A 72089-nucleotide genomic window follows, 5' to 3' on the forward strand; every position below is an offset into this window, starting at 1 on the left:
GTGCATGTTGCAAGACGCACACATGGATATGAAGTACTGGGGCGAAGCCATTCTCACTGCCGCATACACTCAAAATAGACTACCATCACGTACAATTGGTATGTCATCGTTCGAAAAATGGTTCGTTAAAAAGCCATCTTACGACCATTTTAAAGTGTTTGGGTGTGAAGCGTGGGCACAAATACCAACAGAAAAACGTGGCAAAATGGAGCCCAAAGCAAGGCGATTGAGACTAGTTGGCTATTGTGTTCAAGAGAAAGCGTACAGGCTTGTGGATACGAGCTCCGATCGTATAGTGATTAGCCGTGACGTTATATTCAACGAAGCGTCTGCATCATCCGAGCAAGGAAATAGTGGTCCGGCTGAGTGACTGAGGAAATAGTGGTGATATCAACAATTTCGACCTGATGACGTTAATGGTGAATGCAGCCCTGATGACGTTGATGACGAATGCAGCATTGATGACGTTAATGGAGAACGTAGCCCTGATGACGTTGATGACGAATGCAGCCCGACTGACGAGCAGGAGGAGGAATTCGATTCGGCAGAAAGTGACGAAAATTCTGCATCTAGTTCTGATGGCCAAGACGAACCTGCTGCAAACTCTTCAAAACGCTCAACAAGAGTTAAACCACCAGCTAAATTGTCTGATTATTTTTTAGGTCTGGTGAAGACGAGTTTCGATGAGCCAGTGTCCTATAATGAGGCTGTTGCTTCCGAGGAAAAGGAGGAATGGATAGCTGCTATTGATGATGAGTTTCATTCCCTCGAGAGCAACAACACGTGGGAGCTCACTTATCCTCCACCTAACTGTAACATTATCGGATGCAAGTGGGTTTTTAAGAAACTTTACGTAAAACACTTGGATATAAAAACAGCATATTTATACGGAACGCTGAACGAAACGATATATATGTATCAACCACAAGGATTCATAAAGAAAGGAAAAGAAAAGTTAGTTTGTCGCTTAAAGAAAAGTATGTATGGACTCAAGCAAGCTGCAAGAGTCTGGTATCAAACGATATCCGGTATATTGATGCAAACAGGATTCGATCAATGCATAGGAGATACATGTTTATTCAAAATGAGGCGTAAAGATAACATAATATATTTGCTTATATACTACTTATATATATGCTTATATATAGTTGTTAAATCAATTAGTAAAATTTTACAAGTATCATCCTTAGGGGACATTAACTGGTTTTTAGGGATGCGTGTAATCAAGAATAGAGACGGTTTTTACAGCTTGATATAGGACAGTTTCATACAAAAAATAGCATCCCGTTTCAATTTCGACCAGGCAAGAGATTCCAAATACCTTATGGATCCAAACCATTTCAATAATCGAATGAGCAGTAAAGAAATGGAAAGTAATGATACTTATCAGAAAATTATAGGTAGTTTGCTATATTTAGCAACTAATACACGCCCAGATATAGCAGTTGTTACAGGCATATTAAGTAGATTTGTTAGCAAGCCTACCGAAGCAGATTGGCTTGAAGCAAAGAGGGTAGTTAGATATTTGCTACATACGATCAATTATGCATTAAAGCTAGGAAGTTCAAATGAAACAATTGAACTTGTAGGTTTTTGCGATGCGGACTGGGCAGGCGATACCAGTGATAGAAAATCCTGTAGCGGATTTCTATACCGTTTAGGAGGAGGCACTATTAGCTGGACTAGTAGAAAGCAAACGTGCGTATCGATGTCTACAATGGAGGCAGAGTACATAGCTCTTTCGGAAGCAAGTCAACAGGCTGTTTGGCTACGAAGGTTATTAGAGGACATGGATCTAAAACAAGAAGGAGCAACTCTAATTTACGAAGATAATAGAAGTTGTATTGATTTTACATCATTACATCATGAAAAAAGAAAATCAAAACACATCGATACTAGATACCATTACACAAGAGATCTTTGCACTAAGAATATTGTTAAATTAAAATATTGTGCTTCAGATAGAATGTTAGCCGATTTATTAACTAAACCTCTATGAGCACAAAAGCTTAAGGAATTATCGATAGGATTAGGACTCGTCAATATAGGATCCGATCAAACAATATATTCATGAGGAGGAGTGTGGAATAATGTGTAGCAGATTTACTGCTAACAGTAGGTCACATCTAACTTAGCATTGCCAAAAGCCAGGTAAAAAGACGTTAACCACCAGAAGCGCAAGCGCATAGCCAGCAGCCAGGTAAAGAAACGTTAAACACCAGAAGCGTAAACGTTCTCGTGTTTTACCCCAGAACATAAATAAGGAAAACGCGCCACAGATAAGCAATTAAACTTCCATAAAACTCAGGCATAAACAGGAAAACGTTCGCTACATCCACAATGCACGGATAGTTGATAAAACACAGGCACGCTAGGTATAATTTAAGAAACACCTGTAAAAAAAACCCAAACCCGGAAAACCAAACGAAAGCTCACATTTGACAAACATCTGGTTGCCAAATGTGTCACAACTTTCACACCATCTTTCTTATAAATAAAGCTCGAATTGATGGCGAAGTCAGTTCACCTTCCATAGACACGTAGATCACTCGTGTTCTGGTGCATCTCACCAATTTGCAGATTCCGCCGAAGGCTCTGCCCGATTAGATAATCACTTTTGGTTATCAGCTGTTCAGTCAGTTGACCGATCAGCATTACCCTCATCGAAATAAAGTGCACGTTTGCACTAGTTCCACCCAACTTCTCCCACGGTGTCCGATTCCGCCTCGGTCATCAACTCGACGCACAAGGTCGATCCAGTCCGCGATTCCGCCGACGTAAGCAAGTGCTTCTTTTCGAACTTAGCGTAAGTGTGAACAGGTTGACGTAACCGATACGCGACAAATGTGTATACATTTTGGTGTCGCGTTCCGTACGATCCCTTTCCTCGTCCCACACCCTTTCACTGTGCTCCGCGCATTGACTCACCGAAACGGTGAAGCGCGGACGAACCTACCACATGGCGACCGTGACAGTCTCCGAACCTACCACATGGCGACCGTGACAGTCTCCGAACCTACCACATGGCGACTGTGATAGCGTAGCAAAAACAAAGCTACAAGAACGTTAAAGTGCAGTGAAAAAAATAAAAAATAAAAGTGCAGTGCTGTGGAGAAAAAGTTATACGCAAAGTGCGGTGCGTGGAAAAAAAATACAGTAGAAAGAAAAAGGTTAAAGAAAGAACAGTGTCAGTTTTTACCACATAACCATTATCGTGAGAACTCAATACAGTGCCCCAATAATCTAATAAGCAATAAAGTGATCTTTAATCGATTTTTAACAAAGTGCGAGTGGTGCAGTTTGAGGCATAAGGTAACACCAAACGCGGGAAATAAATAAAAACGTTCCAAGTGCAATCTAAAAGTGGCACAAGTTTAAAAGTTAGCAAAAACACATCGTTGCGTACAAGTATCAAGTACCCGAAAAGCAGTGCAGGAAGTGAAATCGCAGTGTCAGTAAACTGTAAAAAGTAGAGAGTGTGTATATTTATTCTGGCATAACACATATAAGCTATGGGTCACGATAACTCAAAACCGGAAACAAACGTTAAGGGCAATAACGACCTCACCATCGTTCAGACCCAAAACATACACACTGAACAACACGATCAAACTTAACCTGATTTTGGCTCTGCTCGCGTCGATTGTTATTGCAAAAGCGCTCAAAATAGTGTACAAAATATTGAAAAATCAGGTGAAAGAACATGCTGTAAAGATGTTGTCTTTACCTAAATAAATAGTAAAGAAAAAAAAGAAAAAAAACATTAGTGAAGTAATAATTCGGATATAAAAGACAAAGTGCCGATCAAGTGTTCATCAGACGACAACTGCAAGCCGCAAACCAGGAAGACGCACACTGCCCACCTGCAAGCCGCCGTAGCCGCCCACCTGCAAGCCGCTGTAGCCGCCCACCTGCAAGCCGCTGTAGCCGCCTACAAGGAAGTCGTAGCCGCCTACAAGGAAGTTGTAGCCGCCTACCAGGAAGACCAAGCCGCCCACCAGCAACCCGTCGCAGCCGCTTACCAAGAAGACCAAGCCGCCCACCAGCAAGCCATCGCAGCCGCCACTAACCGAGGAGATGAGCACCTGGCACGGGTTGAGAAATTTTAACGAGGACGGTGAATACGTGGGACCATACATCCCGAACAAGAAGGATGTCGAGGATCAACGGATCGAGATCCTGGAGTTACTGAGGAACGTCGGCAACAAGGAGATAGAAAACAAGGTAGAACAAATATACACTAGTTACAAAGAAAATAAAGTAACAATTCGGGAGACATTTGACAGGGCTACAAATGTCTTAATGACATTATTAGGGCTATAGGAAGAATAAAAACAATTAAATAACAAGATTTTTTTTCATATAATTATTAACAACAAGAAAGAAATTTTTTTTCCTTTTTTTACTATCAATAAAAAATAAAATAAAATAAAGTCTTCTTTTCCCAAAAAAAAAACTTTTTTCTCTTATACAAATCCACTCGCATAGAAATAAAATAACATTTACGTTTCTCCACCTTGGAAAATATTTCCTCTCACTTTTAAATTTTTTTCTCTAAATACTATTTACAATTAGAAACTCAAAAATCAATAAATAAATAAAATAAAATAAAGAATTTTCTTTTTTTTTTCAACATATAAAAGAAAGAAACTTTCCTCGACTCTCGAGGAAAACCAGATTTTATTTTATGTAAGCTTTTATATAAAAATATAAGTCTGCTTTCTTTAGAAAAAAAAAACTGTACTTGATTTTATGTATGAATTTAAATTTTTTTTCCCACAACCATTAAAATCCAAATATCGACCATATGACTAAACTAAAAGAAATTGTTAGGAGACTAGAACTTATTTACAAAACCCTACAGCAAAACAAAGGGAACATTAGACAGTGCGCATTGGCCACATACAGATTACAAGTAGACGAAATATATTCCGTGTTCAGGAAAGAAATAGAGACCAACTACGACAAATACAGCGACTCAGAAATCAAGTTCTACAACAACATTATCCAAAATTTAATCACCAACATAGTAGAAAAAGTTAACAACGAGACAATTAACACCGACAACAACACTAGCGACTTGAATGAGACATTAAAATCACACAAAAAACTAACGTTAAAAACCACAGCTCACGTTATAATATCAATTTTATCTATATATAAAAGACAAAAACAAATCGTTCCGACAGCGAACATTGACCACACAGCTATTAAAACAAATACGAGCGTAGACTCAAGATACAAACCAAACATGGATGCTTTAGAGATCCTAAAAACGGCCACCAGCCTCATACCTACATTTAGCGGTAGATATGACGAAGCTGAAGCCATGTTAGCTGCTTTAGAAACAATGAAAGAAGCAGTGGATGAACAGCACCACAGACTAATAATGCGGGTGGTACAATCAAAACTAAAGGGGAAGGGCAGAAAAATCATCGGAAAAACGGTGACCAACGTAGAAGACGCTCTGGCCAAAATCGGTGCATATGTTAAGAAAACAGAGTCGCCAGAAGATATTGCCACCGCAATTCATACATTAAAACAAAAAACTACACCAAAGGATTTTGGTGAAGAAATACAAGCTCTGGCAGAAGAGCTAGAACAAGCATATCTTGGAGAGGACGTTGCACCAGCACTGGCAACGGCAAAAATCAACAAGATAGCAATGGCAGCTTTTGGAAAAGGGCTCAAAAAGGAAATCCATCAGGCAATAGTATTGTCCGGTGCCATTCCCACCCTTGATGCAGCTATTAGAGCAATTATTAGCATCGATAAGACGAATCAAAGCACGCAGGACAAAAAGTCAGACAATAGACAGAATGGGCAGGAGAATAGATACAGCTCGAATCAGCGTCAGACAAACACTCGTGGTATAGACCAACGTCAAAACAATAACAACTGGAGATCCCCACCCCAGCAAAACAATAACAGTTGGAGATCCCAACCACAGCAAAATAATAACAATTGGAGGTCACCACAAACACAAAACGGTAGACAGGGAGCCGGGTTCAACACCCGAAACAGGCAACCCGCCGGCCCAAATTTTTTAGGGCAACGCGAACCGCAAAGGGCAATCCTTTACACGCAAATGGAGACCCAGAACCCACAGGTGAACCAGCCCTCCACAAGCCATTACGGGCAACATACACAATAAATGTGCAAAAACCAAATTTTATTAGGACAAAATTAGGTCTAGCAGATTCAATAGGCAACCTATTTGTAGATTCAGGTTCCGACATTTCTATCATCAAAGGCAACAAAGTAAGACCTACACAAATTTATAAACCAAAAGATATAGTGGATATCATAAGCGTAGGAGAAGGAACAATAACCACTCATGGGTCCACAATTACGGATGTAATCGTGGAGGGAAAGAAAATCCAACAATTATTTCACATCGTACCAGATAACTTCAAGATACCGGCAGATGGTATACTCGGTAGAGATTTTTTATGAACCATCGATGTATAATAAATTACGATACTTGGATTTTCTCTGTAAAACACAATGGAGAGTTTTTGGAAGCACCCATTGAAGATACTATCAATGGAAAAACACTCATACCTCCCAGATGTGAAGTAATTAGAAAACTTGATAAGTTAAAAGAATTAGATACAGATGCGGTAGTATGCGCAGAGCAACTGCAAGAAGACGTTCTTTTAGGAAACTGCATTGTAAATAAAAACTATCCATTTATTAAAATAATCAATACTTCCAATAAAGCTAAATTAGTAAACATTAGCCATATCAAAACAATACCTTTAAATAAATTTGAAATAGTAAAAACTAGCAATCATAAGGATGAAAATAGGTTAGCAATCATAACGGATTTAATCCGAAAGGAAAATATTTCCGAAGATACAGATAAATCTTTTGAACAATTACTGTTAAGCTACAATGATATTTTTCATCTACCTAACGATAATTTAACTACAAATAATTTTTATGAACAAGATATAAAATTAGAAGATAAAAGACCCGTGTACATACCAAATTACAAACAAAACCATTCCCAAGGACCAGAAATCAAAAAGCAAATTGAAAAAAATGCTTCAAGATGATGAAGATGAACACTCGGTGTCACATTACAATTCACCCATCTTACTGGTTCCGAAAAAGTCCTCAGATGAGAAAAAATGGAGATTAGTAGTCGATTTTAGACAGCTTAACAAAAAGCTGCTCCCCGATAAATTTCCACTACCTAGGATAGACTCCATATTAGATCAGCTAGGGCGAGCAAAATTTTTTAGCACATTAGATCTCATGTCAGGATTCCATCAAATACCACTGGAAGAATCGTCTAAAAAGTATACAGCTTTTTCAAGCACGGATGGTCACTATCAATTTAAACGATTACCTTTTGGATTGAACATTTCTCCAAATAGTTTTCAGCGAATGATGACCATAGCCATGACAGGCCTCACGCCGGAATGCGCTTTTGTATACGTCGATGATATTGTAGTAGTAGGAGCTTCAGAAAATCACCATCTAAAGAATTTAGAAAAGGTTTTTGAAAGACTAAGACACTACAATCTTAAACTAAACCCAGAAAAAAGTTGCTTTTTCAAAAAAGAAGTTACTTATCTTGGACATAAGATAACCGACAAAGGCATCCTTCCAGATGATTCCAAATACGACAGCATAAAAAATTACCCGATACCACAAAACGCAGACAATGCGAGAAGATACGTAGCATTCTGCAATTATTACAGAAAGTTCATCCCAAACTATGCTTTGAAAGCAAAACCGCTTAACAGCTTATTAAAGAAAAATACAAATTTGAATGGACACAAGAATGTCAAGAAGCATTCGAATATTTAAAAAACACACTGATTAGTCCACAGATATTACAATATGTTTATGTTTATGTTTATGTTTATTTGTCTATCGATGGACAATAATGCCCTCTCGAACCATTTTTGCAATGTTTTACAATGAGTTCTTTACAATGGATTACAATAACATAGAACATAAAAATGTGCACTATGGAACCAAGTTTAACACAGAAACACGATCATTAAACTCAGTTGGCGAAATCCTCGGCTCAAAAGCGTCGCTGACTGCGTATCCTGACTTCAGCAAGCAATTTATACTAACCACAGATGCTTCAACTATAGCATGCGGAGCAGTTTTAGCACAGGAACATGATGGTATAGATATGCCGATATGCTTCGCAAGTAGAACCTTCACGAAAGGGGAAGCGAATAAAGCAATCATCGAAAGGGAACTAGCCGCAATACATTGGGCTATAATGCATTTCAAGCATTACCTATACGGTACAAAGTTTACCGTCAAAACGGACCATAGACCACTAGTCTATCTGTTCGGAATGAAGAATCCGTCATCAAAGTTGACGAGACTGAGATTAGATTTGGAAGAGTTCGATTTTACAGTTGAATTTGTAAAAGGGAAACAGAACGTTGTAGCAGACGCTTTATCGCGCATCAAGATCACCTCAGATGAAATTAAATCCATCAATGTGATTACGAGAAGCATGAACAAACCTGTTACTTCCGATAATGTTTTAGGAAACACGTCAGAGTCTGATCAACTAAAAATGTTCCATGCCTTAGCATACGACGAAGTAAAAGACTTACCAAAACTAGAAACATCAGTAAAGAGAAATGAAAACACTATCGAGTTGATAGGAAAAATCCTAAACAAAAGAAAGTCCAAGGAGCTCTTATCAGTAAGAGACATCCATCTGAATACAGATATAGGACTACAGGAGCCTTTATTAGTAAAGGATTTTCAGAAAAGGAAGGAAAAATCTGCCAAAGTGCAATTTATCAAAAATATAGAAAAGAAGCTCGTAATGAAAAGCATTACCCAGCTAGCAGTCTCTGAAACAGACGAAATATTCAAGGAGGTAAATCCGAATTAATTCATGCAAATCGCTAACAATCACCTGAAAAATATTCACATACTAATATATACTAAACCACAAACGATTAATGACGAAAAGACGATAAATGACATACTCGACAAAGTGCACAACACACCGACAGGAGGACACATTGGACAGTATAGAATGTATAAGAAAATCAGAAAGGAATATGTATGGAACAAAATGAAGAAATCAATCAAAGATTTTCTAGACAAATGTATAACCTGTAAACTAAATAAACATCATATCAAGACTGTAGAACCTTTTGTTAAAACAGATACACCCAACATTCCATTCGAAGTAGTATCAATCGATACAGTAGGACCATTTCAAAAAACAAATAACAATGGGGCCCTTTCCGTTTGAAGTTCGTAGGCTGAAATTTCAGCCTGTCAGCTGTTTGCATTGTATAGCAGTTTTTGAGCAGCTATCTATATGAGTATAATATACAGGTGGGCTTATCCCAAGGTGTATGAATTAAGAAGGCTGATTTTTATCGCTTCTGCTTTTGAATGAAGATTTTAAGAGTGTTTTGAGTATTCGTCAAGCCTCCATAAAGCTCGTTGGAGCAAAAGTTTCTTGTTCTGTCAAAAAGTGATGTTCAAAATTGGTTATAAAAAATGCTATGAGACCACCTGTACTACATTCACTTTGATTCCAGATTCCACCACCTGATCTCTTCAATGCACCTTGGGATAAATGTAAACAACACCGTGTTTTCGAGCAGGTACTCGAATCTAATTCTAGCTTTGAAGCTAGAATAATCTAGACAGAAAATTGCAGGCTAGTTTTTTGTGTGGTTTTGTATGGAGTGTTTACATGATTTCAGCCTCCAACTGCCAAACTCCATACAAAAAACTAATTAGAATCGTGAAGGCCCCCAATAATAGATATGCGGTAACACTTCAATGTAATTTAACGAAACACGTTACGGTTATAGCAATTCCTAACAAAGAAGCAAATACGGTAGCTAGAGCAGTAATAGAAAAATTTATGTTAATATATGGCACAAATATTAAAGAATTTAGAACCGATATGGGTACAGAGTACAAAAATGAAATATTTAAAAATATATCAGAAATCTTTCGAATAGAACACAAATTTTCAACGCCATATCATCCACAAACGATAGGAGCTTTAGAACGTAATCACAGATGTCTAAACGAATACCTTAGAATTTTTACAAACGAACACAAAGATGATTGGGACGATTGGATAAATTATTATTCTTTTCAATATAATACAACGCCTAATTTAGACCACGGTTACACACCATTTGAACTAGTTTTCGGAAGAAACGAGAAAATTTCGACAAATATAACGGTAAAATCTACACCATTATATAATTACGATGATTACTCAAAAGAATTTAAATACAGATTAAAACTAGCTCACGATAGGACTCGAAAACATATAGAACAAGAAAAAATGAAACTACTGAAAGAGCAACAAAACACAAACCAAGTTAATTTTCAAATAGGAGATCAAATAGCATTGACAAATGAGAACAGAACAAAACTAGATCCGGTATATAAAGGACCGTATAAAGTAAAAGAGATTAACGGACCTAACATGATAAATGAAAACACTGATGGTGTCACACAGAATATTCACAAAAATAGAGCAATTAAAATATGACAGAATAACTTCATTTCATTACGTTATTCATCCGAAGGGTGGAGGTGTAGCAGATTTACTGCTAACAGTAGGTCACATCTAACTTAGCATTGCCAAAAGCCAGGTAAAAAGACGTTAACCACCAGAAGCGCAAGCGCATAGCCAGCAGCCAGGTAAAGAAACGTTAAACACCAGAAGCGTAAACGTTCTCGTGTTTTACCCCAGAACATAAATAAGGAAAACGCGCCACAGATAAGCAATTAAACTTCCATAAAACTCAGGCATAAACAGGAAAACGTTCGCTACATCCACAATGCACGGATAGTTGATAAAACACAGGCACGCTAGGTATAATTTAAGAAACACCTGTAAAAAAAACCCAAACCCGGAAAACCAAACGAAAGCTCACATTTGACAAACATCTGGTTGCCAAATGTGTCACAACTTTCACACCATCTTTCTTATAAATAAAGCTCGAATTGATGGCGAAGTCAGTTCACCTTCCATAGACACGTAGATCACTCGTGTTCTGGTGCATCTCACCAATTTGCAGATTCCGCCGAAGGCTCTGCCCGATTAGATAATCACTTTTGGTTATCAGCTGTTCAGTCAGTTGACCGATCAGCATTACCCTCATCGAAATAAAGTGCACGTTTGCACTAGTTCCACCCAACTTCTCCCACGGTGTCCGATTCCGCCTCGGTCATCAACTCGACGCACAAGGTCGATCCAGTCCGCGATTCCGCCGACGTAAGCAAGTGCTTCTTTTCGAACTTAGCGTAAGTATGAACAGGTTGACGTAACCGATACGCGACAAATGTGTATACATTTTGGTGTCGCGTTCCGTACGATCCCCTTCCTCGTCCCACACCCTTTCACTGTGCTCCGCGCATTGACTCACCGAAACGGTGAAGCGCGGCCGAACCTACCACAAATGGTTTACCACTGTCAGGCGTGATGCAACCTGGCAAGAATATAATGTTAAGTGACAGGAGGTAGGGTATAAAGTAAGTTGCTATGTTGAATAAAATCTCTCTCTGCGTTCTGAACTCTACCCTTCAAGTGTGCTGCGTTACTTCATTGCGATTCTGCTAACAAGATCTACAACGAGTCTTATGTCGTTTTTTCCTTTAGGAACGACAAGAAGAGACGAACAAAAAGACCTTTGCATGGAATCTGTTACTCGCTCAATAATTCCTGCAGCAAGCAGATCCTCCAACCTCTTTTCTGTTTCTGCTCTAAACGCTGGAGGAATACTTGTAAATACATTGCGTGAAGGTGGCAAATTTTTGTCATAGTTGAGTATTACTGGGTCAACCCTAAATTTGGGAAATTCACCCTGTTCCGACAACGTAAAGATCTTCCCTGGTTGTAAACGTGGTAAATAATTCGTTACATGATCCCTTATTGGTGTGTTCACTCCCATTTGAAGCACGCTATATCTGGTTGATGTGCTCCTGCTCAATAGAGCTTGGGCCCGACGTACGACGTCAAATTTTTCCATAGTTGTTGGCCGATCTTTGGAAATGAAAAGCTCTGCTATAAATGTAGCCGTCACTGGTATATCGTCAATCATTCCATATGCTGTTAATGGTCGGTCGGTTCCGTTTACAACACTGTAAATCGGGCTAACAGTTGGGCCGTTAACCAGCAATTGGTTAAAAGTGCTCTCATCGACCGTATTTACTTCCGCTCCTGAATCTATAAGGAATTGTACTGGCACACCAGCTACAAGGCCTGTTATCAACCCTTCGTTAAATGTTTCTTGGTCTAAAGAGTACAACTTGATGTCTGGGGTTAGCATTCCGTAATCGACAGCGTCATGTTTATCCTCCGTCGGAAATTTGACCTAAAAATAATTAAATATCATTGCTGTCCGTCAAATATATTACGAACTGAGTCTTGTGAACCAAGTAGAATTTCATTCACTACAAGATGATGGTTTCAATTGGTATATTGTTATTCTCTGATATTTTAGATTCACATATTTCTTTTAACGAGTACACCCTCAACGTTATACATTAAAAAATTCAAAAATTTCAAAAGATTAATTTGTTAACAAGAGCCAAGTAAAATTTCATTCACTACAAGATGATGATGGTTTCAATTGGTATATTGTTATTTTCTGATATTTTAGATCCACATATTTTCTTTTAACAAGTAAACCCTCAACGTTATACATTCCAAATTCAAAAATTTCAAAAGATTAATTTGCTAACAAGAATGTTTGTCCCACGACCAAGAGAATATTATATGATCATTTAAATAGTGAGCGACCGATATTCTTCTAAATTTACGCAGATTATGATGAGGAGTGATCACTTACACGTTTGCTGTCTAGGTTAGGGTCTTCGTCGATGCCAGACTCCGTAACTGCTGCGATTTTTCTGAACTTGTTGGCTTGATTCATTCCGACCTCCTCCTCTGAACGACGTTTAACATTAATGTTGGTGTTTGATTTGCACGCACGCTCAATGTGTCCCTTTATATTACATTTGTGGCACCTTTTATCCAAAGCGCGACAGTTTTCCGGGCGATGGAAATTACTGGTACATCTCCAGCATTGTTGACGCTCTACCCTTGTTGAATTTGTTTCGTTTCCGAGTCGTGAAAATTTGCCCTTGAACATGCTTCGGTTTTGTTGCGGTCCCCAATACCTCTGATGATAACTCGCTGAAGTAACGTTCCAATTTCTTGTTGATTCACGCCCAGTCATCCGCCTCGGCTTCGTCTCTGTCTTTGAATGGAATCCATATGACACCGCAGCTACTGAACCCATCGTGGAAGGACCCGGATGATTCTTTGCAAAAAGCCTTTCATTCATCATGACCATTTCGCAAGTGCGTACTCTATCAAGTAAGTCCGCAATTGATCCATTCTTCCGAAGAATTTTTCTTCCGGCAATACGAACTTGAGAGTTTATTGCATGGGTTTGCAAAACATCAACGACTGCTTCGATCATTTGTGCTCCTCCCAGTCCACACAATTTCTCGAATTCCACCACCCGTTTCACATAGTTGGAATCTGACTCGTTGGGGTTTTGAGTCATCGACCGCAACCTTTGTTTTTGTAGAAAAACATAGTCTCTGCAACTATAAACTTGTCCCAGGCGCTCTATTGCGTTTGAATATGGAGCATGATTTGGGTCCGGAGCAGTGTCGTTATTGGATAATCCTTCTAACATGTCAATCAATTTGTTTCCAGCCTTCATCTTGAATGCGTTCATTTTCATTGGCTCTTCACAAATTCCCGCAAACTCCATTGCAGCTTCAAAAAGGTCCTTCCAACGTTCAAAGGACTTTTTGTCTATCTCATCCTCCCCTTCTCTAGGATTGCATGTTGGTATTTGCAAAGTCGCGAAAGACATTGACGTCATCATAGATGTCTCATTTGAACGGTGAGCCGACGATTGGATCAATGTTGAGGACATGGGAAGTGGCTCATCCATGAACCGTAAATCTGATGGCTCTTCTAACCAGCTGCTATTATGCCGAACATGTTTGGCCTTTCTATCATCAGACTTCGCTGACTTGCTGTGGAAGTACATTGAACAAGCGATGCATCACTCAGAAGTGTTTACACTTTATGTAGCCACAAAAGTTTTTTTTTTTAGAATGTTGAAAGTTATTTCAACAACCTTCCTATTCCGTCACGTTGTAGGGTGACGGAAATATGAGTATTCGTTCAAAAGTGCATAAATCATATCTATTCCCTCCCGTCGAAAACCCTCCAATTGGTGATAATAATACGCTTTAGATTCGATTTTCCACTAACTGTCTAATTCCTGTCCACTCAGGGAATAAGCTACCGCTCAGTTATCTCTTTGCCGTCCTCTCGGGGACGCGAGTTTGTATATTCACCCGCTCAGAGGTACCAATATACTTTAACTCGCATTTTCCACTCAGGGAATAAGCTACAGCTCCGTTATATCTTTGCCGTCCTCTCGGGGACGCGAGTTTGTATATTCACCCACTCAGAGGTACCAATATACTCTAACTCACATGTTCCAGTCAGGTAATAAGCTAACAATCTGTTGTTTCTTTACAGCCCTTTCGTGGACACGAGGCAGAATATCCCAGCCAACAATTTCCGAAGGCGCCCCGTGTAAAAAAATTTTACTTTAAGCTTTCCTTAAGTTTTTACACTAGCAGCAGCTAAAGTAAAAACTTTCAGCACGGCACAAACCGACGCACACATTCAAATGCTTGGATTGCTGGTCCTGCTTACGCATACATTTGTATTTATCCCTCCCCTTATATTTTCGGATTGCTGGTTGTAGTAGTGACGCTTTTTCTTTTTGCTTTATGCACACTTTCGCATGCTATTTATTGGTGTTACTCTTTCCACATGCGTTTTGGCACACTCACACTCTGTATACGGCAGGATGCTTCACCCCTTCCAAATGCTGCGGTTGCTTTCTGTTACCTTTCCTCTCGTTCTTCCTTCTACCCTCTGCGCTAGGATATCCTCGACTGGTGCTGCGCGTGTTAAGCCGGCGCCTTTCTGGAAATGACGTCACGGACTGGTGCTGCGCATGTTTAGCCGTATCCTAGGTGTCCTTGAAGTGCGCTCTTCTAAGAAACAGCTGTAATGAAAACTGTTGATGAAAATTAACCAATAATTAATCCATGTTTTTTATAACAAACTAAACAATATTTTGCACATAGGATTATAGAAACGCTTACCTTTATATTTTAAAACCGGACACCGTTTTCCTTCCGTCGATCGTTTGCGAGATGTTTGCAACCGTCGATTAACATGCGCGTGCACCTGTAACTTTTTAGACGACAAGCGTTAGTTTAATGTACACATTCAAAAACACACAAGAAACTTACCTTAGAAATTTACAAGGATAAATCATTCCATAATTGAAGAAGAAGGAACATGGCACAAAACGTAAACGAGCAAAGCACGGGGCACAAGAAATCACACATCACTCCAACACATCCTTCCACAGTAAAAATTCTGGACAGACTGAGGATGCCTAACACCCGGATGAGCGCGATAGCAGAAAATTCATGGGAGATCGAGAGAGATGTGTAGTTTCGGTTCAGCGGAATACGCATGCAGATGCATGCGTGTGTGTCACTCGAAGGATATCGGTTTCCCCTTCTCCCGTTTTTCGTTCATAGGCCACACGATCGGCGTTGTGCCGTCCAAAATCTAGAGAAAAAAGTCATGCTCTCCCGCTTTGGCACACAGGAAAGTTTTCCAATAGCTTCGGTTTTGCTGGTTGGGATTCACCCACTCAGGAGTACCAATATACCCTAACGCTCCGTTTTTGCTTGAGAATTGCGACCGTCTCGGTTGTCTATTTCCTATAACGAACCTGCTGGAGAGACTAAATACGTGACGGTTGATACCTAACGACAGCCAAACATGTATGAAAATTTGATGTCCCCGAGCAGAATGCAATTTTGGCCGCCATTCTGAATTGCTATATCAAACCCAACTGATTGAACTGAATTATTACTCCAACTGTAGACTTAATTCACGGTTTGGGCCATGCTTACGACAGATCCATCTTCAATTCACATCAGGCGCTATTAAAGAGCAACTGTAAAACTAATTCGCTAAGTTTCGCTTTGTTTCGCTAAGGCGCTGCCTGTGCCCAATTACCATCTCGGAAACCCCCGATCCCTTCTGTCTAGTAAGTCACAACACATACACACGCAAGTTCCACTATTTGACATTTGCTGTATGCACCAATGATGCCTTGATCCTCATGTCAAATATGTTATGAAACTTGTTGTTGAAAAGAAAAAAAAAAGATATTAATTCTAATACGTGCCCAAATTTCTCTCGTGTCCTTTTTTTGTTTGTTCCCCGTTTCGCATTTTAACACAACACTTACACTTGTGTGACTGTGTAGGTGTGGAACACAACTAGTTGCCAGCCATTTTGTATGGCGTGTCTATTTGCCATACGATCATACTCAAGCGCGTTCCGCTTCTCAGGTGTAACCAACGCTCGTGATTCTTTAAGAAAATTTGGCACTCCTTTATGGCCCCACACACAATAAAACAAATTATCATTTTGTGCGGCATTTGTTCATCAATGCCTTAATATTTTTGCCGCTATCGCTGAGTCACGCCCGCCTAGCGTTCACCTTATGTAACAGGTCCGGCCTTTCCCTTTTCTTTCCTTTGCTTCTATCTTAAAGGACAATTGCGGGAATCGACTAGATCACTCGATTTCCCTCTGCATAGTGCTCTTAATTCGCTTATCGATTTGCGCCATTGTGGTGATTTCTGCTCGCCGAATTCTGCATTTATTAGTGTTAGGATTCATTCATAATTTGAATTAACGGAATGAGGAATTTCCGTTGTGCGGGTTTTTTGTTAGTTGGGAACGGATAGGATTGTGTCCGTCAGGAACGACAGGTTCAAGAGAAGGGTATATAAGAAGTCTGAATTTTGTATCGTCCTCGTTTTGCACTGCAATTTCGCTCAAATAAAAACACAACGTAGGAAAACAGACCCAATCTTTTGGTCCCAACATTTGGTGCCGTGGCGACCAGGATTGAATTCCGTGAAATTGACCGGTCGGTGCAAAAGTGTAGCAGTCAACAATGGAGAATGAGTCGAGCGATGAAGAATTCCGCGACTACGTTGGAAAGTCAAACAGTACGCTGGTGGAGGCTCCGAAGAAGGTAGGAGGTACCACAAACGATCTTTATGGGAAGAAGTGTGAGTGTTTGGTTGGAACAATGCGACGCATACTGTTGTTTGCTGAATCGCATGTGACCGCTGAAAAGGAGAAAATAAGTGTGCGCAGTAAAGTTTTGGAGGAAGCTTGGGCGAGTTTCAACGCATTGCAGCTTGAAATATGTGACAGTAAATTGTACGAGGAAGTGGAGTGTGTCTATTTCGAAGCCGCGGAGAAGCTAGAAAAGCTTGCCTTTGCAAATATGTGTGTGCTGCAAGAGCCAGTTAACAGTAGTGAAAGAAAACCAGTGCAGCTCCCAAAACTTACGATTCCCACTTTTAGCGGAGCTTATGAAACGTGGACATCGTTTCATGACATGTTTTTGGAAGTGGTTCACAAAAACAGTGCATTGTCAAACACGGAAAAGGGGTTTTACCCTAAAATTTTTTTGAAAGGTAAACCGTTGACCATAGTGCAAGCTTTCCCGAAAAGTGACAAAGGTTATGAGGTCGCTTGGTCGGCATTAGTGGAAAGATACGATAAAGAAAAAGCACGTGGACGAGCTTATCTTGTTTCCGAAGATGAAAGTTCCCAACTCGGAGGGAATTCGCGCATTAATTAATTGCTGTGAAACGCACGTGAAAATGCTAGGGCAATTAGATGAAAAGCCTGGTGGTTGGGGCATTTTGCTCACACAGTTAATAGTGCTCAAGTTGGATGAAAATACGCAGAAAGAATGGGAGAAGCATGTAGTGGATAACCCTGAGTCCGGTTATGACGAATTGCTTACATTCCTGCGTAATGCATATCGCTTATTAGAAGCAGTGTCGGGAAACAAGAACGTACAGGAAAGTTCGGCTAGAAAGCAACCTGTGAAAGAGTTAGTGAACGCGGCGAGCGACACGTCGAAGTGTCGAGCCTGCGATGGTACACATTCGTTGTATGTGTGCGAACGGTTTAAGAGTATGCCTAGTGAAGAAAAGATCACTTTTGTCAAATCTCGAAAGTTGTGTTGGAACTGTCTCGCTGGAGGCCATCTTAGTCGTTTTTGCAAATCGAAGCGAAATTGTGGAATTTGTGGCAAAAAACACCATTCTTTGCTGCATCAAGCGAGTGAAGCAACATCGTTGTTCACAAATACAACCGTAGATCAGCAGGCATCGGCAGAACCTTCGACCTCGGGAGTAAATGTGACGACTTTGTCCTCTTCTGAAGTGAGAGATTCGCGGAATTCGTATCAGCTATTGTCTACTGCATTGGTACGGGTGCGAACGGGAACGGGAGAATGGAAAATTGCGCGTGCGCTTCTGGATGGTGGTGCGCAATCTTGCTTGATGACGGAGCAGCTGTACAATTCGTTGGCGATTTCGGGACAATGTGCGGATGTGTGTATTAGTGTGGTTGGTGGCAAGGAGCTAAAAGCGACGCGTGTGGTCGAGACAGATATTGCTTCGCGATACAATGAGTTCAGGAAAGGCGTTTCATTTATTGTGGTGCCAAAAATTACCAGTGAACAACCTTTGAACACTTTGCAATTGTCAAAGCTGGTAATTCCAAGAGATTTGATATTGGCGGATCCCGGTTTCTTCAAGTGTAGTGGAATTGATATTCTATTGGGGCAAGAAGTGTTTTATGAGCTGCATAAAACAAACCAAACAATACAGTTCTGCGAAGTGGATGGTTTGCAATTTGTATTAACTCAGTTGGGATGGGTACCGTTCGGACAGTTGGGTTATTGTGCGCAAACAAAAGGTGTCCATAGTGTGTTGATTGGAAACAGCCTAACGGTGGCGATGGAGAAGTTTTGGCAGCTAGAGGAAGTAAAAGAAGCATCGAAGCTTACCGATTAGGAAAAGGAGTGTGAAACCAGTTTCGTACAAAGCGTTTCGCGAGATTCTAGTGGTCGTTACGTGGTTAAACTTCCACTGAAAAATGGGTACGAAATGTTGCTGGGTGATTCTAAAGAAATAGCTTTGCGGCGTTTGAAGCAATTGGAAAGAAAATTGAGCTGTGACGCTCAATTAAAATCCGGCTACGGTGAAGTGTTACGTGAATATTGCTCTAATGGTTATTTGAAGGAGGTAACAAGTGTAGATTCGCGAGTGGTTTCGTGTTATCTTCCTCATAGGCCAGTGGTGAAGGAGAGCAGTGTTTCCACGAAAATTCGACCTGTTTTCGATGGATCAGCAAAAACCGTAAGTGGATATGCGTTGAACGATCTGTTGCTTACTGGACCAGTGATACAGGAATCGTTGTTTGCGATAATGCTGCGCTTCCGAATGCATGCGATAGCGTTATCAGCCGACATCGATAAAATGTATTTGCTAGTGCAAGTGCATCCAGACCACACACCATTGCAAAGAATCTTGTGGCGATCGTCAGTGGAAATGCAGCCTAAAGAATACGAGCTGCAAAGGGTGACGTTCGGCTTGGCTCCCTCTTCTTTTCTTGCAACGCGGGTTTTGCAGCAACTAGCAGAAGATGATGGTGCAAGGTATCCTAATGCGCAGCGTGTCCTCAGAGAAGATTTCTTTATGGACGATCTTCTTAGTGGCGCGAATAGCTTTCAGGAAGCAAAAACCTTCGTGCTGAGTTGAGTGAATTGTTGAGTGGAGGAGGTTTTCAATTGCGAAAGTGGGTGTCAAATGTATCAGCTGTGCTAAACGATGTACCTGTAGAAAATCTATCGTGTCCTGATGTCGTCGGTCTTGGTGAAAATGTTCTTGTAAAAACCTTGGGTTTGTTGTGGCGACCGTGCTCAGATGACATAAGTGTAGAGATCAGGCAACCGGAAGAAAATGAATTTCTTACAAGAAGAACAATTTGTTCGCAAATTGCGCGTCTCTTTGATCCGTTGGGAATCATTGCGCCTGTGATTGTATGTGCTAAGATTCTGTTGCAGCAGTTGTGGATCTCAACAACGAGTTGGGACGAACCGGTTAACAAAGAGATCGAGATCAAATGGAAATCTTTTGCGGAGCAATTGTCGTGTATGCAGTGTATACGTGTTCCGCGATTTGTGCTTTTGCCTGGAAAGTGCAAACTCCAACTGCATTGTTTCTCGGATGCGTCGGAAAGGGCTTATGGTGCGTGTCTTTATGTTCGATCGGTGGATGATAGCGGTTGTGTGAAGGTGTCTTTGGTGGCAGCTAAATCCAAAGTAGCACCGTTGAAACGTGTGAGTTTAGCGAAACTCGAGCTGTGTGGTGCTTTGCTAACAGCAAAGTTGTGGAAATCGGATTACAGGGCCTTCAAGGAACCGGAAATTCCGTGTTTTTTCTGGACGGATTCCACTGTGGTATTGTGTTGGCTCCGATCTCCATCTTATGTTTGGGCTACCTTTGTAGCAAACAGAATGGCTCAAGTGCAGGAAACGTGTAAGGGTTTTCCGTGGCTCCATGTAAAGGTTCAGAAAATCCTGCCGACATTGTTTCTAGAGGGTTACTACCTCAAGAGTTTGCAGCACATTCGTGTTGGTTTAAAGGGCCTTCTTGGCTATCTATGCGTGAAGAGCAGTGGAATCGTGCGACAGAGTTGGCTGATCCTGAAGAAGCGTTACAAGAGCGGAAGAAAATTGTGTTGTTAAGTGCGACGGAAAAGGTGTTCGAACCGCATTTTTTGCTGGATAAGTTTTCTTCATACTGGAAAACAGTTCGTGTTGCTGCCTACTGTTCCCGATTTGTGAAAATACGTCTGGGAAAGGAACACGATCAAGGAGAGTGTTCTAATAAGGAATTTCGTGATGCGGTGAAACTGTTGGTGAAAATTCTGCAGCGGCAAGAATTTAGTGATGAACTGCTGGCGTTACGGAAGGGTGACAAAGTGTCTTTGAGTTCTCGCTTGAAGTACTTGCGACCGTTTTTGGATCCTGAAGGTGTACTCCGTGTTGGTGGCCGCCTTAAACATGCTACCATCGGGTATGGTGCTAAGCATCTGATGATTCTCCCTGCTAAGACGAACTTCACTAGAATCCTGGTGAAGGCGTTTCATCAGTTGGCGATGCATGCTGGTCCCCGTCAAACTCTGGCTTTGGTGCGGCAGGAGTTTTGGATCCTGAGTGGAAAATTGGTTGCGAATGCTGTTTGTCGCAGCTGTGTGACATGCTTCAAGGCGGACCCTTTGCCTATCGTGCAGCTTCTGGGACAACTTCCGGCTGAGAGGACAACACCCTCCAGGCCGTTTTCTTTCGTCGGAGTGGACTACTGTGGACCGGTGTTTCTAAAGCCAACGCACCGTAAGGCGGCGGCTTTAAAAGCTTACATTTCTATTTTTGTTTGTTTTAGCACCAAAGCTGTCCATATCGAGCTGGTGGAAGATCTTTCGACGGGAGCTTTCATCGCGGCTTTTCGTCGGTTCATTTCTCGGCGCGGGCTTCCGATCCATGTATACTCGGACAATCTATTGAACTTTCAAGGCGCGCAGAAGGAACTGTTGGAGCTATTTGGCATGCTGAAAAACAAGTCGGCTAAAGCGATCGTTCAGAGTGAAGCAGTGAAGCTTGGCATAACCTGGAGCTTCATCCCCCTGAGATCTCCCAACTTCGGCGGACTTTGGGAGGCAGCGGTGAAGGCGGCGAAGAGAACTATGCGGAAAGTGCTGGGCGATCGACAACTATCGTTTGGAGATTTTGTAACTGTTTTGACCCAAATTGAAGCGCAACTCAATTCTAGACCCCTTACACCATTATCAGAAGATCCTTGCGAGCTGGATGTTCTTACTCCAGGCCATTTTCTTATAGGAACGTCATTGTTAGCACTACCCGATCAGCATGTGTTAGAAGTTCCTATGAATAGGTTGAAACTAAAAGATCAGTTGCAACAGATTGTTCAAGATCATTGGAAAAGATGGCAGGTAGAATATATGGGAGAGTTGCATAATTCTTACCAGAAGAATAGGGCAGTGCACCAACTGAGCAAAGGTCAAATGGTAATGGTGAAGGAAGAGGATAAGGTTAGTGGAGAGTGGTCTATGGCGAGGATAGAAGATACTCATCCAGGGAAAGACAGCGTGGTGCGAGTAGTTACAGTTAGAACAGCGAAAGGGATCTACAAACGACCAGTGTCCAAGGTATGCCTTTTACCTTTTGAGAGAGAGATAGGAGATTCATTTGAGAGTTAAAAATTGTTCAATTTTGGTGGCCGCCATGTTAGGATTCATTCATAATTTGAATTAACGGAATGAGGAACTACCGTTGTGCGGGTTTTTTGTTAGTTGGGAACGGATAGGATTGTGTCCGTCAGGAACGACAGGTTCAAGAGAAGGGTATATAAGAAGTCTGAATTTTGTATCGTCCTCGTTTTGCACTGCAATTTCGCTCAAATAAAAACACAACGTAGGAAAACAGACCCATTCTTTTGGTCCCAACAATTAGTTTTGCTGCTTTCTTGTTCAGATCAATCACAAGACTGGCTATCCGGAATCTCCGTTTCCGTTTTTCCGTGCTGTCTCGCCCCTTTTTCGTTTTCGCTCTTGCTTGATTTATTTTCCTTTGTTACTATTCGGGACGAGTACCGGCTTCGAACGACAAATTCCGTTCGACGCTCATGAGAGAATGAGAACCATGAGATACAACTGTCAAGCATTTAAAGACGTTTATTTCTACGATTCAAGGATGGTAATGTTTTGAATTTTGATCTTTTTTGCCGTTGGTATTGGATTTCATTCGTTAAATCATTATTGGATGATTTGTTATCAATTATAAGGCAGCTTTACTCACTTTTCTTGAAATTTGAATTAAACTTAGTTCAAATTTAGGAGGGACGACAGGATTGGATTTACTTAATAAAAATGTATAAAAATACAGATTGGTTTTATTTTAAAGAATTATAAGCGTTATTTACATGGTGAAAATGTTTTGTGATGTTTTTCTATAAAATTTTCAGCAGTGTAACAAATTTATATGAAAAACATAAAATTTGACATATACATAAATATTCAACTATATATATATATACATATTTAACTATTTTATTATAGATATTTGTATGTATATTAATATTCCGATATACTTTATGTTTTTTATATACATTTTCAAAACTGATGAAAAATTTTTTTATTGGAAATAGATCACAAAACATTTTCAAAATGTTACATACCTCTAACTTCAATTCACTTCAAACATTTAAAGCAAAATTTAAAGCAAAACGTTACATTGAAAAAAAACATTCGTTCCAAATCCGCAGCGCAAAACCTCGCGGATTTCTCCCCATACAAACGGGAACGTTTGACCCCGGCAGGTAGAACTCATTCTCTCACGCTATATATATATATATATATATATATATATATATATATATATATATATATATATATATATATATGCGCAAATCCAGAAGTTAGCTTTAGTCTTAGTTTAGCAGTTCGCAAATAAAGATCCCCAGTAATATTTTTTTTAAACTTACTCCGGACTATCGTAAACATAATTGGCGCAGTCGGCTAGGCCCAATTCACGTTCAGTGACAAGTGTTCAAGTACAGTGCAGTGAAATAACGGAAATAAATCTGTGTATCGCCCGGACTTTGCTCCATCGCCCGATCCGTGGTTGACTCGTGACGATCGCGTGAATTTCATTATTTCATAAAGTGTAAGAACAAGTGCACGAACGGTTGGTTTCAACTATTTAGAATTGGAAGAGAACATTCGAACAAAAGCTAGTGGCAAGACTCCCCAGCCAGCGTTACTGGGTAAACTAATCAACGCAGGACAATCGCTGACCCAACCCGTGGACAACGAGTGACCAAAGAAGAAAAGGAAGGACAATCGCTGACCCAATCCGTGGACAACGAGCGACCAAGGAAGAAAAGGAAGGACAATCGCTGACCCAACCCGTGGACAACGAGCGACCGAAGAAGAAAAGGAAGGACAAAGCAAAGGACAGGTAACGGAAAACCCTAATTTCCCGACACGTGGATAAAAAAGGTGAGTTACATCCTAAAGCATAAGTTCCCCTACTCTTATAATAAAAAGGCGGTAGGCAACAAACAATTTTTATCATTGAATGCCAAAATATACCCCTTTCCCAAAAGTTCGTTCTTTGAAATTCACTAGGGACAAGAAAATACCAGTGAAAATGGAACAAAATATACACGCATTGATTGAATCTATGCGCTCGTTAGAGGAACGCGTTAACACACTCCAAGCGGAAAATGATAGTTTACAACGCTTCCAACAACAACAACAGCCAACGACCTCGAGTCGCAGTGCTGACTATTTTCGTATCCCGGATCCAATTAGGGTCATTCCCGGATTCGACGGAAACAAAAAACAGTTAATCGGTTGGTTAACAACAGTTAAAAAAACACTAGACCTCTTCAGAAACAATGTGGCACCAGAAATATTCAGTGTCTACGAACAGACCGTAATTAATAAGATAGAGGGCAAAGCACGTGACACTATTTGTGTGAACGGAAACCCTACTACTTTTGATGAAGTCGCAGATATTTTGCAGAACGTTTATGGCGATCGAAACAACATCGCAACGTATCAAACACAACTGTGGAACCTAAAACAAAACGAATCTTTGAGCCTTCACTATAGAAAAACAAAAGAAATTTTGATCAATATGAAATCAGTAGCAAGACAAAATACGGTATACGCTTCACATTGGGAGGCAATTAACCTGTTTTTAGAACAAGAATGCCTCGCTGCGTTCATAAATGGTCTGAGCAAAACATATTTTGGATATGCTCAAACCGCACAACCAGAAGACTTGGAATCAGCTTACGCCTTTCTATGCAGATTCCAAAACGCCGAAAGAACTAAATCAAACACCAATAATGGGTTCGAAAAACATCCTAGTGTCGATAAAAATGACCTTGAAAATAGACCATTCAATAACATGAAACCATCTTCAGATCGTACAAAAATTGTTCCCATGGACGTCGATCAATCCTTACGGTCCAATATGAGAAACAAAATTTTCTCGCATACAGCCGAAGAAGATGACGGAAAAACAATATCAGAAGAATCCGATTCAGACGAAGAAACCGATAATGAAGAAGATGTAAATTTTCAAATTACTGCAAACTTAAACCCACCGAGTTAAACGCAATTAACGGACTACCCTTTTACACAACAAAATTAAATGGTTCAAACATCAAACTTTTAGTAGACAGCGGAGCGAACAAAAACTTTTTAAATCCAGAATTAGTTCCACTAACTCAAAGAGTGAAATGCGAAACAATCACCATAAAAAATAAAAATGGTAAGTTCAAATCACAAGAATGCACATTCATAACCATTCTAGATAAAAAATTAAAATTTTACCTTTTCAAATGTCATAATTATTTTGACGGAATACTCGGATACGAATCACTCTCCGATATGGAAACACTAATTGATACAAAAAATCATAAACTTATTCTACCCGATCGTACAATCGACTTAGAAATAAGAACATTAGAACCCCCTTCAATTACATTAAATGCTAATAATTCTCAAATTATAAAGCTTCCTGTTTCTCAAACAAAAGGAAACATTTTTCTTCCAAAAGACATTCAAATAAAAGATGCAATAATTCCTTCAGGCGTTTATAAAGCAAAACAAGGATATGCTAAAGTTCTTGCCAGGAATTACGGCGACACATTAACATTTCATTGGACTAAACCAGCAAAAACATATGAATTAGACAAAATGATCGAAATAAATCACATGAGCACACACCCATATAATGATCATCCGCAAAATTACATAGCTAATCTCGAAAATTTAATTCGCACCGATCATTTAAACAAAGAAGAAAAACATAAACTTTTCGAAATTCTTAAACAAAATCTAGGCATCATCCATCAAGAAAAAGAAAAACTTTCATGCACCACCGCCATTAGACATCGAATAAAAACTAAAGACGATATACCCATTCACACAAAAACTTATAGATACCCCAATATTCATAAAGCAGAAGTGAATAGGCAAATCGAAGAAATGATTGCTGACGGTATTATCCAACATTCTATATCCCCATGGACATCCCCAATCTGGATAGTCCCTAAAAAATCAGATGCAAGTGGAAAGGAGAAATGGCGTATCGTGGTTGACTATAGAAAATTGAATGAAAAAAGATCGATGATCGATACCCTATTCCCAATATAGAAGAAATTTTGGACAAGTTAGGTAGAAGCATGTACTTCACTACACTTGATTTAAAATCCGGCTTTCATCAAATTGAAGTTGATAAAAAGGATAGACCAAAAACAGCTTTTAGCACAGAAAAAGGACACTTCGAGTTTATACGAATGCCCTTTGGCTTGAAAAACGCACCTGCTACTTTTCAACGAGCCATGAATAATATTTTAGGTGACCTTGTAGGAAGAAACTGTCTCGTATATCTAGATGATATTATTATTTTTGGTAAATCACTCCAACAACATTTGGACAATTTGAATAAAGTGTTGAAAAAATTAATTGAATCAAATTTAAAGGTTCAATTAGACAAATGTGAATTTTTAAGAAAAGAGTGTGAATTCTTAGGACACATCGTAACTCAAGATGGCATCAAACCCAATCCAAACAAAATAGAAAAAATATTGCATTGGCCCATACCAAAAACAACAACCCACATTAAAGGCTTCTTAGGAATCCTTGGTTATTACAGAAAATTCATAAAAGATTTTTCAAAACTGACCAAACCTCTCACAAAATGTCTTAAGAAAGGTTCTAAAATAACACATAATGACGAATTTATAAATTGTTTCAATGATTGTAAACAAATGCTCACTACTGATCCAATTTTAAAATATCCTGATTTTAGCAGAAAATTCATTTTAGAAACAGACGCAAGTGACTTCGCCCTTGGCGCTGTACTTTCACAAAAATTCGAAGATGGTAAGGAACACCCAATCGCTTACGCTTCTAGAACGCTTAACGAAACAGAGTGCAACTATTCAGCTACCGAAAAAGAGCTACTCGCCATTGTTTGGGCAACCAAGCATTTCCGACCGTACATTTTCGGAACAGTTTTTGAAATAAGAACTGACCACAAACCTCTTGTTTGGCTAAGACAGAAAAATGATTTAAATAGAAGACTTCTTCATTGGAAACTGGCCTTGGAAGAATTCGAATTTGAAATTAAGTATAAAAAAGGTACTCTTAATGGAAATGCAGATGCACTATCCCGCATAACGGAAAACCCTGCTTTAACATCCGAATTAAATGCAAATACTGCCTCTAACAATACTGACACTATGACGCAACACTCAGCAGATACTAATGATGACGAATTCATCCCAGCAACTGAAAAACCACTAAATGAATTTAGAAATCAAATAATACTAGAAGAAAATAATAATGATTCTCGAGAAGCAATTACACTTTTCGGAAATTATCATAGAATAACAATAAAAACACCCCTTTTTGGACCAGCTATGTTGATCAACATAATCAAAGAATATGCATCTCCCAAATGTGTTTTGGCATTTGTTGCAGCGAAAAAATCTTACAAAACTTACAAATTATCTACAAAAACTATTTCTCTCGCGCAAAATCGATCAAAATATTTTGGACAAAAACAATTTTAGAAGATGTAACTGATGAAATTGACCAAGATTTGATTATTGAACGACAACATAATGCAAACCATAGAGGAATTATTGAGACCAAACTACATATCTCTAGAAAATATTATTTTCCAAACATGAAAACTAAAATTACTAAATTTATTAACATTTGCAAAATATGTCAAAAAGCTAAATATGAAAGACGCCCATATAAACAAAAATATCAAATTACTGCCACTCCTAAAAAACCTTTGGAAATTGTTCATATGGACATCTTTATAATTAGTGATAAACATTTTCTAACCCTTTGCGATAAGTTCTCAAGACTAATCATGGCGATTCCTTTACAATCAAGAAACGCTATACATATACTAAAAGCACTAACTCAATTCTTCGCTAACGTTGGAAGACCTTGTTTGCTTGTGATGGACCAAGAATGTTCGTTTAAATCCACCACAATCAAACAATTTCTTGAAGAAAATAATATAGAATCTCATTATACAAGTGTTGGTCAATCCTCTTCAAATGGAACAATTGAAATTGTCCATAGAACAATAAGGCCGCGGGGCCACGGGGCTTTCTCAAGCTGAGAAAACGTTCTCAAGCACTCATTTAAGTTTCTCAAGCACTCAAAACTTGTTCTCAGACTCAAGCCCGTGGCCGTCGTCAGTTTTTCTCACTCTGAGAAACTGATATAGACACTCAAGCTTTATTTAGAGCTTTAAATAGAAAAACAGGTTTTAATCGCATTTTTTAACGTTTTCAATTATAAACATTGAATATATTTTCCAAAGTGGTTTCCGATAAACAAATATCACAATTCCCCATATTTCAGTTAGCCGATCGCTGCATCGTCAACTTTCTCAAAGATTCTCAAAGATTCTCAAAACCGATTTTGTTCCGATTCGACAAACGCTGAGAACGAGGATTTCTCAAAAGCACTCATGAGTGCTTGAGAAAATGAGCGCTGAGAATCCCCATGGCCCCGCGGCCTAAGAGAATTGCACAACATAATCTCACTAAGAGATTCTACAAAAAATCTATCAACTACTTCAAAAATTAATTTGGCAGTCTCAATTTACAATGATTCTATGCACTCTCAAACAAACATATCCCCTAAAGAACTATTTTTCGGCTTCAAAAACGAAGATCCTATCCCTGAGGACCTTCAAGAAAGAATTAAACAAAAAGAGGAACTTTATAGAGTGTATGCCACAAAACAAAAAGAAAAAAAATCCAAATACATAGAAAAATTAAACAAAACACGAGAAGAACCAGAACTATTCAAAGACAATGACACGATCTTCGAAAGGAAAAGAAATAATTTAAAACACGAAGAAAGGTATCGTGAAACGAAAGTTTTCGATAACCTAGTTACAAATATTTTAGACCGAAATGGAAGAAAAATTCATAAATCAAAATTGAAAAGGAAACGAAAAACCTAACATACCATTTAAATTCTTTCTCATCCTTACAGAAATCACAGCTGAATATTATAAAAACTAAAAATGAAATTTGGAATGATTCTTTTCCTCATAATAGTTTTGATGAATTCAAAACTTATAACAGCAACAATTTACAGAGAAATTCCTAGAGAAGATAGAATAGTCGCAATAAAAATAGGAACGGCCAAAATAAAAATTGGATATCATAGAGTAATACATACAATAAATCTGGAAAAAATAGAAAATAACCTTAACTATATTCAGAATTAAGCCAATAATATTAGCTTAACCAACCATCTTAAGGACACCTTAGACTATAAAATCCTATCAGCTTATAAGAAATTAGGAAATATAAGACCAAGAAAACAAAAGAGAGGCATAATAAATGGTTTAGGAACAATTATAAAAATAATCGCAGGAAATCCAGATCAAGAAGATTTGAACATAATTAACAGCAACTTAGAACATTTAGAACATTCAGAAAACAAAATCATATCCAACATTAACGCTCAAGTTAGAATTAATTCCGAAATAGAAAAATCAGTGAACAAAATTACACAAACTCTTAAAAAAATCGAAAATCAAATGAATAATCAGATAAAAGTCGTAAAAACTGAAATAGAACAAGTAAATCTTATCCTGAACATTGATAACATTGTACAACTGCTAGAAGACATAGAAGAACAGATCAGCTTTGCTCGTTCTAACATAATAAACAAAAATATTCTATCGTCAAACGAAACGGAATATATATGGCAAACATTAAAAGATCAGAAAATATTTCTAAATTTTAAAGAGGAAATTTCACAATATGTTTCATGCATAGTTACAGCAATAGGTAAAAAAATATTTCTTGTAGTAAAAATACCGATAGTAGAGCGAAAAGATTATGACCTCTTACGAATAGAAACTCTAAAGGTAAACAACACCCGAGTAGAGACGGATGTAAAATTTGTAGCCAAGCATAAAAACACCATTTTCAATGTTAACGAGGAGTGCACGATTTGCAACAACCCACAACCGCTAAACGACAAGTGTATCTCAAATATCATCAGAAATCATCCATCTAAATGTACCACCACCACGAGCTCCGAGCATACGATAATACGAGAAATGAAACCAGGAGTCATTCTAATCGATACCACCCTTGGAGTGCCAGTCATTGATTCATGTTCAAACAGCCAAATAATAGCAGTACCCACACTAATTGAAACCGGCAATTGCACCGTAAAAATCTTAAATAGCACATTTACTGCGCATATTGATGTGTTAGACCAAGAAGACTACTTCCTACCCTTAACTGGCAGCAAAACAGAAATAACTCTTAACAAGCCAAGTATACAAGATCTGCACACAATGCATATTAGTAACATACATCAACTCCATACAATAACACTCCGCTTACGCACGCATACAATTGCAGGAGGGATATTAATTGTTGTTCTAACAGGCTTTCTTATAACTGCATTTTGCATCTACAAACACAAAACCAAACATGCAGAGAAGAAAATGTCTACCGAAGCTATTCACAACATCATCCCACTGATACAGGTGCGCTATGATACAGGTGCTGAGTAAGAAAACGGTCGCAAGCGAGCCATCGATGTAACTCCACGCGCGGAGTCAAGTTCCAACGGGAACTCCACTGGAAGCAGGTTCCCACGACCAGGTGTGGTGTCGTATGCTCAGACGGACCGAGGCAACATGATCATCATAAACGTGGACGACAACGTGACCGGCAAACCTGGCAGCACCGAAAACACCAGCCTAGCTAAATACCACCGAATCCAGAAGTTAGCTTTAGTCTTAGTTTAGCAGTTCGCAAATAAAGATCCCCAGTAATATTTTTTTAAAACTTACTCCGGGCTATCGTAAACATAATTATATATAATTATATATAATTATATATATATATTATATATATAATTATATATATATATATATATATATATATATATATATATATATATATATATATATATATATATATATATATATATATATATATATATATATATATATATATATATATATATATATATATATATATATATATATATAGATATATATATATATATTTATATATATATATATATATATATATTATTAAATGTCTGTAAATGATATTTTTCATATTAAATGTCTGTAACTTTTTTAGAAAAATATCGCAAAACATTTTCACCATATAAATAACGTTTATAACTCTTTAACATAAAATCAATCAGTATTTTGATACATTTTTATAAAGTAAATCCAAACCTGTCGTCCCTTCTAAATTTTAAATAAGTTAAATTCAAATTTCAAGAAAGTGTGTCAAGCTGCCTTCTAATTGATTACAAATCTTCCAATAATGACCAACGGCAAAATCGCCACAGCGTTTACTTCAGGAAGTAGAAGTAAGAAATACCAACGGTAAAAAAATCAAAATTCAAAACATAACCTTCCTTGAATCGTAAATATAAACGTCTTTAAATGCTTGACAGTTGTATTTCATGATTCTCATTCTCTCATGAGCGTCGAACGGATTTCGTCGTTCGAAGCCGGTACTCGCCCCGTTAGTGACATAAAAGTTAACAACGGTGTAGAGATCAGGAATAGGACACAGGAATAATAAAAACAAAAAGAGGAAAATACATTAAAAATATGAAATAAAAAAAATGAAATAAGGGAGTAAAGCGGTAGGGTTCGTCAAAATCATCTACGTTAACGTTCAATTTGAGTACCGATAATGCAAGATAATAGTAACAAAGGAAAATAAATCAAGCAAGAGCGGAAACGAAAAAGGGGCGAGAAAGCACGGAAAAAAGGAAACGGAGATTCCGGATAGCCAGTCTTGTGATTGATCTGAACAAGAAAGCAGCAAAACTAATAAATGCAGAATTCGGCGAGCAGAAATCACCACAATGGCGCAAATCGATAAGCGAATTAAGAGCACTATGCAGAGGGAAATCGAGTGATCTAGTCGATTCCCACAATTGTCCTTTAAGATAGAAGCAAAGGAAAGAAAAGAGAAAGGCCGGACTTGTTATATAAGGTGAACGCTAGGCGGTCGCGACTCAGTGATAGCGGCAAAAATATTAAGGCATTGATGAACAAATGCCGCACAAAATGATAATTTGTTTTATTGTGTGTGGGGCCATAAAGGAGTGCCAAATTTTCTTAAAGAATCACGAGCGTTGGTTACACCTGAGAAGCGGAACGCGCTTGAGTATGATCGTATGGCAAATAGACACGCCATACAAAATGGCTGGCAACTAGTTGTGTTCCACACCTACACAGTCACACAAGTGTAAGTGTTGTGTTAAAATGCGAAACGGGGAACAAACAAAAAAAGGACACGAGAGAAATTTGGGCACGTATTAGAATTAATATCTTTTTTTTTTCTTTTCAACAACAAGTTTCATAACATATTTGACATGAGGATCAAGGCATCATTGGTGCATACAGCAAATGTCAAATAGTGGAACTTGCGTGTGTATGTGTTGTGACTTACTAGACAGAAGGGATCGGGGGTTTCCGAGATGGTAATTGGGCACAGGCAGCGCCTTAGCGAAACAAAGCGAAACTTAGCGAATTAGTTTTACAGTTGCTCTTTAATAGCGCCTGATGTGAATTGAAGATGGATCTGTCGTAAGCATGGCCCAAACCGTGAATTAAGTCTACAGTTGGAGTAATAATTCAGTTCAATCAGTTTGGTTTGATATAGCAATTCAGAATGGCGGCCAAAATTGCATTCTGCTCGGGGACATCAAATTTTCATACATGTTTGGCTGTCGTTAGGTATCAACCGTCACGTATTTAGTCTCTCCAGCAGGTTCGTTATAGGAAATAGACAACCGAGGCGGCGCAATTCTCAAGCAAAAACGGAGCGTTAGGGTATATTGGTACTCCTGAGTGGGTGAATATTCTGCCTCGCGTCCACGAAAGGGCTGCAAAGAAACAACTGATTGTTAGCTTATTACCTGACTGGAACATGTGAGTTAGAGTATATTGGTACCTCTGTGTGGGTAAATATACAAAATAGCGTCCCCGAGAGGACGGCAAAGAGATAACTGAGTGATAGTTATTCCTGAATGGAAAATGTGAGTTATAATATATTGGTACCTCTGAGTGGGTGAATATACAAACTCGCGTCCCCGAGAGGACGGCAAAGATATAACGGAGATGTAGCTTATTCCCTGAGTGGAAAATGCGAGTTAAAGTATATTGGTACCTCTGAGTGGGTGAATATAGAAACTCGCGTCCCCGAGAGGACGGCAAAGATATAATGGAGCTGTAGTTTATTCCCTGAGTGGAAAATGCGAGTTAAAGTATATTGGTACCTCTGAGTGGGTGAATATACAAACTTGCGTCCCCGAGAGGTCGGCAAAGAGATAACTGAGCGGTAGCTTATTCCCTGAGTGGAAAATGCGAGTTAAAGTATATTGGTACCTCTGAGTGGGTGAATATACAAACTCGCGTCCCCGAGAGGACGGCAAAGATATAACGGAGCTGTAGCTTATTCCCTGAGTGGAAAATGCGAGTTAAAGTATATTGGTACCTCTGAGTGGGTGAATATAGAAACTCGCGTCCCCGAGAGGACGGCAAAGAGATAACTGAGCGGTAGCTTATTCCCTGAGTGGAAAATGCGAGTTAAAGTATATTGGTACCTCTGAGTGGGTGAATATACAAACTTGCGTCCCCGAGAGGTCGGCAAAGATATAACGGAGCGGTAGCTTATTCCCTGAGTGGAAAATGCGAGTTAAAGTATATTGGTACCTTTGAGTGGGTGAATATAGAAACTCGCGTCCCCGAGAGGACGGCAAAGAGATAACTGAGCGGTAGCTTATTCCCTGAGTGGGAAATGTTAAAATGTTAGAGTATATTGGTACCCCTGAGTGGGTGAGTATACTAACTCACGTCTCCGAGAGGACGGCAAAGAGAACTGAATGGTAGCTGATTCTCTGAGTGGACAGGAATTAGACAGTTAGTGGAAAATCGAATCTAAAGCGTATTATTATCACGAATTGGAGGGTTTTCGACACGAGGGAATAGATATATAGCTCTTGTGTGTGAGTTATCAATTCAATCAAAATCAATCAACATTTATTGCGTCCTGTCTCAATAACGGTCAGCGAGCAAAGAGATCGAGCTAAGGGCCGCATGTCCTTAGTTCCCTAATTCTAACTCCGGTTGCCAACGCAGTTGGCAACCATGGCCTAACTCGATTCAGTGGAAGGTTGAGGTGCACAGCGACAGGTGGCGTACCTGCTATAATTTGTTGCCTTCTAGGCGAAGATCGCTAGAACTGGTCTAACGCCGTAACGGTCACTACAGAACCCCCCACCAGTGACGAAGTCACGAGATGAAATTGATATGAGCGTTAAAGGCGGAATCGCACCTCTTCAACCACCGCTCGACTCTGCCTGATCTTTGGTATGCTTGACGAGCGGTATGCTGGTTTCAGGCGATCTATTGAGATAGACTCGTTTTTTCCTTTCCTATTGATTATAAACAATTTTCTGAAACGCCGAACTACGTCGAATGGTCCTTCGTAAGGAGCTTGTAGTCCAGTTTTTACTTTGTCCACTCGTGCAAAAACTTGTTCGCAATCATTTAGATTTTTAGGAACATAGGGAGTGATCGAAGTTTTTTGTGTAGTGGCTGTAGTCTTCAAAGTTTGAAATGCCTTTTTCAGATTGACAATGAAGTCAGGGAGATCTTCTGAGTTATTTTTAGAGGATGGTACCGATACTTCAGCTGGGAGCCTAAGGCTCTGGCCGTACACCATCTCTGCTGGTGATCCCTTAATGTCGTCTTTAAAAGACAACCTAATATCTAACAAGACCAATGGTAATCGTCTCATCCATCGCATGGAGTCTTCACTTGCCATAATAGCACCATTTAGTTGTCGGTGAAATCTTTCGACCATCCCTTTTGATTGTGGGTGGTATGCTGTGGTCTTAATGTGATGGGCCCCAAGGAGCTTGGTTAGCTCCTGAAACAGTTTAGAGATAAATTGTCTTCCACGGTCTGTTGTGATGGTTTCAGGGCATCCAAAACGCGAGACATAATTGTCGACAAATGTTTTTGCGATGGTAGCTGCTAACATATCTGCCATTGGATAGCACTCTGGCCATCTTGTAAATCTATCTACTATAGTGAGTAGGTAACACATGTCTTCCGAAGGAGGTAGAGGACCAACGATGTCCATGTGGATGTGGTCAAACCTGCCTTTCGGAATGTCAAAAGTTTCCAATGGTGAGTGAGTATGGCGTGTTATTTTGGCCTTTTGGCATCCAATACAGGCACGTGTCCAATCTCCCACGTCCTTGTTCATGGATGGCCAAAAATAACGATCGGTTATAAGCTTTCTAGTAGCCCGAATGCCAGGATGTGACGGATGACGGAGAGGGAATTTTTGTAATGACCTCTACCTTAGAAGAAGAAGGAGTTATTCCTTTTTCAGAAATGTTGTGGCTAAGGAAATCCAACGATGGTACGCCAAGAACACATTTAGATGACTTTATTTTTATGTCATGACTAGCCAGTCGATGGAACACTTTTTGTAAATGTTCAATGTGCATTTCTTTCGTCGGACTAGCTATAAGGATGTCGTCAATATAGACAAACACAAATTCCAGATCTCTAAAAATGCTATTCATGAATCTTTGGAAAGTTTGGCTCGCGTTCCTAAGACCAAATGGCATTCTTAGGAACTCAAACAATCCGAATGGAGTGGTAATAGCAGTTTTGTGAACATCTTCCTCGGCAATAGGAATAAGGTGGTACGCCCGTACAATGTCCAATTTTGAGAAAAATTTGCACCCATGCAAGTTCATGGTGAAATCTTGCACGTGTGGTATGGGATATCGGTCGGGTGTGGTTATGGCGTTCAGTCGTCGATAATCCCCACATGGTCGCCAGTCGTGATCTGCTTTGGGAACCATGTGCAGTGGCGAAGAAGCTGGAGAAGAGGAAGGCCGTTCTAATGTCATGTTATACAATTCAAATTTTATGTGTATGTGAATTAAGATAAAAATTGAACGCAAAAAAATATAATGAAAATTTAGGCAAGTAATAAAAATATAAAGGAAATACGATAATGGAAAAAATATACCAGAAAATGAAATTGAACAATAACAATAAGATAAAAAAAATTAACTGCTAATCCTAGCACTATCTTAATCTTAATATTCTTATAATATAATAATAAGATGATATGATTGGATCTCAAGATCGAAAAGTGCGTGAGAAAAAAAATATAAACAGGATAAAAAGGAACGCGCTCACCGCCAATTATTGAATCACCGAGTAGATGTTTCCCTTAACCGTATGCTTCAACGGTTACCCTGCTGCCGGGGGATGCAGCGATGGTGTTCAGCGGTTGTTCCGCTCCAGGAAGATGCTGTGATGCTCTTCAGTGGTCACACCGCCGTTCCGATGATGATGCGACGGTCTTCAGCGGTAACACCGCCGGTCCGATGGTGATGAGATGGTTCGCAGCGGTAACACTGCCGTTCCGATGATGATGTGACGATCTTAGCGGTAACACCGCCGGTCCGATGGTGATGAGATGGTCTTCAGCGGCAACACCGCCGTTCCGATGATGATGTGACGATCCCTGCCGTTGTGAGCTGCTGCTTACCGCTCACCCGCGCCGTCGAACTTGTAGAATTTCGTGCCGAACTGTAGATCACTTCCTTGTCGCGGCCACTTCCAAAGTGGGCTTAAACGTCTTGCTCTCGTTCAACTGCGATGCACTGGACGTACTGCGGCGCATGTACCGAGGTGTGTCGATATGTGTGTGCGACGACAATGAAATTGCCTCGTGGTACTTGGTGTCGCCGACGGAGGATGCGATGATGATAGCTCTCCTCGTGCGCCACTGGTGTGTAGGTGTGCGTAGCGTGCACTTAGTACGTAATACTAAAGTCACCTCGTGGTCGCCGCTCGTCGACGGATTTCCGATGAGGTACAGTATCGGACATAAAGATAGAACCCTGGTGTTTTCAACGCACCTTGCACTTGTTTTACCACGTTACTTGTGTTTGTGTTTGTGTATGTGTATGAGTGTGTGTGTGTGTGTGTGTGTGTGTGTGTGTGTGTGTGTGTGTGTGTGTGTGTGTGTGTGTGTGTGTGTGTGTGTGTGTGTGTGTGTGTGTGTGTGTGTGTGTGTGTGTGTGTGTGTGTGTGTGTGTGTGTGTGTGTGTGTGTGTGTGTGTGTGTGTGTGTGTGTGTGTGTGTGTGTGTGTGTGTGTGTGTGTGTGTGTGTGTGTGTGTGTGTGTGTGTGTGTGTGTGTGTGTGTGTGTGTGTGTGTGTGTGTGTGTGTGTGTGTGTGTGTGTGTGTGTGTGTGTGTGTGTGTGTGTGTGTGTGTGTGTGTGTGTGTGTGTGTGTGTGTGTGTGTGTGTGTGTGTGTGTGTGTGTGTGTGTGTGTGTGTGTGTGTGTGTGTGTGTGTGTGTGTGTGTGTGTGTGTGTGTGTGTGTGTGTGTGTGTGTGTGTGTGTGTGTGTGTGTGTGTGTGTGTGTTAATGTGTATTTGCAAGTGCGCGGGTTTGTGTCTGAAAAACGTAGCTTGCTATGGTTTCATATTGCATGGAAAGTATTCTGATAATGTGTGTTATCATGTGAAACAGCGTGCGTTTGCACTTGGATAAAAGCTAAAGTTTGCATCGACAGCAGCGCTTGTTCCTCGGAAGAAACCGCAGTTGTGCTGGTTGATGAATGTGCATGCGCAGCGATGTGAAATGGACACGCGCACAACAGCAATGAACTCGGCATTCCCTTACAGGTGTTTTTCCAGTGCACGCCATAGAAATGCCTGCGTGCATCTCTGCGTTGAACGTTGTGTGCGCATGTTAAACTTTGTGCGTGCATTGAGCTGGCGCGCAGTTGTTCTTTTCAATGGGCGTTTTGTTTCATGAGCGCGGCAGTATTCGGTTCTCGATTTAAATGGGTAGACACTCACTCGCTTACTCATTGATAGTTTTTATCCATACGTTTTTTTTGCTGCTCTACAACGATGTAATTCATCACGTGTAGAAGCAGAACGCAGGCTGAGCACGGGATCAGCCGTGTCCAACTTTTTAACCAGCGCGTTCTTGACGGTCCAAGCAAGCAATGTTAGTAACAATGGGTCGAGGTAAACATTGTACTGATGATCAGCGCCATATCATTAAGCGAATGGCGGCTGCTGGCATTAAGCGCAAAACGATCGAGTTTGTAATGGAACGATCGCGCACTTTTGTCGCAAACGCGCTTCGGACATCCGAAATGTGTTTGGACAACCAAAACGCGCTTGGACAACTGAAACGCGCTTGGACAACCGAAACGCGCAAGTCAACCGGACGTCCTCAGAAGACCACGGCGAAAGAAGACCTTAAAGTTGTTAATAGATCGAAAAAACACTGATCGCGAGGGCGGTGGTTCTGCTTATTACATCAAAAACCTTACCCAAAACACAGAAAAACTACTAACAAATCTATACGTAACGACATACTTGTGAAACAAACACACACACCAATACACATTCAAACATACATACACACACACACACACATGCACACACACACATGTTCACACACATACACACACATACACACACATACACACACACACAAAAACAAACACACAAACCACACATAAACCTGTCCCAACAGGTGCATGCTGCGTCAAAAACACCAGGGTTCTATCTTTATGTCCGATACTGTACCAATGGATTGAGCAGGCGGCAGAGAACCTCGGATTGCAGATAAACGAGGCAAAGACCAAACTGATGGTGGCAACATCAGCGGACCTACCAATAAATAATCAGAATCTATGTGGGCGTGATGTACAGATAGGTGAACGCACTTTTGAAGTCGTCCCAGAATTCACCTATCTGGGGTCAAAGGTCAGCAACGACAATAGCATGGAAGCTGAGTTGCGCGCAAGGATGCTGGCTGCCAACCGGTCATTCTATAGCCTGAAAAAGCAGTTCACCTCAAAGAACCTGTCGCGACGGACGAAGCTGGGACTATATAGTACCTATATAGTACCAGTACTCACATACGCCTCTGAGACATGGACACTGTCCAAATCTGACGAAGCCCTCTTAACCGCGTTCGAGAGGAAGATGCTCAGAAGGATACTTGGCCTCGTATGTGTGGAAGGACAATGGAGGAGCCGATATAATGACGAGCTATATGAGATGTACGGCGACCTCACTGTCGTACAGCGTATTAAGCTCGCCAGGCTCCGGTGGGCTGGCCATGTTGTACGCATGGAAACGGACGACCTAGCCCGTAAAGTCTTTTTAGGCCGTCCACAAGGACAGAGGAGGCGTGGTAGGCCCAAATTGAGGTGGCAAGATGGCGTGGAGGCGTCCGCCATTAAGGCCGGGATAACGGACTGGCAGACGAAGGCGCGAGACCGTGAGCGGTTTCGGACACTCCTGAGGCAGGCCAAGACCGCAAAGCGGTTGTAGCGCCGGATAAGTAAGTAAGTAAGGTCCTGTGATTCAGGAGAACTTGTTGGCGTTGTTGCTGAAATTTCGGATGAGGAGCGTCGCATTAGTGGCAGACATAAAACAGATGTATTTGCAAGTCAAGGTGCATCCCGACGACACTCGTTTTCAACGTGTATTGTGGCGAGGCTCATCTGTTGAGTCCATCGAAGTCTACGAGTTGCAGCGTGTCACATGTGGGCTTGCCCCATCTTCCTTTCTGGCCATTGGAGTACTGCAACAATTCGCAATTAATGAAGGGGAAAACTTTCCCTTGGCGAGACAGGCGTTGTTAGAGGACTTCTATGTCGATGACTACATTGGTGGTGCCTCTAGCAAAGAAGAAGTAGTTAGGTTGCAAGCTGAGCTGACGCTATTGTTGAGAAAGGGCGGATTTCATCTAACTAAATGAAATTCTAACAAACCAGATGTTTTATCTAGCGTTTCAGCGGAAGACAGAGCAAAATCCAACGTAAAAATGTTTGAAGTTTCAGAGGAGCCAGTAAAAACTCTAGGTATCGCGTGGCTACCAGAATCGGACCAACTGTACAAGACTCGAACATTCAGATGAACAACGAGAGCTGGTCCCGTAGAAAGGTTTACTCTTTGGTAGCACGTATATACGACCCTTTGGGGCTGGTGGCTTCTGTGACATCTTGGGCCAAGATAAATATGCAATCGTTGTGGTTGGCAAGTAATGACTGGGATGAAGATATACCGACTGTCATGCAAGAACGATGATATGCTTTTCAATCACAACTCGTGTTGCTGAAGGAGGTTAAGTTTTCGCGCCATGCTGTTGTGCATAATCCTGTTGCTGTTCAACTACATTGCTTTTCGGATGCATCCGAAGCGGCTTATGGGGCATGTGTGTATGTTAGAACGAATGGTAGCAGCGGGGAAGTGGTAGTGGAGTTGCTTGCTGCAAAGTCTCGTCCTGCGCCGCTGAAAAGAGTCAGTTTGGCCCAGTTAGAACTTTGTGGAGCGTTACTGGCAGCAAGGTTGCAGAAGGTGGTACGCCAAGCGTTGAGACTTCCAGACGTGGAAACCTTTATGCGGACTGATACGACAATCGTGCTGCATTGGATTCGAGCACCATCCCATTCTTGGGCTACGCATGTAGCGAACAGGGTATCCGAGATTCAGGAATTGACGCATGGCTACAAATGGATGCACGTGAAGGGCGTTGACAATCCTGCCGATATAGTATCGCGTGGAGCTATGCCGAACGATCTGTTAGCATCGAAGCTGTGGTTCCATGGTCCCGGGTGGTTACAACTATCGGAGGAAGAATGGAAGAAAACTGCCAGCGGTGTGTTGGCAATTCCCGAAGAGGAGTTATTGGAACGAAGGAAGAGCTCATTGGTGGCCGCAGTAAGTAGCGAGAGCGATGATTGGTGTGATAGATTTTCCAACTATGACAAATTACTGCGGATCACTGCGTATTGTATGAGATTTATTCGTTGTTGCCAACGAAAGCTGGATCCTAAACACAAAGGTGTTTTGTTGGTGAGCGAGCTAGCAGAGGCGAAAATTCGACTGGTGAAAAGGAAACAACGGATTTACTTTGCGGCTGAGATAAAGGAATTGTCTGTTGGACAAACGGTACGTCCCAAATCACCACTGAAGACATTAGGAGCCTTTTTGGACGGTGATGGTTTACTCCGAGTTGGTGGCCGCTTGCATCGCGCTAAAGCCATGCAAGATTGTAGCAGATTTCCGTTGGCGCTACCCAAGAAGTCACGATTTACTACGTTAGTGGCAGAATATTATCATCAATTGGCACTTCATGGTGGGCCAACTGCAACATTAAGCGCACTCAGGAGAGAATTTTGGCCAATTCAAGGACGATCTTTGGTCAATAGTGTTTGCAGAGGCTGTCTGGTATGCTTCAGGATTAATCCCGCGTTAGCTCAACAACCACCAGGACAGCTACCCGTGTCTCGTGCTATGCCATCTCGACTATTTTCGATCGTAGGGGTTGATTTCTGTGGACCCATATACTTGAAGCCGGTGCATTGCCGAGCAGCAGCTGAAAAAGCATAAATTTCAATCTTTGTGTGTTTTTCAGTAAAGGCTGTTCACATCGAGCTTGTGGAGTCTCTATCAACTCATGCATTTCTAGCGGCGTTTCGTCGGTTTGTGACAAGACGTGGTTTGCCCATCGAGGCCTATTCCGACAACGGTCTCAACTTCCAAGGAGCGAGTAAGGCGATCGATGACTTCTACACGTTGATGAACAGCAATTCGGCGGTGGAGGATATATCGAGGTATTGGCGCTGGCCCTGGCGTTAAGTGGCACTTCATCCCGCCCCATGAACCGAACTTTGGCGGCCTTTGGGAGGCAGCGGTAAAGGCGGCAAAACGCGTCCTACTGAAGGTTGTTGGTGATCGGCAGCTGGCGTTTGGGGAGATGTCGACGGTACTGGCACAGGTGGAAGCTCAACTCAACAGCAGACCGCTTACACCGTTGTCGGAGGATCTGGAAGAACTTGATGTATTGACGCCGGGGCATTTTCTAATCTGGGCTCCGATGAACGCTCTACCGGAGCCTGACGTGGGTGATGTACCAATCAATAGATTGAAGCGGTATGAGGAATTGCGTAGAGTGGTACAGAATCATTGGGCGCGTTGGCGTAGGGAATATTTTAGTGAACTACATAACGAACATCAACGCGGCAAGGCAGTAGTAGAGCTAAAGGTAGGACAAATGGTCCTGTTGAAAGAGGATGGGAAGACTCTTCAACATTGGCCAATGGGACGGATTGCAGAGGTATTTCCTGGCCCAGATGACGTAGTGAGAGTCGTTAGTATCAGGACTAGGAACGGCTTGTATAAGAGGCCAGCGAATCGGATTAGTCTTCTTCCGTTTGAGAAAGTGAATTAGATATCATAAAGGAATTTTGTGAAGTAATGGAAAGAGGTAAATTTGGTAAATTTAGGTGACCGCTATGTTGGAATGGAAGGGTTATGAAACGGTCATTTTGAATTGTTTGCGGTTATTTTGTCAGTTGGGAATTAAAAGTTAAATGTTTTTTCTAGCAGAACTGCCGATCGACAATTTGTGATCAAGTATGTGTGCGAATAAAGCGGCACTAGCGCATGAAACTCGATACGAGCCGGACGTGTTGTTTTACTTTGTCTCCTTTGGCGATCGACGACGACACACCAAACACAACGTAGGGCGTAGGGGCGTCAAGGGGAAAAGGAACCAACAAACCATGTTCCAGAACGCAACATAATTAAAGTACCTGTCGTCAACCCACACCCGGAAGAGAAAGCTTGATTTGAGGTTGATTTTTCATTCAGCCAGATAAGCAAATTTGGCCTTTTTTGGTAAATTACTTACAGAAAACTTATTTCGGGTGCTTATTTTAATAAAAATAGTACGACATATCAAAAATATCGTCGAAAAAAATCTAAAATGTCATGTTTTTATTCACAAGTAACAATTGACAGCTAGATCTAGGACAGCGGGGGTGGGAAATATCGACATACAGGTAGCGAGGGGGTATGGTGACTTCGAACCTTTCACATGATGTGTGGAGAGAAAGAGACAGGCACATAAAAGAGCGAAAGCGAGAATGACAGTTGGTCAAATTGAACGTAAACAAACCGGCATTCCAGCATCGTTGTCGGCCAAGTCAAGTTAAACGTTGTTAGTTTAGTTAACAAAATAAGAGTTTATTCCAAGTTTTTTAAGTGAAAATGGAGAACGTGAAGCGTGCTAGGAAAAGTGGTATGCTGAGCAAGCTTGGGCAGGCGATAAGGGAGGAATGCGAGCGAGAATGGGAAGCGGAAAACCAACCAGGAACCAGCCGACGCCAAGAAGCACCAGGTACATTTTCGTTATTATTTTGTGGCGTCACTTTAGCTTAAAACCCCAAGTGAAAGCTTCATAAAATGCTTTAAAAATAACAACAAAAATGGTGTCCAAAAGTCTAAGTGATATTAAATAAGATCGACCAGTGCTGTGTGTAAATGCATGACAAGAAGCATGAGAAGCAAATTTTACTCGACAACTATATTCCTTCGTGTCACGCCAGTTCGTCTCAGAATTAACGCGTGTGATTATTGTTAAAAGCCCTTCAATATCGGAATGGTGGTAAAATGTTCATATATGCGTCTGTGACAAGCCAGTGGTTTCTATTTTAGATAACTTATGCTAATTGCTGGCCCTTAAGTGTTTAACGTTAATCGTCTATCATTGACAATATAAGTTTAACGTAACTAAAAATTGCTCTAGCCGTTTTTGCAGTATAAGTAAGAGTTCTGTTCTGTTTCTTTTTACATTTCACTTTCAGTGTTGAAATTCCGCATGCTGGTGTGGAATTCGTTGATGAGAATGTCTCCGATGAAGAAGTATTTGACGACGATGAGCCCGAAGAAGAATGGTTGGAGGAATGGCTGAACGAAAGTGACGAAGATGAAGGCGAAGATAATCAGCATACAGAAAATTATGTTACGGATCCTCAATCTGAAAACATATTATCAAGGAAATTACGAATGTGGGCCCTATCTCATCGAATAACTCACACAGCTATAAATGATTTGCTTGGGATCATACGCGAGACAACGGAATATTACGTTCCAAAGGACGTTTCTGAAAACTCCCGTGAACGTCAGACAAAATATTACCACAGTGGCAGGAGGACAGCTATGGTACCAAGGGATCGAAAAGATGTTTCAGTGCCATTTTAGGTAATATTTACAAATTTAAGTAACATGATTTTTCCATGTCACAAATTATATAAACAAACATTTATTTCATTTATTAAAGAAACACTAAGCCTGCTGTGGACAAATTTGCTTTAAATCTCTTCGTAGATGGACTTCCGTTACATTACAGTGGCCCTACGCAATTATGGCCAATAATGGCGCAGATTCACGAGCTTCCGGAGGTGCCTGTCTTGGTGCTAGGCATTTTCTGTGGTTCGTCGAAACCTGACAACGTGGAGGATTATCTTTGTCAATTGGTAGACGACCTTAATCATGTTATGGACCAGGGAGTCACAATTAACAAAACAAAAATTGGAATTGATCTTCGTGTTATGATCGCCGATTCTCTCGCCCGAGCGTTCATAAAAATTAAGCTTATTAAAGAAAATTGTATATATCTAATTTGCATTGTTTATTACTAAATTCCTCATTTTTTTTATTTATTTGTCAGATGTGGCGAATTTCAATGCAGTGAACGGATGTATGAAGTGTAAAATTGTGGGAAAAAAGGACAACAAAACCCACAGAATGGTATTTGAAGGAACAGCTGAACCGAGGGCAAATAAGGAATTTAGGCAAGGAAATTATGAAATATGCCATCCGAAACGACCAACACCATTATTAGATATTAACGATAAAGATATTATTAAGATCTTAAGCATAGCAGACGATTTACACTTACTACATTTAAGAATAGCAAAAAAGTTAGGAAAAGGATATGCCTAAGGTAGTTTAGCACCGTTTCCGAAGTGGAACGAAGAATATAGAGAGGAAATTTCTAAAATTCTAGCAAAGACAAAGTTACCTGCAGAGATAAATAGGGCAATGAGGCCACTGAAATATTTAGCTTATTGGAAGGGGTCCGAATATCGTACATTTCTCAATCATATTAGCATAGCATTACTTAGAGGCAGAATTCACGATGATGCTTATCATCATTTTAAACTCTTTTATGTTGCAATAACATTGTTTTCCAGCAATAATTTTACAAATCATTGGGATTGCGCGGAACCTGTTTTAAAACAATTTGTTGAGGATTTCGCTTTGATTTATGGAAAATCTCACATTACCAGTTATGTTCACAATCTCTTACACATAGCTGAAGATGTACGTGAATTCGGACAGATAAATATAACAGATAAATTTCAATTAAGGAAATGTGATAGGAACGATGGGTTTTAACCAAAGATAATAAGCGTATTAGGTATAGTAGCGTTAAGCAGGTTCCAGGATCATATATCATAGAAGGGCATCAATTAGCAGAAACACAACCAGCATTTAGTTATCCGAACCGTTCGGAAGTTATTTCTAATTATTTAGGTAGAGTATCAGATATTCCAACCGACGTAGTTAAAGTAGATTTAAACAATGTAAAATTAAATTGCTAGCGGTTTCTGTTGATGATGGCGAATCGTTTTATTTTAGTTCGCTCATGCATACTTTATTGGAATAAAACATATATTTAGTGATTTGTAGGCTGGCTAGTTGGATTACATCCTACACTTGAATGCATGTATTGCTATCAAATAAAAATAATTTCAAGAAAGGAGTCTTTTTACCATAAATTCAAAACTTTTCGAATAACATATAATTTAAAAAATATAAAACAAGATATATCCCATCCTTGAGTTCCATTATTTATCACATTTCATTTCAGTTTTGATATTCGTAATACAGTTGAAAGAAACTTAACCTATTATCCCTATCATCACAGTTCATCATAACGAAAGGAAAAAAATATCTTAAAAGCTTATAGCTAATAAATATAACCCTGTTATAACAATTACGTTTATGATATTTTTCGTTTCTTTGTCGTTTCTAACTTTTCCATTTTTGAAGGATTGCAATTATATTTTTTTTGTTTAGGAATGTTTTCACGTAGGCGTCAGTAAGCTCTGTCAATCGATTGCCTTCAATCAATTTGAGTAGACTTAAAATTTGCGTATACTTCGAGAAACAAATTTTAGGTCCCTGCTTGCCTTCTCCGGTCCAGCAACATTTCTTCAAAAAATCTTTTTCGGAAAAAAAGGTCGAGAACAATTGTTAACCGTTTGTCAAAATCTGTTACATCCGTTAATATATGCACGATTTGACAAACTAGGTTTACCATATACGTACCATTGTGTAATGATTGTTCAAATTTGTTTAGGCTATGTTCATCGCTTATCCTGTCTACTTCAAATGACCTAGGGACGGTATATTCGTTTCTACACACGCTATTCATTATCTTCGAAACCTGCGGTGATAACTTCTCCAGCATTTTAACAGCAACGTCAATCTTCCTTTCAATCCATTCTTCTCGATTCATCTTTGAATATGCGATATCAGTTGCAGATACTGATGGTTTAGGTGCCATTGGTGGTTTGGATGCTATTGCGGGTTTTGGTGCTACTGTAGGTTTGAATGTTGTGTTAGTTTTTGGTGCCATTGGAAGTTTAGGAACAGAAGCAGGATCAGAAAGAACTTTGGGTTTAGGAGGAATCGCAGGTTTTGTTGATCCTGGTTGTGTGTGTGAGGACGAGAATGCGTTGCTGTGGATGTTAATTGTAGGGGGGCACTAATATGCGTAAAAGCTGGCGGAGATGATGATCGGGAAGTGCTGGAATGAACAGCTTTCGGCGGAGCTATCAATATGTTTTCTATGATGGTGATGCCACGAGACGAAGTCGGTAGAACTGCTCTGTTTCTTTCACTATTGGGTGTCTCATTATTATCAGCCATGTTTCTATTATATCCGCTAATCCTAAAATGATGAATCATTACCATCACATATTGACTAATAACACCTATGATGGCAGGACACCTGAATGGCCGTGCGGTTAACAGACCGGACTACCAATCAATCAGTCCTATTTAAATTCTAAGAACAACCTCTTTCAAATCTATATCCACAGGAACACCAAAGTAGCGACACGACGCAACGATATCAAGCGAGAATCACTGTTGATAGAAAGGGAGAACTGGAACGACTATACAAGACAGAGCAGATGGGTGCAATCGTGGAAGAAGGGGTGTAAACAACAAGTGCTGAGGAAGGGGAAAGTTCGATTTTTTATGTATTCAATTGTGAACATGTACAAAACAAGGTTCTTCCTTTGTTCAGATCAGTGTAATTTTTTTCCGCCATGACAGTCGATACAGCCGCCATCTTGGATTTTGAACATCAGCCTTTCGACATGCGCGAACATTAACCAACCGTTCCTCCAAATGCTGAAAAAGAGGGATCGTGGTGAATTCGGCAGTGGTGAATTGTTACTTGTGTTGATTTTGCGTATGTATACAGTGGCCGGCAAAATAAAGTGCCCACTACTTATAATTTTACATTTTTTACATTTTATCCGTGAAAAATGAAGTTATTGTACTGCCTAATTTTTTGAAACATTGTTCGTGATATGCTTAATAATGTGTAGTACCATGCCAGATTACATTCAGATTACATGTTGAATGCCAGATTACATTTCACACTAACATAAATAACTTAATTATTTTTAATGTATCATATGCAATGCATTTTACTGCAATACCACCACTATCGCTCTGCAATGGGATGGGATCCGAAGCCCCCTCGAGGGATAATACAGGCTCTCCCATCCAACTCCTATTCTGACACGTCCTCGTCGTGCAGAGTGGTAACGTGTGTCACCACATATCCAAACTTGGGTACACGGGCTTGATCCAACCCCTTGGGCGGATGGTGGCATATGGCAGTCACCCAGTCCCATGGATTTATAGACTACAGAAAGCACCAGGAATCATCGAAACGGAACCAACGATACCGACCCTACGCAATGCCCCAGTACTACTCTTAAAATGGGCTCATGGAACGTACGCACTCTAAGCGAAAACTTGAAATAACTTGATGATGCCCTAGCCACACTGAGCATGGACCTCGTAGCTCTATAAGAGATTCGGTGGCTAGGGAACGGTGTGCAAAACAGGCGTGGTAAGCATTGCTACGACATTTACTACAGTTGCCACGAGCGCCACCGCGTGCTCGGAACGGGTTTCGCCGTAGGTCCCCGGTTGAAACCCGCAATCATGGATTTCAAGGCTATAAACGATAGGCTATGCACCCTGTGCATGGGAGGCAAATTCTTTAATATAAGCCTCATAAACGTTCACGCTCCTACCCAAGAGAAAGAGGAAGAAGAGAAGGACCTTTTTTACGGCCGCCTCGCTAGAACTATCGATGCGTGCCCCAGGCATGATATCATAATCATCCTGGGGGACTTCCACGCGAAAGTCGGTAGGGAGCCAATTTATTTATTTATTTATTTTTATTTTTATTTTATTAACTGCTCGGTTACGTTTTGTTACAGCAATAGTGCTTACTGACTGTAGTATACAATTATTCACGAAGGAGTTGGAAGGAGTTTATGGTACGGAAAAGGAGCGAAAACGGGATCGGTAGACAGGATAGGATAGGTTGAAATCGAGCAGATCTGAAGTACTATTAAAAGACGGCATAGCTCTTACAAAAGGCTAATTGCGAGCATAACGTGTACCACATATAGGTAATTGGAGACGAAAACGATAACGTAAGGTGCGACAAGGTGCATACAAATGTAAGCGCGACAGAAGTGAAGGAGTATCAATCGTATTGAACAATATGCTAGCAACAAAAGAAGCCTGAGCGACCGAGAGGCGGTGCTCCAACTTGGCAAGCCCTAATAGAGTGCATCTATCGTCATACGAAGGAAGCGGAATAGACTGATGACCCAGCGGGCTACGAAATACGATCCTTGTAAAACGTCTCTGGATCCTCTCAATCCTTTGGAGCAGAGATAGTTGGACAGGAGACCAGATGACACAGGCATTTTCTAGTACGGAACAGACCCAACAAGAATAAAGGGACTTAAGACAAAAGGATCACGAATTTCAGTGGACATGCGACAAATATAACCAAGACTTTTGTTGGCCTTGTTGATGACATAGTCCGTGTGCTCCTTGAAAGAAAGACTCGGGTCAAAGAAGACGCCAAGATCCTTAGACAAGGACGCACGGGGAATAGGGGCATCACAGACACTATACGCATGAGTTATACTTGTAGAGGATCCAAAGAAAGACAAGACAGAACATTTTTCAGGACACAGGACTAAACAGGACTAAGGTTAGAAGCACACCATGTAGAGAATTTACAGAGCCAGGATTGAAGGATTAGACAATCAGCTGTAGAAGATACAGGAAGAAAATTTTTAACGTCATCCGCATATAGAAAGAAGCCGTTAGGAGGAAGGATCGAAGTACAGTCATTGAGGAAGAGAATGAACAGTAAGGGACTAAGGACACTACCTTGAGGGACACTCGAAGAACTAAGAAAACATTCAGAGAAAGAGCCACAGATTTTAACTGCATATGAACGATTCTCAAGATAGGAGTTGAACCACGGCAATATAGAGCCACCGAAACCTAGTTTTCGAAGCTTAGCAACAAGTAATGATAGAGGTATACTGTCAAATGCCGCTTTGAAATCGGTATAGATAGTGTCTACTTGCTTACCACTAGACAGATAGTGATATAGAGAAGACAAAAAACACATTAGGTTGGTGGACACTGAGCGATTGGGCATAAAGCCGTGTTGTTCCGTACAAATATAATTTTTTACACAAGGCATTACAGATAAATGGACAATTGACTCGAGGATTTTAGAACACGCACAAATAATAGAAATGCCTCTGTAGTTTGATGCTAGTGTGTGTTCACCTTTCTTATAAATGGGAACAAGCCAAGCTAGTTTCCATTGACTAGGAAAAATCCCTACACTAAGCGAGCGAGAAAAAAGACGAGTGAGAATAGGAGTGAGGGTATTGGCACATTTTTTCAAAACACAGGCAGGGATGCCATCGGGACCTGGTGAAAACGAAGTTTTAAGTTTGGATAAAGCGGATTTTACTAGGCTTTCACTTACAACGACTGAATTACATGATATCACATCAGAGGGCGTGTAAGACAAACCTACGTCCAAAGGAACCTTAAAAGAACTGGGATCGACAAATACACTGGAGAAATGTTTGGCAAACAGGTTACATATATCAGGAATGGACGTAGCAGAGGACAGATCAAGAAACAGGGTGGATGGAAGGCTAGCAGAGCCTCGCCGAGAGTTCGCAAAACGAAAGAATCACCCAGGATCAATAGTGAGGCGCATTTGAAGACGCCGGACGTAGCGATGATACAGATGGCGATTAAGAAGACGATAAGCCTTAGCCGCATATTTATATACACAAAGATTGTGTAAAGTATTATTTAAACGGTAGGCGTGTTGAGCGCGGTTTTTGTCCGATTTTAATAGACGTAAAGCTCTGTTCGACCACTTAGGATTAGGAGCGGGTTTAAGGAGAGGACAGCAGGAAGGGAAGGCGGAAGTGATTACATTAGTAAACACTGCTACAGCTTGATTTATGTTACAGTCAGCATCAATAAAGGACCAATCGGTATCGGCTAAAATACAATGAAGCTTTTGGTAGTCCAGCTTCCTAAAATTGAACATACGAGCTGTAGGTATTCGTTGAGAGGATGCAGGGCGAGAGTGCGTAAGGAGCACACTTGTCTCAAGAGCAGGATGATGATTGTCTAGCGCGACGAGTTTAACAGGTGAAGCTATGACGGGGGAGCAGCACTCCAAGAAGGCAGCATTGGCAAATAGAAGGTCCAATTGTCTTCCGCGTATATTTTTCTATGCCAGATAATTGCAGCAAACCGTTTACCGACATTCCATCAAGCAGAGAAACATTTTCACGAGTTACACCAGTAGGAATGAAGTGATTAACGCACGATGCCGGCGGTTGCCAGGAGAGTGATGGTGAATTAAAATCACCAAGTAACACCATAAGATCATTTGGTTTAAGTTTGCCAGCAACGAAACTAACACTCTCATGCAAATCGTCAAGGACTTCTTCGGAAGAACGCAGATCGGGAGATTGCAAGGTTTTGAAGCTTAACAATTGTCCAAACAGACTCCAACGAGTCGAACGGCAGTGATAAAGTTGACGTGTTCAGCACGGAAGAGCAGGCAATGAGTACACCACCACCACGGCAACGGTTACTGTTGAGAGAATTTCGGTCGCAGCGATAGATGACATACGCATCCTCCGAGATAAGAGAGGACGGAATTGAGCCATCGAGCCATGTTTCAGTTAACACCAACACATCCATATCAAGCTCAGATAGAGAGAGGCGTAACTCGTCTAGTTTTGTGCGCAATCCTCTTACGTTTTGATAGTAGATGTTTAGTCGATCGATCGAAGGGATGAGAGAGCGAGATGCGCCAGGAGAGCTTTCGATGCAAGTTATTAACGGCCGAAGAGAGTCGGACGGATTGTGTGTATTAGATGCAGGGTTAGCTTCCATCAATTCGGGTAAAGTCGGTAGTTCATGAGAATCTTCAGCCGGATCAGCCGGTTTACGCTTGCTGAAAGTACTGCGTATAAGGCAAGCTCATAGGACCATAATTGGGCGAAATAGTGAAATCAGCGTTTTGCAGTTGTGTCGTGTGGTTGATAGAAGGTGGCGATGAAGGATGTTCCGATTCACGATTAATAGACGCAGAAGGTGCAAGGGATGCTGCAGTAGTGGGTCGCCAAACATTGACGGAGCGGGGATTAAGGTCGATGAACTCCTTAAAAGAGATCCCGCGAGGCCAGGTTGAAGCAGCCAAATCAATAGCCCGGTGCGAATCCGGTACACCAATTTTAAAAGATACGTAGGAGAGCGTAGAAAGATCCCGGTCGCGTCGTACAAGGCTATATACCAGATGTCGTCTGTCCCTATGTTAGAACAGGCCATTTCACGGATCGCATCAATCGGAGTATCAGGAGCAATACGGGAGATAAAGACCCAAGTACGGGGTGGGCGTTCAGGAACGGTCGTAATATTATTGCAGGACAACCCTGTACCCGATGAAAGCATAGTGCGTGTAACGGTATTGGTAGGCGATGGGTCGGGAAAGCGATCCATCAATCGACGTTTAGAAGGATTCTCACCAACAGCTTGATGGGTGAGCTTAGAAGCCGCAACTGGAATCGTGGTCGTTGAGTGCGTAGCAGGAATCGCAGAATGGTGAGCACTCGATGTAGTAGTATGCGTGGCAAGATAAAAGATGAGCTTGTTCATTAGTGAGTTGAAGGAAGTGAGAAGCTCACCGTGCATGAGATCAACCCCCTTGATGCCATGCTTAACTTCATCAAGCGTTGTGAGTAGTGGAGCCTGTGAGTAGTTGCGTTCCATTGAGTGAGAAGCAGTAAGTGAGTCGATGAAATCTTTCACGGAACGAATTGACGATGCTGATTTCTGTTTCATAAAAGCTTTCTCGTATGTACCGCCAATACACTGGCTGTCACAGTCTGCATGAGCACAGTAACGATAATGGTAGTAGATTGGTCCAGTTCGCCGCAGCGAACAATCTGGTTGTAGGAAGTACCAAATTTGCGCGGAGGGACATCCACAAAATGACGTGGGTGCACCCGGATGGCGAATCCTTCAACCAGATCGACCACGTGTTAATAAGCCGCCAACGACAGTCGAGCCTGTTAAACGTCAGAACTTACCGAGGAGCCAATATCGATTCGGATCACAACTTGGTTGGCTTAGTGATACGTTGTAGAATCGCTTGCCCCCGCGCCAATGGGGGCGGAGAAAACACGCAGCCTCGGCTCAACACGGACTCTCTAAGGGACATTACTGTCCAACAGGAATTCAAAGCCGCTTTAGAAGAGTCTCTACTACCAGAAAACAGATATGAAACTACGGGCGAGAGGTGGAACGCTCTAAAAAAAAATAATAAACCGTGCAAGAAATATACTCCCACCACGTCGTGGCAACACCAAATCTGGCTGGTTCGACGATGAATGCAGACAAGTGACCGAACGTAAGAATACTGCATTCCAAGCAATGCAGCAACGGCATAGAACGCGGGCATGCGCAGAGGAATGTTCACGGCTCAGACGTGAAGAGAAACGAGTTTACCGCTCCATGAAGCATGCTTTGGAAGAGCAAAACATGCGGGAACTCGAGCAAACCAGAGAGGCGTACGGACCGAAACGAAAGTTTTACCAAGCGATAGCAGGTCACCGAAACAACGTTGTACCTAAGGTAACCTGCTGTCGCAACAGGGAGGGAGATCTGGTTAGTAACCAGCCAGAGGTCCTCTCGCGGTGGGCTCAGTACTTTGATGAATTGATCAACGACCAGTTTAGCGAACAGCTAGAAGCGCCACTAGCAGATAGGGTCATGCTACTGCCACCTAGCATAGAAGAAACACGAAAGGCTATCCGTCGGCTGAAAAATAACAAGGCACCCGGAACCGACGGAATTGCAGCCGAACTGGTCAAAAATGGAGGTGCACGACTAGAAAACGAGATTCATCAAATTGTTACTGAGGTGTGGGATAGCGAATCGATGCCTTGTGATTGGAATCTCGGCATCATCTACCCCATATACAAGAAGGGAGATAGGTTGGACTGCAACAACTACAGGGGTGTTACGGTGTTGAATACCGCCTATAAAATATTCTCCCTGATCCTTCAGGATCGCCTTGTCCCGCACGTCGAAGAGATAGTCGGAAACTATCAAAGAGGATTCCGAAACGAAAAATAAACCACTGATCAGATCTTCACCATGCGGCAGATCTTGGAGAAGATAGCTGAATACAGACACGACACATACCATCTCTTCATTGACTTCAAAGCCGCATATGATAGCATAGCCAGGGTAAAACTGTATGACGCTATGAGCTCTTTTGGAATCCCGGCCAAACTGATAAGGCTAGTTAGAATGACCCAACGTCACCTGGCAGGTGAGGATGGATGGAAAACTCTCAGGGCCTTTTGCTACCACGAAAGGTTTGCGCCAGGGGGACGGGCTTGCTTGTCTCCTATTCAACCTGGCGCTAGAGAGGGCCATCCGTGACTCGAGGGTGGAGACTCGAGCAGGCGGCAGAGAGCCTCGGATTGCAGATAAACGAGGCAAAGACCAAACTGATGGTGGCAACATCAGCGGACATACCAATAAATAATCCGAATCTACGTAGGCGTGACGTGCAGATAGGTGAACGCACTTTTGAAGTCGTCCCACAATTCACCTATCTTGGGTCAAAGGTCAGCAACGACATGGAAGCTGAGTTGCACGCAAGGATGCTGGCTGCCAACCGGTCATTCTACAGCCTGAAATATCAGTTTACCTCAAAGAACCTGTCGCGACAGACGAAGCTGGGACTATATAGTACCTATATGGTACGGATACTCACATACGCCTCTGAGACATGGACACTGTCCAAATCTGACGAAGCCCTCTTAGCCGCGTTCGAGTGGAAGATGCTCAGAAGGATACTTGGCCCCGTATGTGTGGAAGGACAATGGAGGAGCCGATACAATGACGAGCTATATGAGATGTATGGCAACCTCACTGTCGTACATCGTATCAAGTTCGCCAGGTTCCGGTGGGCGGGCCATGATGAGTCCGTAAAGTCTGTTTAGGCCGTCCGCAAGGAGTGTGTGTGTGTGTGTGTGTGTGTGTGTGTGTGTGTGTGTGTGTGTGTGTGTGTGTGTGTGTGTGTGTGTGTGTGTGTGTGTGTGTGTGTGTGTGTGTGTGTGTGTGTGTGTGTGTGTGTGTGTGTGTGTGTGTGTGTGTGTGTGTGTGTGTGTGTGTGTGTGTGTGTGTGTGTGTGTGTGTGTGTGTGTGTGTGTGTGTGTGTGTGTGTGTGTGTGTGTGTGTGTGTGTGTGTGTGTGTGTGTGTGTGTGTGTGTGTGTGTGTGTGTGTGTGTGTGTGTGTGTGTGTGTGTGTGTGTGTGTGTGTGTGTGTGTGTGTGTGTGTGTGTGTGTGTGTGTGTGTGTGTGTGTGTGTGTGTGTGTGTGTGTGTGTGTGTGTGTGTGTGTGTGTGTGTGTGTGTGTGTGTGTGTGTGTGTGTGTGTGTGTGTGTGTGTGTGTGTGTGTGTGTGTGTGTGTGTGTGTGTGTGTGTGTGTGTGTGTGTGTGTGTGTGTGTGTGTGTGTGTGTATGTGTGTGTGTGTGTGTGTGTGTGTGTGTGTGTGTGCGGGTTTTTGTCTGAAGAAACGTAGCTTCACGGACGAAAACGCAGGTGTGCTTGATGGACGCAGGTGTGCTTGGTTGATGTATGTGCATGCGACAGCGATGCGAAATGGACACGCGCACAACAGCAATGAACTCGGCATTCCCTCACAGGTGTTTCTCCAGTGCACGCCATTGAAAGGCCTGCGTGCATCTCTGCGTTGAACGTTATGTGCGCATGTTTAACTTTGTGCGTGCATTGTGCTGGCTCGCAGTTATTTTTCAATGAGCGTTTTGTTTCATGAGCGCGGCATTATTCTGCTGTCGATTTAAATGGGTAGACGCTCACCTGCTTACTCATTGATAGTTTTTATCCATACGCATGTTTTCGCTGCTAAACAACGATGTTATTCATCACGTATAGAAGCAGAACGCAGGCAGAGCACGGGATCAGTCGTGTTAGTAACAATAGGTCGAGGTAAACGTTGTACCGATTATCAGCGCCATATCATTAAGCGAATGGCTGCTGCTGGCATTAAGCGCAAAACGATCGAGTTCGTAATGGAACGATCGCGCACTTTTGTCGCAAACGCGCTTGAGACATCCGAAATGTGTTTGGACAACCGAAACGCGCTTGGACAACCGAAACGCGCAAGTCAACCGGACGTCCTCAGAAGACCACGGCGAAAGAAGACCGTAAAATTGTTGTTTGTTTGTTTGTTTTTTTTTTTTTTTTTTTTTTTTTTTTTTTATTACGGCCTGGCCGTATTAACCCCTTTCGAGGAAGTATATGTTGTTAAACTTGAAAAAAAAACCTGTCTATTGTAAGCTGTATTGATTGTGTGGAAGTGTGTGAAATGTAATGATTATATGGAAATATTATTATTTTGCATAAACGTGTGGATAATTTTAAGATAATCTATATCAAACATAGCTAATAGGTCTCGAACTGGGATGAGTGGTGTCTTTTTTACAGTTTTCACTGATGCAAGGAGTTGATACCTACAGCTTTCGTACGTTTGACATGACCACAGTAAGTGGTCAATGTCATGGTGTCCTATACCTCACGGACACTCTTTTGTCTTTGACAAGCCTATGCGGTGGAGATGAGCGTTTAACCCATAGTGATTTGAAATCAGTCTTGACATAGCCCTGATAAAAGAACATCCAACCTTCAAGCCTCTAAACCATGGGTGTATACTAACATTCGGTAATATGGAATGACAATGGCGACCAAGATCATCTTCACTCCAGTATTGTTGCCACTTTTCTATATAGTAATGCCTTGGTACCATAAGCACTTCTTGCGAATATATAGGCCGACTGAGTATTTCGATCGAGTTCGATCCCGCTTTCGCCAGTCTATCCGCTTGTTCGTTGCCAGCTATTGCACTGTGAGCAGGTATACAGGCTATGTGTATCTTGAAGCCTCTATCAGAGAGAGAACGCAAACATATTTTTATCTTCCGATGAAAATAGTTTGAGTCCTCAATTGATTGAGACCTAATGGTTTCGATGGCACTGAGGCTATCTGTGAAAATTGCGTATCTATCTGTTTGTCTAGAAGCGATGTCTTCTAGCGCACAGGAGATAGCAGCAAGTTCCGCAACAAATACAGTGCATGGTGCTTCTAGCTGTAAGGAGATATTTCGATGACGCGAAAATACTCCACAGCCTGTTTTGCCATTTATCTTGGAGCCATCCGTGAAGTATGCATTATTCAAGTTTACATTCCCAAAACGCTCTCCGAATAGTTTTGGAGCTATTTCTGGTAGAGTGTCCTTGGTGAATATCTTCTTTGAATATGTCATTGAGATGTCAATTGATAGGAATTCGTCTGGCAAATTTGTCTGATGACTGATCGGAGGTGGGTGTTAGTTAGCAGCGGTTTTATGCCCAAAGTCAAGTAATCGTGCCATATTTGTAGTATTTTTGAATTATTGTTCAAATCTTGCAGTTCTATGAAGTTTTTTATAACCAGACTATTTGAGGTGCAGGCGGAGTTCTTAATCAGGATTTTTAGTGATAGCTGTTCAAATCGTAAGTCCAGTGGCATGATCCCAGCCATTACCTCGAGGGACATAGTGTGTGTAGAAGGCATGCATCCCAGCGAGATACGCAAGCATCGATATTGAATTCGCCTGAGCCGCTGAACATGTGTACTAGCTGCCCAGTGAAAACATATGCAGCCATACTCGAGGGAAGATAGAATTGTTGATTTGTCAAGCTGCAGTAAATCTCTGGGATGCGCTCCCCACCACGTACCCGTAATCGTTCTGAGGAAGTTTATCCTTTTGCTACACTTTGTTACTAAGTATTGTATGTGTCTTCTCCAAAGGCATTTGCGATCGAACCAAACTCCAAGATATTTAAATGTGTTAACATTTTCTATTCTCTTGTCCATTAATGATATCCTAGGAGCAGGAGAGTGATGTTTTTTTGAAAAGACTACAAGTTTTGTTTTTTCAGTGGAAAACTCAATCCCCAAGTTTGTTGACCAGGTTGTTAAGCTATTTATGTTTTTTTGCAAATAAGCTTCCATTTTGGCACTGTCGGGGCTAGCGAAAGACACTACAGCATCATCTGCCAACTGTCGAAGAGTACAACCGTTTACAAGGCACGAGTCGATATCTCTCACGTAAAAGTTATAAAGCAAAGGACTAAGACAAGAGCCTTGAGGTAGCCCGTAGTAATTTGTCCTGTTAAAATTTAGAAAATTGTTGTTGAAGTGCATTATTTTTTTAGACAGTAATGTGTACAATATGTTATTGAGTTTGGGAGGAATACCGGCTTTTTCTAATTCTTGACACAATATTTCTATACATACGGAGTCAAAAGCTCCTTTAACATCAAGGAATATGGATGTCATATCATGTTTACGACCGAAGGCTAACTGAATGTCTGTTGTAAGTAATGTAAGACAATCATTGCAGCCCTTCCCTTTACGGAAGCCATATTGTGTTTTGGATAGCAACTGGTTGTTTTCCAGCCAGCTGTCTAACCTAGGCAATATCATTCTTTCGAACATTTTCCTTAAGCAGGATAACATAGCGATGGGCCGGTAAGTTTGTGAGTCTGTTGACGTGCTGTTTCGATTTGGAATGGCTATTACTTTTATTTCTCGCCAGCAAGGGGGAACAATATTATTTTCTAAAAATTTGTTAAATAGTTCGAGTAACTGTTCTTTGGCAAAGTCTGGTAAATTTTTAAGCAGTTTTCCCTTTATGTGATCCAACCCAGGTGAGGTGTTGTGTATTTTGTTCAATGCTAATTTAAATTCATTCATTGTGAATAAAGTATCAAGTTCAGGATGTGAGCCAGGAGAGGTTTGAGAAAACTCTGAGGGTGGAGCAAAATCTGGACAATTTTTTTGGGCGAATGGGCCTAGCCAAGACCCGTCAAACTTTTCACTCTCGTTGGTTATTGTGCTGTTTCTCATTCGTTTGGCTGTGGTCCATAATTCACGCATGGATGTCGATGAGGTGAGACTGTTAATAAATCTCCTCCAATACCCTCTTTTCTTAGCTTTCAGTAGGTTTTTGCAAGGTTTTTCTAAAGTTTGGTATCTTTCGTACAGTGACGTGGAACCTACCCGACTATATTCTTTAAAAGCTAAGGAGTTTTTCTTGTGCATCTCGCTGCACTTGGTATCCCACTATATCGTAGGAGGTTTGCTTTTTATGTTTGCTAGTGTTAGGTTTTGTTTGGGATTCTAAAGCGCACTGGAGGATGGAAGCTGCATTTTTTTCATATTTTTCCATTGGGTTATTTGTATCGTGTGAGGCAAATGATTTTTTAATAAGCTCCCCATATTTGTGCCAGTCTATGTTGCGTGTAAGGTCGTGTTTCAAATCTAAATTATTTTCCGTACTATTTATATTATATTTATTTATATATTTATATTTATATTCCGTACCTCTAAACATTTTTGTCAAAGTTGGTAGGTGATCGGAGCCTTGAGGGTCTTGAATGACCTCCCAGGTGCAATCTAAAGCGAGTGTTGCGGAAACTATGGAAAGATCTAAGCCGCTTGGCCTTGCCGAGGGTTTGGGGATTCGAGTTGTTTCACCAGTATTCAAAATAGATAGTTGAAAATCATCACAGAAGTTACGGATTATTTCACCACGGGAGTCGTTGCGCAATCCGCCTCACTCTAGAGCGTGTGCGTTAAAGTCACCCAAAATTGCAAAAGGGGCTGGTAAAATTGTAGCAAGATGTTCTAATTCATTTCTAATATAATTGTTTTCAATTGCATTGGTTAATGGTTTTATGTAAATCGATACCAAACAAATATCTTCGCCTTTTATTTTGGCTTGAATCGTAGTCGCTTCGATCAAATTCATTGCAGGAATTGAGAGTTTATAAAAGGAATGGGGTTTTTTAACACCCACCAGTACGCCTCCACCCATACCATCATCTCGCCCTGATCTGGTTATGTTAAATCCAGAAAGAAAAAAGTTCTCAGTTTTGGCTAACCAGGTTTCACAAAAAACGAAAGCGTCAATGTCCTGCTCAGATAGCATTGCATTCAACATATCTTTTTTATGCAGGACACTTCTGCAGTTCCACTGGAGTATTTTTATCATTAAGTTGATTACTCACTATTATTTCGTGGTGATTCATACGCTAATCGCGCGTCTGTTTTTGTTTGTTTTGGTGGTCGTCCAGGCTTGCGTTTGTGTACACTTGTTAGCGAAGAGGTCGAAGCATCGCTGTCGGATGCATCGTCTGTTCTTCTTTCACTTACAATAGCCGCACTAGTTAGTGCGGTATTGGTAAGGAAGAGATTGGGTGACGGTGTGTGTGGAGCCTTAAATTCCACAACAGATGTCGAAGCGACAGGTTTGGCTAGCGCTGCTATGGGCCCTGTCGTATTAGGCAGTGTTTGTAATAACACTAACGGCGACGTTGGTCTGAGTGACAACGTTGGCGCCAACAGCGACGTTGATGTTAGTGACACCGGTGTCGTGGGTGTTGGTACGGTTGTCGGATGTTTTATAAGAGCCGCAGAAGTTTCGGGCTTATTTTGCACTGCCACGCTGGTGTGATTTGTAAGTCGATCTTGAACGTTACTTACCGTTTTCTTAAATTCTTTTCTATTCTCAGAACATGTATTCCCATGATGCTGTGCCTTTCCGCAGCTTGAGCATGTTCTGATTTGGCCTCGATACGTAACGTACGTATATTCTCCGAGTATAGTTATGTGCGATGGTATAGGTTTCTCTAAAACCATCGTTGTGTGTGTGTGTGTGTGTGTGTGTGTGTGTGTGTGTGTGTGTGTGTGTGTGTGTGTGTGAAAAACGGTGCATGCCATTATGTCATATTGCGTTAAAAGTATTCTGATAATGCGAATGGCGGCTGCTAGCATTAAGCGCAAAACGATCGAGTTCGTAATGGTACGATCGCGCACTTTTGTGGCAAAAGCGCTTCGGGCAACCGAAACGTGCTTAGACAACCGAAACACGCTTGGACAACCGAAACGCGTAAGTCAACCGGACGTCCTCAGAAGATCACGGCGAAAGAAGACCGTAAAATTGTTAATATATCGAAAAACACTGATCGCGAGGGCAGTGGTCCTGCTTATTACATCAAAAACCTAACCCAAAACACAAAATAACTTGGAACCCATGTATAGGACTTTTGGAAACCATGTATAGGAATACCACTTTCTTTACTTTATTTATGAGGGTTACTTTTTAGCCGATGAGAAGCTGGTAGTTTCTTTTCTTAAAAAATGGTCACATATCTAGCAAATTTGACGATATAGTGCCAAAATGATGAGTCATCGTTATAAGTCATTCGCGTTGTCAAAATGCTGCATTTGTTTTTAAGTCCAGTTAGAAAATCGTCCAGGTAGTCTCAAAGTTAGCATGTATCTGGAGCATTGCACAAGAACGATAAATTGTCCGAGTTAGGGCAGCCGCCTCTAAAGTTAAGTATGAGTAAATGTTAAGTACTTATATAGTACCGGTACTCACATACGCCTCTGTGACATGAACACTGTCCAAATCTGATGAAACACTTCTGGCCGCGTTCGAGAGGAAGATGTTCAGAAGGATACTTGGCCCCGTATGCGTGGAAGGACAATGGAGGAGCCGCTATAATGACGAGCTATATGAGATGTACGGCGACCTCACTGTCGTACAGCGTATCAAGCTCGCCAGGCTCCGGTGGGATGGCCATGTTATACGCATGGAAACGGACGACCCAGCCCGTAAAGTCTTTTTAGGCCGTCCACAAGGACAGAGGAGGTGTGGTAGGCCCAAATTTGCAAGATAGCAAGATGGCGTGGAGGCTTCCGCGTGGATGGCGTGGAGGGCGGGATAACGGACTTGCAGACGAAGGCGCGAGACCGTGAGCGGTTTCGGACACTCCTGAGGCAGGTTGACACCGCAAAGCGGTTGTATCGCCGTATAAGTAAGTAAGTAAGTAAATGTAAACTTCTTAGCGTAATTTAAATGTATTTCTATATTACTTATTTCTATACAATTAAGGAGGTGAAGTTTTTGTCATGAATAGTTTCATAGAAGGGTACGAAAAAATGTGGATACTATTCTGGGTAAAAGAATAAGTCCTTAACGATTTTTATCGATCGCAAGAACCATGTGGTGTAGTCAGTGTTGTACTGTGGGGTAAATACTAGTGATGGGCGGGTCGACCGGAACCTATCGGATCGGAGCCATCCGTTAGCGACCCGGAGTCGTTCGGGTCGTCCCGAAAGGTACAAGTAGGTTCAGTAGGTGCAACGATTCGGGTAGGTGCAAGAAAGCATAACCGTCTCCGACCTGTTGGTGCAACGAGTTCGGGTCGGATCGAGTCAAGATAGGTTCAATCCGACCCGATCTGACCCGAACTCGCTGCACCAATAGGTCGGAGTCGCTTATGCTTTCTCGCACCTACTCATCAGTCGGGTCGACCCGAACTCGTTGCACCCGCGGGTCGGATTTGATTCCGACTCCGACCTAGCGCACCCGCTGCACCCACGGGTCGGAATCGATTCCGACTGACTCGCGCCCGACTCAGGGTCGGGTCGTGAAATGAATCGTATGACCCACCAGTAGTAAATACCTTTTTATGCGGTATTTATTTTTTGGTGTTTAACGGGTTTTTACCTTATTCGTTTTAACCCGGGTAAATATTAGCTATTTTCTATTTAATTGAATTTTTAATGCTTGTGATGCTTTAAAGTGATAAATATTTTAAATATATCTGCAAAGTTTACATAAAATAAACTTTTTCATTTGCTTATATGCAGCTTGGGCAAGGTTACAGTATCGGACAGAAAGATAGGGCATTGGTTTTTTAACGCACCGTGCACCCGTTGGGCCAAGTTTATGTGTGGTTTGTATGTGTTTGTGTTTGTGTGTGTGTGTGTGTGTGTGTGTGTGTGTGTGTGTGTGTGTGTGTATGTGTGTGTGCATGTGTGTGTGTGTGTGTGCGTGGATGTATGTTTGAATGTGTATTGATGTGTGTGTTTGTTTCACAAGTAGGTCGTTTCGGATAGATTTGTAAGTAGTTTTTTTGTGTTTTGGGTTAGGTTTTTGATGTAATAAGCAGGACCACCGCCCTCGCGATCAGTGTGTTTTTGAAATATTAACAATGTTACGGTCTTCTTTCGCCGTGGTCTTCTGAGGACGTCCGGTTGACTTGCGCGTTTCGGTTGTCCAAGCGCGTTTCAGTTGTTTAAGCACGTTTCGGTTGTCCGAAGCGCGTTTGCCACAAAAGTGCGCGATCGTTCCATTACGAACTCGATCCTTTTGCGCTTAATGCCAGCAGCAGCCATTCGCTTTATCATATGGCGCTGATAATCGGTACAACGTTTACCTCGACCCATTGTTACTAACATTGCTTGCTTGGACCGTCAAGAACGCGCTGGTTAAAAACTTGGACACGGCTGATCCCGTGCTCTGCCTGCGTTCTACTTCTATACGCGATGAATTACATCGTTGTCGAGCAGCGAAAACATCGCATGGATAAAAACTATCAACGAGTACGCGAGTAAGCGTTTTCCCTTCAAAATCGAGAAAAGAATACTGCCGCGCTCATGAAACAAAACGCCCATGGAAAAGAACTGCGCGCCAGCTCAATGCACGCACAAAGTTTACCATTCGCACACAACGTGCAACGCAGAGATGCACGAAGGCCTTTCAATGGCGTGCACTGGAGAAACACCTGTGAGGGAATGCCGAGTTCATTGCTATTGTGCGCGTGTCCATTTCGCACCGGTGTCGCATTCACATTCATGAAACAGCACACCTGCGTTTTCGTCCGAGGAACAAGCGCTGCTGTCGATGCAAACTTTAGCTTTTATCCAAGTGTAAACGCACAATGTTTCACATGATAACACACATAATAAGAATAATTTCAACGCAATATGACATCATGGCAAGCTATGTTTTTCAGACACAAACCCGCGCACTTGCAAATACACATTAAAAAGCACACTATCTTTCTACACACACACACACACACAAACACACACACACACACACACACACACACACACACACACACACACACACACACACACACACACACACACACACACACACACACACACACACACACACACACACACACACACACACACACACACACACACACACACACACACACACACACACACACACACACACACACACACACACACACACACACACACACACACACACACACACACACACATACACACACACACACACACACACAAACACAAGTAACGTGGCAAAACAAGTGCACGGTGCATTGAAAAAAAAGGGTCCTATCTTAATGTCCGATACTGTACAAGGTTTATTTACCTACATATTAGTAAATGTTGTTCTATTGCTTACGAGACTATGATTCAACGGCTATTTTTTCATTGAAGATGTTGTGCAATCAGATCTTGATTTGTTCGATCAAAACATTCAAAAGGACGACTTTATATTTCACAAAGTTTTCAACATCTTTAATCAACAAGAGCAAATACTATTTCTTTGAATTGGGAACTATTTTATTAACAATAAATTGAAACGCGGTTAATCAAAGCGTTTTACACGGTACATTTGGCATGCTGCAAATTAAATCTCAAAGAAGGTAGGGGCGGCCCCGTGGTACAGTCGTCAACTCGACCGACTCAATAACATGCCCGTCACGGGTTAAAGCTTAGAATACACCGTCCCACCGTAGCAAGGATTGACTATCCGGCTGCGTGGTAATTAATTAAGTCTCGAATGCCTGTATAGGATTTGATACACAGTTTTCTGATAGAACACAAGACCGCAGAGGACACTTTGATAAATCTGCGAGAGTCAATCACAAGACTGCAGAACGATACGTAAAAATGTAGACGATATCGGGATCTGTGGATTTGTATCGCAAAACTGCGGCACACTTTTTTCGACATCTTTCAGAGACATATGGTCTGACAGCAGGGATTTTTGAAATTAAGCTTTTGGGCGCTTACTGGTTGGGTTTTTGCAAACTGTATTGGCTTTTCATTTGTTTGGAAGCAAAGTTATTAGTGACGCACAGTCTTAAAATATTTATTTTCATCGAGTTCGAGTTCGGGTAGAGTATTGAACCTACTTCTCGCACCTACTGATAATTCGGGTCAACCCGAGCTAGCTGGACCCACGGGTCGGACTGATTCTACCTTTATCCGACTCGATCCGAAATCGTTGGGGCATCGTTGGGTTGAAGTCTTTTATGGTGTCTTACACCTACCGGAATCGTTGCACCGACTAAACCTAATATACCTTTTGGGTCGACTCGTACGTCTACGGATGGATCTGGCCCTGTAGGTTTGAATTCACCCACCCATCACTAATACAAGTGATTATGCGCTTTATGTTAGGAGTTGTAACTTTAATGTTTTCCATGTTGTACTCTTAAACTTGGTGCATCGATGCTTGGCATTCTCACATTAAATTTACTTTGGATACCGTTCCATCGTAGCCATGTCATAGATATCAATCACATTACAATATGTAATAACTCTCATTAGCTGTTGCGCGATTGAAAAAAAACCCAATCTACACGTGGATTTTTTCCCGGAATAGAAAATACCCGTTTTTGTACATTCATGGGCGTAGTGGTTGATGGGGAAAACAAAAAATGGACTTAAACCACATGTATTATTTAATGATATATTTAAGTTTAAAAAGGTAGTATTTTTATCACCACCAACCTCCTCCCAACACCCTTCCCACTCAACACCGCTCTACTGCGGTTCGCGGTAATATTTTCAACTCTAATATGGCCCGCGACTCTAAACGAGTTTGACATCACTGACTTAGACGTTGTAGCACTGATGTTTTCTATTTAATTCGATCCAGGTATCTTTTACTACGATCACTTAGACGATGTGCATCCATGCTTGTTAACGTGTCCATTTTCACTTTAAATTTTCGTTGAATACTGCTCCAACGTAGCATCATAGATGTCATAAATATCAATTACATCCTACAGACAAAACATGACATTAGTTGTTGCGCCATTTAAAAAAACCCAATGCACCCGGAAAAATCCCGAAACGGATTTTTTCCGAAACTGAAAATACCATATTTGATACATTCCTGCTGCTAACACAATCCTCCCCGCCTTGGTAAAATGTGTTATGTTTTTGTGTAAATTTGCCCGTCCTCTAAACCATCCCGCTTCGTTTGACTTCGCTGAATGTAGATGATTGATGTTTTTAATTGTCAATTTCTTTCCTTGCAATGAATTCATTGATCTTAATCATAAAACTTAACCTCCTTTTGGCAAAATAGCTGATTACCAATTTAACTACACGAACCATTATTTAATCAAAAACTAATTGGTAGCCATTTCTCCGATAAGATTCACTAGGTTGATTGGATACACCTTAGGATGAGTTAAAATGATTTTGAAAACCCATAATAGCCGTTGTCACACGCACAAGAGTCGCATTCTAATCTTGTGCAGTGGTCAGCAGCTGCAATGAATTTCTTCTTTCGGCATTTTCAATTGTTTCAATTGTGAAAACATGTATTTTGAAATCAAGTGTTTTCGAAAAAAAGCGGTTTATAGAGCAGAGCTTCACATGTTTAACACGACATGTCATTACCAGCAGTATAATGGTGATTGTAATCCATAAACTATATATCACAAAATGCACAGGCACATTCACTATCATTTGCAAACTTCTTATTACGATTTTTTTAAATCACTTCGAAATTAGAATTTAATAATTGATTATATTATTCTTTATCTGTAAATTTATGCACAGTTTTATAGAACACCAATATTATTTTATGTTATGCTTTATGATGATGCGACTATTCGGCAAAATTTCACTCCGTTTAAGTTTTGTTAAGGACTTAAAAGTTGCAAGTTGCTAGAACAAAGGCACGGCTCGAACTGAATGCTGACGTCTAATGTCCAGGCCTTTTATAATTGTGCGTGGTACAGAACTACCACACGCGCAACACATGTATACAATACAGCACCTAATCATACTGAGTCAATCCTGCTGTAGACCCTGACCATGAGTGTTATTCTGCTGCTAGGTATCATCCTTTACCATTAACAAATAATAGTGAAAAGAGCAGTGCAGAGGAAGTGCTTCAAAGAAGATATGTATGTATGTATGTATAAACATGTGTAAGAAAGATAAGTTAAAAAATAACATAAGAACATTTTAGAAGCTAAACTATAAAAAATGTATTATGAAATAAGTCAACGTAGTATGCCTGTTTCGTAAATTCATCGCCAAATATCCTGATAAAGCAATCAAATAAGCCCTGTGATTTCACGTATTGAAGTACTTTTAAAAGTGATATATAAAAGTATTACAATTTTATAATTTATTTAACTATAGTAATTAATTAAAGTAATTTTCTAAATTGTGTTAACAAAAAAGCTGAGCATTTATTTTTCGTTAATATATTTTCTCATTTATTCTTGTGCGGTTAATAGTTTGTTTTGTTCTGAGCTTTAATGTGTCAAAGCTATATTCGATTTAGATGTTTAATTGTATCTCTTATGTAGACAGTAACTTGCTGGGTAACCTAAACCTTAATAAATAATAAATAAATAAAAATAAATTTTAGTAACAAAATTAACAATATGTAGTATATTGTTTTTTTTTTACTGTTACACATTCATTTAAAAGTTTCATTTTATGAAAATCTGTTTTATCGTACTTTTAGAATGTTTATTTAAGAAACATTATTGATCAGACAATCCTAAAGCCATATCAATGAAAGAATAGTAGTGTGAGTGAAACCTAAATAGAATGGCTGGTTTAAGCTAACTCTACTACGTATATACGACTTCCCCTTTCCATAAAACAGCGGTAGAAACACTGAAGCATAGAAGCTTAAAAATCCGAGGGTCATCACATTACCACCACTCACTGGTGAAAGAAGCCACCTTTGCGACATGACTTTGTTATTGTTCGTTTAATTTAATATCAATGGACATACTCAGGAGGCTAGCGTGCCGGACGAGTAAGTTTTCTTTCTTTTCATGTTAAGTTTTCTTCAAATGCCTGTTCTAAATCCTATATGCATAGATATAACAAACGAAAATGCAACGTAACACACATAATACAAGCGAAGGGGGAATACACCTTTGGGACTTCGTTATGTGTTTTGTCATGGAAGCCTTCAAAAAGTACCCTCTTTTTTAGAGTACCGTCTAATTCTATACCGTCTATTAGAATAAGGTGTAGGTTTAAACAAGCTCGTACTAGGAAATCTAATTTTTATGACCAATAAAATATGTAGACGAAAAAACTATCTGATTTTAAACAATACGCGAGTGAGTCCGTTGGTGAGCAGAAGTATAAAATATACTGAATTTAAAGGCATTTGAGTGTGATCGTTCGCGAATAACAATCGATTTTTTTATAAATCGTTACTATAATAGTTGAAACTGCAAACATCCGATTAATTAAAAGCGGTCTGCCTATGCTATAAGATTAATAAATAATAGATTTTTATTAGCTTTTTCTACTCGTGTTAACTTTTAAAAACCTAAACTAATTAGGAAAGAAACGCGGCAAAAATTGAATACCGGCAAAATCGGGATCAATTAACAAAGTTGCAATGATTATACAAATACTTTAACATACGACCTCGGCATAAACTGCATTTGCCGAAATCCAATTTGTGGTCATTTCGAAATGAGTTTGTTGCCAAATTTATTGCATATTTTTTCAGATAGTTTTCGTCATTTAGAATTTCATACCCAACTCCAATCATAAATGTTGTATATAGGGTTTATACTATGGAATAGTTTAATCACTTGGTAGAATGTTTCAACTGTTTGTGGAATCGTGTAAGCATACTGTGAAGGTATGCAATTATGTAATGGAATGCGTCAACCCAATAGGGAAATTTCGCAAGATGGCCTTAGAGTAGTGAAGAGAAAAATGAAAAATGGTTTTGGTAGGATATGTTTCCGGGTAGCGCCGAAGTTTTATGGCATTGATATGAGATAGTAGGTGTAGAATTAGTTGCCGGAATGGATTCCGGATTCGTATCCAGAAGCGGCTCCAAAATTGAACTCGACTCCGAAATCAGAATCGGCGTCGGATTAGAAATCAACACATCACAGCATTAGAATTTAATCAATACAAATTGGCTGTGGAATTGAAATCGGTTTTGGCATCTCCATGAGAATATATTTGGATTTGGTTCTATGCAGCTGTGATTCTATTGAAAGCCGAAAAAGATCCAAATGTACTCGTGAACGATTCATTTCGGAAGATTTCGGAGCTGATTACGCTTCTGAAACATCTTATTTCAATTCTAGAACTCATTCTGATTCCGGAGCCAAGAATCGGATTCGGCCCTGGAATTGGCTCCCGAATCGGAATGGATTCCTGAATCGGATTCGATTACAGTAATAGAATCAGCTGTGGAATTGAAACAGAAAATGGAATCAGAATTGAGTAGTTCCGATTGCGAGCTCTCACTATTACTGTTAATCTTTGCAATAGTCTTTGGAAGTCGATTCACACAGCCCAAATCAAGTTACCTAACTTTACTGATTTATCATGTTTGAATGTAGCTTCGCGCCAGGATGTATTTAGTATGACATATTTACTGATGTATACCACACGAAAACAATCTTCTTTCAATATCTCTCCATTTAATTTCAAACACAATACCTCTATCGATTCATAACGTTCCCGTTATAGTGTTATCACATTTGGTATATTGTATTGTAATCGGTATGTCATGGTACGTTTAATGCTTATAGACTATACAAGATACACACATCGAAAAGGGAGAACTGATTCACTAGAATATAAAATATTGTATAATGAAATTATGGTACGTAAATTGTATCCTGAGTCTATCTTTAAAAACATTTTGCAGTTTGTTGAAATTAGATATATCCAAGGTGGAATGTATAATGAGGTGTAGTTATAGCGCTTTTGGCGATCCCCCCCCTGGGCTCCGATTTTGACAAATGGTTTTCCGCTTGTATATGTATTGATGGATTGTTTACGTTTTGCATTGTCAATATTTTTTGGAGATCAATTTGGGTGAATATTTTAGTTTATTAGAACACAGTCCGTGATTTGAAATGGAAATTTTTCTTCGAGAACTTGAAGCGTTCGCCAAAAGCGGAAAACTAACTGTCAGTTTTCTTCGTCGATTCTTCTTCCACCTAGCTGTCAAAACGGGCTTATAACTTGACCTGATATCTTTACGGTCCTTGGATATATCATAATTATAGATAAAAGTTCGACACATATCTGATATAGGATCAGACTGGCCAAAACGAGTTCTGTAACGAGGGACGGATATGAATTGACGTGTATGTAGAATCCTAGATGGAGCGTTAAATTATATCATAGCTAGAAGAGTGGGAGCGTCAATGTGGTTGTTGAGTAGTCCTGATATAAAAAAGGCATTTAGCTATTTCACGGCGCTTTTTCAACAGCTGAATTCCTAAAAGCAGACACTGGGAATGCTATGGAACGGTAACACATCGCCATGTCGATATGGTAGGAGTCTTACAGCATATCTTGTCGCTATTCTTTGGAATCGATTATTCCATTGTTCGGTGCAGGGATCACAAACTATACTGCCGTATTGTAACACTGCACAATGGGCATTTGCCGGGATGAAATTTAAAAAAAATCAACGTTGTAATAACGTTATTCGAAAGATTTTTTTACTCTTAAGGGATATTTTTAAACTAATAAAAATATCAAATATGACCTCTTTATCTCTTCTGATTCTTGAGATTTGATAAAAACGCAGAAAAAAATCACTTTTTTGGAAAACTCAGAACCTTTGTATCTTTTTTTAATATGAGCCGATTTCGATTTTTTTTGCCATTTTTAAAAGGATGTTTAGTCTACTTTATGAACACATTTGAGTTTTTTAGTTTATTTAAAATTCTCCTGAACCTTTTCATCGTTATACATTTTGATTCGATGTCATTGTGGAAAATTCGTTGAGTTGCTTCGTCTCATATATATCACATAATAGTGTTTAATATATATACTATCAATCTATAAACAAACATACTGCAATTAAATTCGCGTTTGCAAACTTTTGAAGTTTTTTCATATCAACTTTTCTAAAAACAAGCAAATGCTTAACTAGGCGGCTCCATAGGTGCCTAGAGTGGCGGATTTTGTGTTCAGGTTCCCGAGATGCACGGCTAACACTCTGGGCGCTGGTATTTTGGATTCCCTACTAACAAAAAGACTGAAAAAATGTGCGACTTTCAGGCAAGGGGAATGTTGAAGCAGGGAGAGACGGTGTGATATACGTGGAAATACGCGGAGGCGAGAGCGTGTTTTGCTTTCTACACAGTTTTTGCACTCAACAATTACACAAGTGTGGATGTGTGCGTTCACTTTCAGCCAGCGCGCTCAGTTTGGTTTTCTCGCAGCGGCATGCTGGTATCGGTGTCTCGCTTGCACTAGTGCAGCGTGTTCCTCTGTGCGCTCCCTTTCTTGCCACCAAACGAAATCGTCAGTTCAGCTCAAGCGTTCGCCGTTAAAGGCCTCGCGCGTGTTAGCCTAAGTCCCGGGCGATCGAAGTTTCGCTAAGTGTTGTAGTGTTGTGCACATTGATATGAAGCTGCGCTTATCTTTCATCATTTATCTTAAATGTGTGATTTGAGCTGCTTTATTTCGATGATTTTTTGCTTTATTGAACATCAACAACGGGATCCACGCAGTTAGGCGGCTACTTTAAATACGACGATTATTTTTATATAAATAATGTGTGTGGTTCGAAGCAAGATTGTGTGAAGCTATGAATTAAAATGTGCTTTTATTTGCAATAAAAGTGACAAAATATAAACCAAGTGGAAATTTCATAAGTCTTTAAACACGTGTTTTCTATCCGAATCTTCAATTAGCGCGTGGCCACGGAGCTGAAAAAATGTTGAAAAATTTTTCAACTTTGTCAAAATTGCTTGTCAACTGCAAAAAAGAGCTTTTCTCGTGGCCGCACCAGAAACATACACAAAAGCGACAAAAAGCTTCAACATCTGAATATCATCGATATTTTGTTTAAGAAGCACTAACTAGGTACATAAATCAATCAGAATCATGCATTTTATCATTATTATCATAACAACGGGTCACAACTGCGCCAAATAGCTGTTTGTTTACGCTTTTTCACTAACGTCAATTTTTGTCAACTTTTGTCAACTTTTTTTCCTGGCTGCTCCAAGTCACAAAATTTTGACAAAAGCATAAAAAAAGTGACAAAAGCTCACATTTTGAAAAATTTGTCAGCATTTTATCACTCCCGTGGCCTTTTGCTTACTGAAGATTAGCTTTTTTATTTAATTTTTTGACAGTTCATATGACATTTTACGTCAAAGTTG

At 40.7% G+C, this 72089-nt stretch overlaps 2 protein-coding genes across 2 annotated transcripts; one reads left to right on the forward strand and one right to left on the reverse strand.

The window, feature by feature from the left end:
* Positions 1-10762: 10762 nt before the first annotated feature.
* LOC133391235 (uncharacterized) lies at positions 10763-14051 on the reverse strand. The gene has a single exon (XM_061643366.1). The coding sequence runs from the start codon at positions 14049-14051 to the stop codon at positions 12807-12809; it is 1245 nt and encodes a 414-aa protein (XP_061499350.1). The 3' UTR covers positions 10763-12806.
* Positions 14052-39015: 24964 nt separating this feature from the next.
* LOC133393063 (uncharacterized) lies at positions 39016-45102 on the forward strand. The gene is made up of 3 exons (XM_061656334.1): positions 39016-43392; positions 43859-44255; positions 44382-45102. Exon 1 carries the CDS (start codon positions 40608-40610, stop codon positions 41598-41600), a length of 993 nt encoding a protein of 330 aa, XP_061512318.1. The 5' UTR covers positions 39016-40607; the 3' UTR covers positions 41601-43392; positions 43859-44255; positions 44382-45102.
* Positions 45103-72089: the final 26987 nt, after the last annotated feature.

The sequence above is a fragment of the Anopheles gambiae genome, chromosome X, assembly GCF_943734735.2.
Source record: "Anopheles gambiae chromosome X, idAnoGambNW_F1_1, whole genome shotgun sequence".
Classification (NCBI taxonomy): Eukaryota; Metazoa; Arthropoda; class Insecta; order Diptera; family Culicidae; genus Anopheles; species Anopheles gambiae.

What these genes read in the sequence shown, in the direction of transcription:
- LOC133391235 (XM_061643366.1), bottom strand. Translation starts at nt 14,051, where the DNA reads ATGTACTTCCACAGCAAGTCAGCGAAGTCTGATGATAGAAAGGCCAAA.
- LOC133393063 (XM_061656334.1), top strand. Translation starts at nt 40,608, where the DNA reads ATGCGGACTGATACGACAATCGTGCTGCATTGGATTCGAGCACCATCC.